At 61.1% G+C, this 68104-nt stretch overlaps 1 protein-coding gene across 19 annotated transcripts; it reads left to right on the forward strand.

Annotated features, from left to right (window-relative positions):
- The first annotated feature begins 769 nt into the window (after window positions 1-769).
- BIN1 (bridging integrator 1) lies at window positions 770-59492 on the forward strand. Of its 19 annotated transcripts, none has more exons than XM_082465877.1 (20): window positions 771-996; window positions 29810-29890; window positions 36270-36324; window positions 36542-36636; window positions 37093-37188; window positions 38247-38354; window positions 39216-39308; window positions 43213-43298; window positions 43495-43570; window positions 44937-45019; window positions 47593-47664; window positions 49161-49305; window positions 50627-50755; window positions 53843-53950; window positions 54497-54520; window positions 55446-55553; window positions 56356-56445; window positions 56665-56775; window positions 57021-57122; window positions 58844-59492. In XM_082465877.1, exons 1-20 carry the CDS (start codon window positions 913-915, stop codon window positions 58949-58951), a joined length of 1854 nt encoding a protein of 617 aa, XP_082322003.1. In that variant the 5' UTR covers window positions 771-912; the 3' UTR covers window positions 58952-59492. The 19 variants fall into 19 exon arrangements, with proteins under 19 accessions (XP_082322015.1, XP_082322003.1, XP_082322014.1 ...); XM_082465888.1 differs by having other exon boundaries at window positions 47620-47664; XM_082465889.1 differs by lacking the exon at window positions 47593-47664 and having other exon boundaries at window positions 770-996.
- The last annotated feature ends 8612 nt before the right edge of the window (window positions 59493-68104 follow it).

The raw sequence follows: 68104 nt of genomic DNA on the forward strand, positions 1-68104 counted from the left end.
GGCTCCAGGCCTCTCTGTGCCTCGTTTGCAAAACGGGAGAGATACTAGCACCTACTTTCTCGGGCTGTCCTGGACACTGCCCGAGATAATAATGCCTGTCGACGAGGCACTTAGCAGAGTTCCAGGCACACAGGAAGGCTCAGTACTGTTAGGCTGCTGTTATTATAATAATCATCCGCAAATTAGAAAACCGAGCGCCTGGCTGGCAAGGGACTAGGCAAGGGGGACAGTTCACAGGTGGCGCCCTGAGAACCCAGGTCGAGAAGGGTGAACCTAGAGGCCAGGAGGAGGCCGAGCGTCGAGAGAGGGGGCCAGAGGTGAGCCCCCGGGAAGGAGAGGCGGCTCCGGCTGGGCTGCGCGCTCCAGCCCGGGCTCCCCGATCGCCACACACTTTATCTTTGATTTTTGAAAGCACCCTTCTCCTCCATCTGGCCTCCTTTCCGGGGCTGCGGAAAGGAAAGACGGCCCGCGGCGGCGCCGGACCCAGGCCTGTCGTGTTCGTCCCAGCCCCGGGGCGGTGTCATCGGAGGGTCCCGGGAGTCCCGCTCGCCACCTCAGCCGCGGCGATGGTGGGCGCCGCTCCCTCCTCGCCGGCCGAGCGGTTCCGGCGCCCGGGTGGCCCTTTAAAAGGCCGTGTCTTGTCCGGAGGGGGCGGGCGGGGGGCGCTGACCGCCGCCAGAGGCCCGGCCCCTCCTCCCTCCCCCTCCCTCCCCCTCCCTCCGCCCGTCCGTCCCTCCCACGGTCCCCGCGTCGCTCGCTAGCTCGCTTGCCGGGCGCACGCTCCGCCTCCGCCAGTCGGCTCGGCGATCTAGTGCGCGGCGTGGAGCGGGAGCCCGGGCCGGACGCGCGGCCGGGGGCCGGGGCTGGGGGCTGGGTAGATCGGCGCCAGCCACCGGGCAAGCCTGAGCCGCAATGGCTGAGATGGGCAGCAAGGGGGTGACAGCGGGGAAGATCGCCAGCAACGTGCAGAAGAAGCTCACTCGCGCGCAGGAGAAGGTGAGCGAGCCGGAGCCCCTGCAGCCGCGCCGTCCGGACACCTGTCCCCCACCCCCGCGCCGGGGGCTGGTCCTGACCCCGGGCCGGGCGCTGTCACCTCCAGACGAGCGCTGCCGAGGGCCTTCGGGGGTCCACAGGCTGCGCCCCCCGGCGCTCTGGGTGCCCTCTGCCGTCCGCGTCCTCCGTCTCCTCTCACCCCCGGCGTGGGGCAGGAGAGGGCGCAGCTGTCCCTTCACCCCCCCACCCCCACCCCCGCCGCTTTGTATCTTCGCGGCACCTCTGCAGAGGAGCGGCGGCCCCGCTCTTCTCCGGGCGCGAGGTCCAGGCTAACCCCGCCCTGGAGGCCGAGGCCGGGAGGCTGGGAGGCGAGGTGGCGCCCCTAGCCCTCCGGGACCACTTGGGCCCTGCGGGCGGGGCCGGCGCTGGGGCGAGAGGGGGGTCTGCCCCTTGTCCCCAGGGTCGCTTAGTTCCGGGAATCCCGAGGCTGCCCCTCCGCTCGCGGGTGCCTGCGCGCCGACTCCAGGCCTCTGAGCGCTTCCTGCGCCCGCCGTTCCCTCCTCTCCACCCGCCGCTCCACCTTCTGTCCCCGTGGGCCGAGGGAGGGGTCAGGTTTCCTTTCCCGAGAGGTGCCTGCGGCCTGGAAGCTCCGGCCCGGCTCCCGGGGAGCAGAGAGCTGCGCACCCCGCCGGAGGTGCCCTCGCCGGAGCAGGGGCTTCGTGTTTCCGGCCGCGGGGGGGAGAGGGTGGCGGCTCTGGCTTTGGGAGCCCGCGGCCGGGGTGGGGAGCCGGCCCGGAGGAGGGACGGCAAGCCGCCGGGGGTGTGGAGGGCCCCGCAGGAAACCCGACCCCTCGGCGCGGAGAGCCACTGTTTGCAGCCGGGGCTTCCCGTGGCCCTCGGACTGTGCAGGAAACGCAGGATTGGGGGGCAGGGGTCCGCGCCCGCCCGGCTTGCTATCCCTAGCCGCCTCTGGTTTATTGAATTGGATCACGCCAGCTGCTGACGCCACTTCCCCTGCCGACTGCAACTCTGAAATCTGAGATTGCAGAATCAGTGCTGCTGCCAGGGTGGACCCCCAGTGCTCCCCTGGCCGGGTCTGTCCCCTCTGCCGCCCGATCCCGGAGACCGGCCGGCCTTCCCCCGCCAGGCTTGTGGCTGTTTATAAACAATGACTTGTGCAGCTGAGACCTGCGGGCTCCCTAAGGATGCAGCCACGTGACAGTGGGGGAGGGGGTGGGGGTCGGGGTGAGAGCGGCGGCGGCCTCTGGAGCTTCCCCCGCGCTTCCCTCCGAGTCCTGCCGCTCATCCTCGTGGTCCCGGGCTCAGGAGGTGGGTGGGTTGCGTAGAGGGAAGGGCCCTCAGCCAGACTCCAGATCTGGCCTGTCCCAGCTGTTCTCCTCCCCTCCCCTGGGCGGGACGAGGGATTAGAGTACCACAGATAGCTGGCTGGGGGCTGGGAAGGCTTCAGTCGCCCAGGTTGGGGGGAGGGGAGGGGCAGATGCCTCAGCACTTGCTCCCCGCACCTCCCCTCCCACGGCTGGGTAATCCATTTAGGTGCCTGGAGCAGGCAGCTCTGGGTCTAAGCCTGCTTCCTGCCCCTGAGGGGCTGAGGAAGATGAATGGGAAGCCTAGGAAAGGCTGAGGCAGTTTCCCTGCCCCCAATCCAGTGACGTCCCTAGTTCTCCCCGGCTCCCCTTTGCTCTGGCTGTGTCCCCTTTGCCCTACTTGCCTTGTTTCTGCAGCAGCATCTTTCAGTAATTAAAGGGGCAGTAGGCATGGGCTGTATCCCCTCCGTGTATGTGGCGAGAGGTCATCATTGACCCCACTGAGCTGCCCCCCTCCCTCCTTAGCCTCTGTTCTGTGGCCATGGGCAGTTGGTTGACAGCTGGTCAGCTGTGGATGCTGGCCTTGGCCAAGGGCTGGCCCTGCCCGAGCCTGGGCCTCGTGGGACTGGAGTTGCTTAGCGCTGTTGCTGCTCTCTTCCCCGGGGGCTCTGGTTGGGAGGTCCTCCCCAGCAGAAGCCAGAGCAGCACCACGGGCATCCTGGCCGAGTCTGCGAAAGCAGCCTCCCCTGTTGGCCCCGCTGCAGCCCCCTCCCAGGAAGCCCGATGACTTGACCCACACCAGTCTCTCCCCTCTGCCCTCCGGAGGCTCAGAGTCTGCGTTGCAGCCTGGGTGCCGCTGACCTGGCTATCTCCTCGGCATCTTCAGGTGGCCCTCAGGACCACGTCTAACTCGCAGTGGTCTCATAGGTACCCAGCCCCTGGCCCCACCTCGCCTTGGTCAAATCTATGAGTAAAGGGGCAATTCCAGTGGCCCTGTTGCCACGGCAGGGTATTTCCTGAGCAGGGACAAGCGGGAGCTTGGGTGGAGGGCCTAGGTTGTATCTGCATAGGAAGAAGGGCCCCCATCTCTCCTCTTCTTTTCCTCACCCTCGATTTCCCCCCATGTCCTCTCTGCCACCAGACGTCCACCAGGATTCAGAGGGGGACGGTGAGGTGTGGGAAAGCTTGCCCGCTGGTCCCTGTGGAGCCAGCTCTCCTGTCCCCCAGCTCAGTGACTCCCCCCGGGCCCTGGCATTGCCCATTGACCCAGCAGCATCCACCACTGGTCTCGGTGCTCCCTGGGGGTTGGGCAGATCCGTGTGGGCACCCAGCATTCACCTGGCCCCAGCAGGTGCAGAGTGACTGTTATGAAAAAACAAGGGCGTTTGGGGGCTTGGCTTGGGAGCCCTGACGCAGGCTCTGGGTGGGCTGATTTGTCCCGTGTGTGCTCCTTGGCCTTCCCTCATTCAGCGAATCCCGCCTGGACCTGTGCTGTGTGCCTGGGCCTGGGCTGAGCCCGGGGTGCTGCGGGGAGCGGGGTGCTGCGGGGAGCAGGGTGCACGTGGCTCTGGCCGGCGTGGAGCTTACTGTCGTAAGGTCCTGAGGCCTCTGGCCCTGGTGTGAGGAGGGCGTGAGACCACAGCGGAGGGCTCCCCGGGGTCCGTCAGCCCAGCATGGCACTGTCACCGCTCACCTCCCAGCCCCCAGCTGCCCCCAGGGTGCTCGGGTGCAGAGCATGTGCCTGGAGTTCGGACCCGGGTACCATGAGGTCATCTTCCCGTCGCGTTTGGCTTGTCGGATCCTCTATAAATGACTCTGTCCATTTTTGGGCCTCAGTAGGTGGCTGGGCAGAGCCAAGTTGGGGTGGAGCCTGGGTCAGATGACAGAGAAGATTAGGGCTTGGTGGGCTGGGTCCCTGGGGTGATGGGATGGTTGGGGAGAAGGGACAGGTGAGGTGGGTGTATGCTCTGGCCTGCTTGCCCCGAGGTCCACTGCCCAGAAGTCCTCGTGGGGTGTGCGTGAGAGAGGCCGGCCTGTGCTGGTGGAGCCGGGCCCACGGAGGGCGCAGGGGAGGAGGCTCTGCCCCCTGTCTGCGCCCCCCCCACCCCCCGCACTGGCCCGGCGCTGCTGGGAGTGGGGAGGCCTGGCTCCGAGGGGCAGGGCCTGGGGCTGTCCGTGGACGGAATAGCACTGGCGTGTCACAGCAGATGCTCCCTAGAGGGAAGGTGCGGTGGCAGTTATTTATGGGACCCTGACACATGGCCGTGATGGGGCCATGCTCATCTGGGTGGTCAGGGTCTCCCGTGCCGTAGCCATGGAGGCCTCCTCAGTGGGAGCCAGGCCTTTGCAACCAGTTCTTATGCTCACAGCGGCCTTGAGAGTAGCCACGCCACACAGAGGGCAGGGGGCAGGGAGCCCGCCGGGTCTGCTGGACGGCCTCTGAGGCCCCGGGCCCCGGTCAGCAGTGGCTCTCCTCCGCCCCGACTTTCCACTGTCCTTCCCGTCGGGGTGTCTCTCTTGCCCCTGAGTGTCCTCTCTCTCGTCCCCTCCCATGTTGGCTTTGCCTCCGTCACTCTGTACCTCCCTGCGCTGTGTCTCTTTCCTCTGATCTTACACAAGCGTTTCTGCACCTCTCCAGGCTCGGATCAGCTTCTCCCTGAACCTGAGTTATTTATGTAGATGGTTCATCTTGCCAGCGCTGGAGAGAAGGCTCCAGAGCTAGGCGTCATCTCTGGGTGGGGTGTTTCTGGGGGCTCCGTGGACGTTTGGCTGAGGCCTGTGGGTGTGGGGAAGTTGCAAGCGTGACCTCCAGACTTCCTGGGCCCCGGCGGGCTGGGAGGGGGCTGGGCCCCAGGCGTGAGCTGAGGCCCCGCTCCATCGAGTCTGCTGGCTTGTGGCAGGGCCCAGGCAGGGGCTGTTTTGCCCAGGTCGGCTCACTGGGCTGTCTGGGGCCTGGAGGATGTGTTCCCGGGGTGTGGGGGGGACAGCTGTGGGTCAGGGTGCGTGTGGAGTGGGGGAGTGAGCCGCTGGTCACCCAGGGAAAGGGTGGGGTGTGTCGGGAGCGGAGAGGGCTGGCTGGGCCGTAGATTTGGGTTGGATGTGAGCAAGTCTTGAATGCCAGTGGGATCTGTGGATCCTGTGGACGCTCAGAGCGGCTGAGGCCTCAACTCTTCACCCTCCTTCTTCGCAGATGACCTCGCCGTGTCCCCTTCTCACCTTCGCTCTCTGGCATTGCCCAAGCCCTTGCCCCTGGATGAGGCGATCTCCGCCCAGCTCGCCCCTCTCCAAGTTGTGCTTCTGTCCCCCCTTCTGCCTTAGCCCGGCCTTGCCTGGGCTTTTTCCATGAGGTTCTAGAATCCCTGGGTCCTACCCAGGGGCGTGTCAGAGACAGAGCCCGGGCATGGGCTCGGCAGGCAACAGGTGGGGATCCTGGGTTCCCCTGACCAGCCAGGACCTTGGGCAGATGGCAGGACCCTCCTGAGCCCAGTTTCTTCATTTGTGAAGTGGGGGTAATACTCGTTCCCCTTCACACGCCCGTTGTGGAGAGTAGGGCCTCGGACAGTTGCCCATCACACAGCAAGTGCTTAGTGGGCAGAGCTGCACGATGACCCAGAGACCTCCCTCCCCGCCAGGCCCTTGTCCCAGCCCTTCTCCCTGGAGTGTCCATTACAGGCCTCTGCAGACAGCTAATCCCTGCTGAGCCCTTGACGGATCAGGGTTTGTAATGTTGTCCCAACCCAGGGTGGTATGTGTGCATGTGTGTTTGTGTGCGTGTCTGTGTGTGTGTGTGCAGAGGAGCGGCGTGTGGCGGGGGGAGGGAATTGCACGGTTCCGGGGTTGGGGCGGGAACTGGACTCATCTGCACGTAAATCCGGTGGCCCTGGGTAAGTGTTCCCCCCTCTCTGGGCTTCACTCTGGCCATCCGTAAAGTGATCACGGGGTTTGCTTCTTCATTTACTTGAAAAACCCACTGTGTGCTGGGCACCATCTTGGTTCTGTAGGGCTGAACAAAACCAAGCCCCTGCCTGCCTGGAACTGACGTCTCGTTGGGGGAGACACTCAAGAAACGAAAAGTCTGGTGGCAGGTAGATCCAAGAGCAGGGCAGCTTTTCCTCAGTGGAATGTGATGGCTCAGATCAGCCTTTCCTGAGCATTCCGGGGCCGGGCGCTCACATGGTGCAAGGGATTGGTTTGGGGAGAGGCTGAGCCGAAGCTTCTGGCTCCAGGTGAGAGGGCGTCTGGGGGATGATGCCTTCCTGTTTGATGTCACCCTGCTATGTGGTTTTCTAAAGCTCCTTTTTTTTTTTTTTGCGTGGCATGCGGGATCTTAGCTCCCTGACCAGGGATCGAACCCGCGCCCCCTGCATTGGAAGCATGGAGTCTTAACCACTGGACCACCAGGGAAGTCACTAAAGCTCCTTTTTTGGCAAGTCTCCTTTTGGGATTAAAAATGCAAAGAAAAGGACACCAGAGCTGAATGGCACTGACAGTGCAGGCCAGGGCTGCTTTGTGGGCGGGGGTTCTCACCCAGGATGTAAGGGGAGGTGAGAGGGGCCAATAAAAGAGGAGGAGGGAGACACCAAAGATGGCCCAGCCCGGGGAGGACCACTTACAAGATTTTCACATCAAGCAGCAACTCAGGGTAGTGGCGACCACTCTCTAGGGAGCTGGGTTTGAATCTCTTCCCACACATTACTACTCTTGGGCAGGTCACACTGACCTCTCTGAGCCTCAGTTTCCTCACCTGAAGTCAGTGGTGAGAGCCACAGAGAATGCTGTGTGGATTAAATGGACACAAGTGAAGGGCAGGGCTGGTGGTTCTTGTGCCGGGGATGGGGCATACCTCGTGGGACCTGGCTGGCATCTGGGGCTCCTGGGGCCTCCCCAAAGAGGCTGCCACCTCCCAAAGAGGCCACATGGTTCTGGACCGGGCAGTGAAGCTGGCTTAGTGCCAAGGGCTGGCAGGGGTCAGGGCTGGGGAATTGAGAAGAGAAAGGCAGGCTCTTCCTGTCCCAAGGGAAGCCTTTGTCAAATATTAACTTAAAAATAACCTGGTTTGTTGCACACCTGCTGAGTGCCAGGTGCTTGGTGAAAATTCTCATCCTCACTGCAAGCAGGGAAGGTCATTATGATACCCATTCAGCAGATGAAGAAAGTGAGGCTCAGAGCAGTGGTGTGACTTGCCCATGGGCTGTCCTGGTCCACTGTCTGGGGTGCTACCTCTCCCTTGGTGACTAGGCCCTCAGGCCAGGGGGAAGGCCCAGATCATGCAAATAAGATGCAGATCTCTATCCAGGAGGGAAGGCCTGTCTGGGGGAGAGGGGTGTCATTTGACAGATTTTGGTCCCAAGACCTTCTCCCCCATTAAATTAGATCTGGGGCTGCTTGTCTGCCCCTGGGTCCCCACGTGGGGTCTAAGCTTATACTTTGGGATGTGGCCTTTCTGTTTTGGGGGTGCTTGGTGGGCCCTGGGGTGAGGGGACAGCCTGGGGTTTCCTGAGGCAAGTCTAGGGACAGGAGTTCCTACCTGCAAGTGAGGACAAATGAGGTGATGTGTGTGTGTTTTCCCAAATATGAAAGCTGCATCCGCTTTACTCAATATAAAGGAACACCCTTTATCCTGAGATTGTATCTACTTTTGTTCAGATTGTTGCAACAGTGTTTCTTTTATGAAATGATGGTAATTCTGGTAGTTTCTTAATGTTTTTGGGGAGGAAATAGTCATAATGCTGACCGCACCCCCCCGCCCCGCAAAACACACACGCACACACATGCATGCACACACTGGGAAGATTTTCCTGGTGTGGGATCTAAAAGTCTGGAGCCCAGTGCCCTGGGGCAGTTCGCTGCCCACCCTGTGGACTGGCCGCCTGGAGCTGGGGTGTTGTTGGCTGCTCTCCTGGGCCCAGGCTTGAAGCAGGCCCGTGGTGGCCTGGGGCAAGCCCCCTAGAATATCTGCTCCACAAGGGTGGGTCCTGCCTGCTGCAGTCGCTGTGGTGCCCCCAGCTCTGCACACAGTAGGTGCTCAGTGCTTCCTTGCTGACTGGATGCTTGGATTCTTCAGGCAGGTAGAGGCAGGCTGACGGCTGGCAGAGGCCTGGGAGGCCCTGGGTTCAGGGTGTAGGGTGGGAGGGGGAAGGGCGACGTGGCTGCAGGATTTCAGGCCCCCAGAGAGCACAGGAGGCATCAGAGCCCAGGTCTTGGGGTCAGGTGCAGGGGTCGCATCTGGCCCTGGCACAGGCCATTCCGAGGGACCCCCTGCATCGCTGCTTAGAACCTTCTCCGGCAGTAAAATGTCTCAGGGCTGTGATGGTGCTACCCTGAGCCTGGGGCTGCAGTGCTTGGGCCCAGACACTCGAGTTCTCAGGAGTGGGCTGGGGCCCTGCTGGGGAGCCCTCCTTGGCTTCAGGCCAAATGCCAAAGACGGGTTGGCCTGGGCCGTCTGCAGGGGTCCTCTTCCGCCCTGAGAAAGCTTTGAGGTGACCGGGGTGCCAGGGATCCCTGACCTGGGGGTCTGTGTGATTTGCTAGACCTGAGACTCACTGCTGCCCTCAGACCCACTTGGGCTTGCTCTCGGCTGGGCCGCTTCCCTCTGCCTCCTGGACCTCACCTTCAGCCCCAGTCCCTGACCCCAGGTCCCAGTGCCACGGCAGATGGGGTGGGATTGGGGCCACAGCACTGGTGGAGGGTGGGTTTGGAGCCTCGGGGTGGGCATCGGTACTGAGACCTGTCCATGGTGCCCCTGGGAGTGGGCATTTGTGCCCCGTCCCCCCCATGCTGTGCCCAAGCCTGGGGTGACCGGCTGGGTCTCTGCTGCTGTCCCTGCTCTGTGGACAGGGGGCGAGCTTGCAGACATCTCTGCCTCTGCAGTGCAAGGGCCGCAGTAAGGCGGGGGCTGAGCCCCAGGGGCTGGGAGTGAGTGGGCGGCAGCTGGCAGCAGCCACTGCAGTGCTGGGGGGAGGGACTTGTCACTGTTGTCACTGCTGGTGGAGCTGGGGCTCTCAGGCCCTCAGAGCCCCTGCAAGACCCCCCATCCTGGAGCCCCCGGGGCACCTTTGTAGGGACATTCGAGCTGGCTCCTCGCTTTAGATGCCTGGATTTCTGGCGCTGAATTAGCTCCTCTTCCCCTTGTCATTCTCTCCTTCATGGCCTGCCCATTGTGGGCCAGAGGGCTGAGGTCTGAGGGCACTGGGAGGAGAAGAACTGGCCCCTGCCCTCCAGGAGCTCCCAGCCCCACACCCAGTGCCCATCACAGCACTGGGGGGAGGTGAGGGGAAGGACACTGGGGTCCTGAGGAGCCTCCCATCAGGCCTGAGCAGTCAGGGAAGACTGCTTGGAGGAAGTGGCATCCCCTCTTGAGGGAGTGACCTGGGTCAGGTTAGACTCCAGCTGTGCCCAGGAAGGTACGGGGGGTCTGGGGCAGGGCTGCCATCCTGGAGTCCACTCCGTCAGGGCTGGGGTCACAGCCTTCCTGGAAAGGCTGCTGTACATCCGGTACCTCCTCCCGGTGCGTGCAAACCTGCTTCTCTCTGTTTTGAGGCCACAAGGTGACACTGCGGAGGGGATGACACTGCTAAGCCTGTCGAGCTGGACAGCTGGGAGGGGGTCAGTGGGTCAGCTCCCCCCTGTTCAAGGCACCCCAGCGTGCTCCGCCCTTTGAGGCCAGACCAGATGGCCAAGTGGGGGTCCCCTAGGTCTTGGATCAGAGCCGGGGAGGGTCCTCAGAGGACGAGGGGTCATGCCAGCTGGTGGGGACGCTGGCTCGGAGTGCAGACTGCAGGGTGAGGAGTGGACGACGGTAAGGTAACGTTTTGTGGATGAGGCTCAGGGCCAGCGGCTGGCTGGTGAGGGGTCCGGGTCTCCACCCAGGCCTGAGCTTGAGGAGCTTTGCAGAGGCCGTGGGGCCGGAAGGCGGCTGGGGTGACGGGAGCGCCCTGCCAGCCCTTTTTCCGACAGCTGCTGCTACTTTCTTTGGACCTTTTGGTCACCTTGGCCTCTCCCCAGCACTGCGACCACCATGCTGGAGCCCTGGCGAGCCGGGTCCCGTCGCTGGGCCCTGAGGACAGACCTGGCCCGGGGAAAGCTGGGCCGAGGGGTCTCCCTGCTGCTCCCACCCCGGCCCCCTGTGGCCGCCCCTACTTCTCTGCTCTGAGACGGCATCACCTCTCTGAAGACGTGTCCTCCAGCCTGTTAACACCTATCTCGGGGCCAGATGTGGGTGATGGAGCGGACAAGGGTGCTGAGCTGGGCCCCGGACCCCTGGCAGGTGGGCAAGAGTCAAAGAGAGATTGAACAAGGGAAGGGGAAGAAGGAGGTTGGGGTGAGTGTGGGAGAAAGACAGACCTGGACAGAGAGAAGGGAGCAGGACCCCAGTGACCACCCACCCGCTCTGGGGTCCTGGGCAAGTCATGCCCTCTCTGAGCCCCTAGTTCCTCCTCTCTAAACGGGAATGGGCTTGTGGAGAGGGTCCAGGAGGAAGTGAACATGACCAGTGCCCAGTGCCTGGTGGTGCTGGAGGAAGTGATGCGATCAGTGCCTGGGGAGGGAGGACACACAGCTTCTGTTCCAGGGAGCGTCTTGGGGAACCCCTGGGAACCCAGAGGTAGGAACCATTCTGGCTTTTGTGTTCGGATGACCAGATTCTTGAAATTGAACTGCAGTGCATTTTTGTTTCCTTTTTTTCCTGTATAGGCTGAAAACACTAAATCGGGGTGGGTGGGGGTGGTGTCGCCTCCCCCAGGAGGGAAGCCAGAGCCCCCCTGAGCCGGAGCTTGATTGAATGGGTGGGGGGAGGGCATACGGTTCCAGGTGGGCTGGGTTGAGGGGCCTGATGAGGGGAGGGCCCTGGGGACATAGGTGAGGCTCTCCCATCATTCATTCATTCATTCATTCATTCGAGGAACCCAATGCATAGCAGGAAGAGCCGGGGCTTGAGAGATGTGGGTTGAACTGGCTCGGCCGCCGAGCCTCAGTTGCCCACCTAGGAACTGGGAAGCATGAGATGCCCCTCCCAGTGAGGGAAGGTGAACTCCAGGACTCCTGTAAGTGATAATGGTGGAGCTGAGTTCTGCTGGGTCCAGCTGGGTCTGGATGATTCCGGAGGGGAGGTCAGGGTTGGCATCTCCGTGGCATTTTGTGGTTTACTGAGAACCCTCCCACCTGCTGTTTTTCATTTGTTCCTCTCAGTGACCTATGAGGTTGGCGGGACTGGATTATGGTTCCACTTGGCAGATGAGAACACTGGAGCTCAGGGAAGCCCTGGGATTTCCTCCCTCCCAGTCTTGGACTTGGCCCCAGGTTGGCCTTTCCTGGGAGCTGCCACCCCCCATCCCTGAGCGGGGAGAGGGTGGTTGGAGGATGCTTGGAAGAGATTATTGTAGTGCAAATGTGAATGCTGAAATGTTTTCCATTAAAAATCAGTGGGTGGGGGCTGCCTTTGTGGGGCGAACACCTGGGGAGGGGTGTGTGTGTGGTATGTATGGGGGAGGGCGGCTGGCCTGCTAGAGGAGAAGGTGACCCTGCAGAGCCACCTTGGGACTTTCCACATGGCCCCTGGGATCTGCCATGACTCCACCAGGCAGGTGGGGGAACCTGGCTTCATGCAGGAATCACGGGACCCCCGAAGGTCAGGGTCGGATGTGTAAGGAACTGTCCTGACCTGACTCCCAGGGGGAGCCTCAGGGAGAGACAGACCTGGGTGCAGATTGAAAACAGAGTTGGGGAGGGAGGGGAATCCCATATCGGGGGAGGGGAGGGGAGACTTGAGGAGGAGTTAATGGCCAGGAATACAAGTGGAGTCTTGATCTAAACGGAGAAATAGAATCCACGATTAATTGGGTGCATTTGCTGAACCTGGGACAGGATGAAAATACTGTTGTTTGAAATATAAACTAAGCCAGGAGCTAGTTTATAAGCTTAGTGTGTGTGTGTGTGTGTGTGTGTGTGTGTCCCCGCCAAAGACTCAGCGGAGCAGTCTGTTCTGGAAGTGGGTCTGCCTGGGCTGGAATGTCACCACCTTCCCCAAGTTGACCAGCCCAGGCCTCCTGGTGGAGGGGACCATGGGCCTGGCAGGGGCCACAGCCAAGGAGGGTCCTGGGCCCTTCCTGTGGGCCTCGGGGGCGGCGCTGTCCTGGGTCTGGTGGACCAGGTAGGGGCCATCCTGGAACTGCACTGAGGAAGCTGCCCCGAGGCGTGGGTGCAGGGCTGCAGGGCCGCCTGGGAGAGCTGAGTCAGCACCGTGGGAAACCCATGGTCAGCAGCAGGACAGAACCTGATGCCTGCGTCCCAGCTCTGAGTCCGTGACCCTGTCCCACTGTGTGCGCTGTGGGCGGAGGTGAGAGACCAGGAGAGGCCACACCCACATCCTGCAACCAGCTAGTGCTCTCCGGAGCCACGTGGTGGGGATGGGGGAGCCAAGGGCTGTCAGCACACCGGAGACCCAGGATCCGCGCTCCTGCTCCCCTCCCCTCTACTGGGGACTTGGGGCAGTTACTCAACCCTTCTTATTTCGATTTGCTCCGCCACACAATGGGGTGACCGTCCTCCCTGCTAGACCCAAGTCTTCAGTGGTGGAGGCTGGTCCCGCTGTGAATGTGTGATCCTGACACCCGCACATAGTAGGCACTTAACGCTGAGTTGGGGTGTGAGGCTCCCGTGCACGAGGGATGGAAAAGGCTTCTCGGAGCATCTTATACAGCGTGGCAGGTGGAAGGCCCATGTTCAAATCCCAGCCCTGCTCCTCTCAAGCCCTTGACCTTGGACAAGTTACCTGTCCCCTCTGAACCTCGGTTTCCCCGTGTGTGAGGATTTAATGGGGGAAGAGGTGTCTCCATTTCACACCCGAGGACACTGAAGGTTGGGGTTCCAGCTCTCGGGTGGGGTGGGGGTACTGAGGCGCCTTGGCGGGCGTGGGGTGTTCAGCTGTGCCCATGCCCTCCGTGTGCGTCCAGTTGGGCCATCCTGCCCAAGTCCGGGCCAGCCTTGGCCCAGCAGTGGTGGAGCCATCCAGGCTCAGCTTGGGATCCAGATGGTGAGGCCTCGGGGGAGGAAGGAAGGGGAAGGTGTTGCCCAGCGAGGGCCCGGCAGGGGCCATGTGACCCCGCGGACCCCCTTCCCACCACTTTTAGGCCTCCCCCCACCCCTACTCCCTCTCCCTGTCAGCAACAGGAGTCCCTTCCAGCTTTTAGGTGCTCCAGAAGTGTCCAGAGCTGTAGCGTGGGCTGGCCAGGAGCCGACCTCCCGGGGTCTGGGGCTGGGCGTCCACCCCAGGCCAGGCCCTGCACTGCTTTTTTCTGCTCTCCTCCTTTGGCACATTGCTGTGATTTTGTGTTTTTTTAAAAAAGAAATGGGTAACTCTGGCAGCTCAGCTGTCCCTTGCTGTTGGACTGTGTTTCTCCTGGGAAAGCGGGCCCTGGGGCAGGAAAGGGACAGGTGGGTGTGAGCAAGCTCCGCAGTGGGCCCAGACGGTGAGCTGGCACTGGCTGTGATTCCTGGGGGCCAGGGCCCTCTGCTGTGGGTGGGTGTGGGGAGTCTCTGCTACCCCTCCGTGTCCACACTGCCTCAGCTCTTCTCGGGGAGGGATGTGGGTCAGACCCTGAAGACCTCCTTAGCAAGGTAGACTCCAGGGCTGATGCTCTGCCCCAACCCTGGGAAGCCAGAGATGGAGGGGCCTTTTGCGCTCACCGGGTCCTTACCTTTGAGGGTAGAGGTGGGACCCTGGGGGGTGACCTGCCCAGAGCTCTGGCGGCCCCTGCATCGTCCCCTGTGGTCTCCGGGCTGGGAGGGGGAGGCCCCACCTCCTGTCCACCGTGTGCTCATTTCCTGCATCTGCTGGGCTGGGAGGACCAGTGCCTCCCCCTCAGGCCCCTCCCTGCCCACCGTACTTCTCTACCCCGTCCCAGCCCAAGACCGGTGGTGCACGGTTAGCAGGAGGGAGCCTGGGAAAGCCCCTCTTGTCCCCTGATAGTCAGCGCCTCTGCCAGGGGCGGGGCCACCACCGGACTCCCACTCTGGGCCCCTCTTGTTTCCCGCACCCTGGTCTTCGCCCTTGCTCTGACTATGCTCCCTTCCAGCCCCTCCCAGCCCCCTCGCAGCCTTCCCCCAGCCCCTGCTCTAGTGGAAAGCAGTGGCCCTGGCCCTGGGCCCTGTTCTGCTCTGGGGCCCTGTACCAGTGAGTCCCCAGCCTTTGATTCTGCATCTGCAAAGTGGGGTGTCCTCACAGGTAGTGGCAACTTGGAATCAGGCCAGGGCTGAGTTAGGGGAGCCCTTAGGACAGCTCCCGGGCAGCCGAGGGCCTGGGAGGGACCACAGGGCCAGGGTGGGGAGAGGTGGGGGGAGGGGGGAGGGGGCCGGCCCTCCCCCGTGCTGTGTCGTGGGCAGGGCATGTGTCTGCACTTGGCAGGCCTGGGTGGAGCTATTTAAAGCTGACTCTGGGCATCAACTCCTTTGAGTGACAAAAATAACAACAATAATCAAAATAAAAGCACTAACATGTTGGGAAAAAATACCACATGTCTTATGTCCTTTAGGTACTCTTTTAATAGTTCCAGGTTCACAGATGTGGTCATGGAGGATTCCGAGTGGTAAAATGAATGAATAGCCTGGTTGCACATTTAGGCCAAACAGGCATAGGCAAAGGGCCGAGGGCATTCAGGGGAATAAGTGAGGCCTTGTGCCTGGGGTGGGGGTCAGGGAAGGCTGCCTGGAGGAGGTGATGTGAAGGGCCGGCTTGGCCTGGCGTCAGTAGGGAAGTGGTTTCCTGATGAATATCGTGGAGGTGGCCGTGGTCCTGCCCCAGTCAGACCTTTGCTTGGCCCAGGCAGGTGGGTGGAGGCGAGACCTTCACCTCCCCTGGCCTGGCTCTGGGTCTGTGCTCTGCTGAGTTGGGGGCTGGGCTCACGCTTTGCTGCTTCTGCACACAGGCTGTTCCCCCAGGGAGCCCAGCAAGCAGCTGATGAGGGGCTGGTGGGAGGGGGCTGGGCTGGAGGGGCAGATTCCACCCCTCTGCTGATGGCCGGCGTTGTGGCGCCTGGGGCTGAGAATAGCACCCACACTCGCATGGAGGGGACAGGTGGGCCGGCGGTGGCTGGGGGCGGGTGGTGCTGACGTCTCTGAACAGGTGGTGTGGAGGGCTGGGCGCAGGGCGGGGCTGTGCGCGGCCTCCGCTGGCCCCACCCGGCACGGATGCAAGTGGCCGGCGGGTGACCTTGTGGCTGGGCGCCCTCCCTGACCCCTCTATAGAGTGGGCGGCACCCTGGGCTCAGCGCTGGGATGTCAGATAGCAAGGCCCATCGGGGCTGCTCGTGGGTCGTCACAGGCCAGTACTTTGAGCCGCTGTTTGGGCTCCAGGGGGCCTTTACCAGTTTACCCTTTTACCAGGGGTCAGGGTAATGGTGGTGGGGCTGGCTGGGTCCCTGCAGAGCCAGGGGGAGGAGGCTGCTGAGGGAGGTGGGACCAGAGCGGGAGGTGGGCTGGCTGCTGTGCAATGCTGTGTGTAAGTCCGAGTGAGTCACAGGGAGCAGGTGCTTGGGGCGCCAGGCACCAGGCTCAGGAAAAGGATGTGTGGGCCGGGGTGGGGTGGAGGTGAGGGAACGAGGTGGGAGCGGCTGCTAGAGCTTTCTGGCTTGGGTGGGAGGAATCCCAGGTCAACACAGGGGTAAAGGGACAGGGGGAAGCCAGCCACTGTTCTGTGCTGGGCCCTCTCAGCTACACAGCCCCACTTCATCCTTATACCCCCTTGAAGTCTTGGCTGGGTTTGCTGATGGGGCTCAGGGCTCAGGAAGGTGAGCCCTGGCCCCCTGGCTTCCCCCCATCAGAAGGCATCCAGAGCCGGAAGCGCTCCTCCTTCCCTTCCCTTCTCTCAGCTGCTGTCCAGACCAGACACGGAGCTGGTCGCCACCCTGAGCTGTTGGCCAGGGGTGGGAGGCACTGAGGGGGCAGGTGGGTGGGTAGGGGGAGCAACGGGAACCCAAGGATGGGGCCTGTCCTGGCTGCACCGGGGTCCTGGCTGTTCCTACCTGCCTTCCCGACACCGCTGGGGACCTCAGACTCACTGTGACCCCCAGGTGTCCCCACCTCGGGTGATTCAGGTTCCTTCCCTCTTGTTGCTCAAACCTGGCGTCCCCCTCGGGTTTCTCCCTGTCACCCCATCCTTGACCACTTCTCGCCATTTCCTGTCTTGGCCCTAAACCATCGTTGCCTCTCACCTGGGTCACTGTAGTCACGCAAGTGGGCTCCCTGCTCCAACCTGCTCTGCAGTCTGTTCCCACACAGCAGCCTGGGGTTTTTAAAACTGTGGGTCAGATCACAGCTCTCCAGAGCCTCCTGCTCCCCGCTGGAGTTTCAAAGCCCTGTGGCCTGGCCCTGGCTGCCAAGGCATTTTGTGCAGTGGTTGGAGTGTCTAGCCTCTGGAGCCAGGCTCGGGGTTTGGATCCTAAGCACCCTGCTGGCTGGCTGTGTGAGCCTGGGGAGTTTTTAAGGCAGTGCCTCAGTTTCCACATCTGCAAAGTGGGGATAATAATAGTACTTCCTTCCATGTGAAGGGCTCGGCACCTGTGTTGCAGGGCATCTTCCTCCTACGCCTGCCCTCTTGCCCTCTTTCACACTCTGGCCTGCTCTTCCCACCCCAGGGCCTTTGCACTTGCTGTGCCCTCTGCATGGTGTGGTCTCGCTCCTTCATCAGGTCACAGAGGTCATGTCCCTGAGCCCCGCCCTCTCCGTGCCCTGCTGTGTGTTTGTTCAGAGACTTCCATCGCCATCGGACATGCCTCCCCCTTGGAGCACCGGCCCTTCCAGGGTGGGGGGCCTTGCTCTGCTCCCTGTAGAGCACAGCCTTCCAGGCTGGGGGAGGGCATCCCAGATGAGCCAAGCCTCAGCTCCAGTCCCAGCCCATACAACCCAGGGGCCAAATCCCCGAGTCCAGGGGCGGTGACTCCTCCATTGCATCCGAGCTGTGAGGGCCAAAAACACGTGGGGGTCCCTGAGGAGGGAGCAACTTGGGCCCACCCCGAGAAGCTGGTGAAAAGTCCCTTTCTTCCACTGGAGGGGGGGGCTGGGTAGGGTGAGGGCTAGAGGGGGAGGTCTGGACAGTTGGGTGATGCTTGATTGTGGAAGGGAGTGGCCTTCCCCTCTGGGTGGTCCTGGCCCTTCCCGAAGCCCTCCTACCCACATGGAGGCCTGCTTCTGGTTCTGGTTCTGTGGACACCCAGGAATGGGCTCAGACTGGCGGGTGGTTCCTGAGGGGAGGGGAGCCAGTCACGACCAAGCCTAGGCCCCCTCCTGTGCCCCCTTGGGGCTCCAGGGCACCCCATGTGGGCTGACCCCCTCCCAATTCCTCCCATATGGATAGGGGCTCCTTTAGAGCCATTTTGTTTGGGAACCAATGGCCAGGTTCAGATTCTAGCTCCTGTTTACTTAGCCCTGAGACCAGAGGCATTAGGCCTCAAGTTTTTGTGTGTTTTTTTTTTTTCTTTCTACAACATATTTTTATATTACTGCCTGATAGTTATGTATAATACCTTTTTTTTTTTTTTTTGGCCACGCCGCATGGCATGGGGGATCTTAGTTCCCCGACCAGGGATGGAACCCGGGTCCCCTGCATTGGAGCCCTAACCACTGGACCGCCAGGGAAGTCCCAGGCCTCAAGTTTCCTCATCTGAATACCTCCCTCTCATGGGATTTAGCGAATGCTTGTAAGGCTCTCGGGACGCCTTTGGATTAGCGGCTGCATCTGATCTGTGGCTGCCTCCCCCACACCGGTCCAGCCCAGCCCCTCCCAGCACCCCCCAACCCCTTCCCCATCCCAGCTTCGGCCCCAGCTGCCTCTGCTCCCCGGTGCTCTGTTCTGGGCTGTTCCAGCCTCCTCCACCCACCGCAGCCCACCCTAGCTTCCTCGGGGGTCTGGGTGGCCCTGCTCTGGCTTCTGGCCACTGGCTTATCTGCTGAACAGGCTGGAATTTCAGGCTTCCTGGGAGGGGAGGGGAGAAAGGAGAGGAGGGCAGGGTTTCTTGGCTGGAATCATCTGGAAACTCCTTACCTGGGAGTAAGTAAGTAAGTAAGCTGGTTTCGATCAGACTGTCGTATTTCAAGGTGCTGTTGTGGGTCTGACATACGTGGCGGCCAAGTGTTTGTGTACCAGTTAAGGACGTAAAAAAAGAAAACCAGACATCACTTTTCACTCTCGCCAGTATTTCTAAAGGAAAGGAAGAATCACTAAAAGAGGAAGGAGATAATTTTAGAGTGACAGTTTCCCAAGAAAGGCCCGTTGGCTTCCTTAGTCGGTCAGCCGTTCTTACCAGGGCCCACAGGAAAGGATGTTGAGTCTCTGTGGACTGGTGTCAGGGGATAGCGACTTCCAGAACATGAGGGCTTGTGAAAAGAAATAGATCACCAAGTGGGGTGAGGCCCTGAAGCTTCAGGGAGGGCTGGGAGGGGAACCTGGAAATGTTTTCTAGTTTCGTATTTCATTGCAAAAATGTTTGCAAACTTTGCATTCTAATACACAGTCTGTGCCGCTTATGTCACAAAAGTGGTTTCTTTACCAGTTAAATCTTTGGAACGCAGCAAGGTGGAGCAGGAATCTTTTGCAGTAAACAGACACGCTTCCTGTTACCCCCAGGCGGCTCTGTATCCCTGTTTAAGGATCACAAGTTGAGGGATTTCCCTGGCGGTGCAGTGGTTAGGACTCCGAGCTTTCACTGCCCTGAGGGCCCGGGGTTCAATCACTGGTTGGGGAACTAAGATCCTGCCAGCCCAGCGGTAAGGCCGAAAGAAAAAAAAAAAAAAAAAAGAATCACAAGTTGGGTTTGGGTTTTGAAATCCATCAGGTTCGGGGTCCTGGCTCTGCCACTCATTAGCTGAGTGACCTCTCTGAGCCTGTTTCTTCATCTGTAACATGGGACCAACAGTCACACCTTGGGATGTCCTGGTGGTATGAGCCCACCTGTAAGGCAGTGTCAGGGGTGGGGCCCCTGAAGGTGGGTCCTTGGCCCGGGCTCCCTGGGGTCATGCCTTGCACTATGATGTCTGTGGAGCTTCGAAGGAGGGGCAGATGCAGTCCATGGGGAGCTTGGCTGGGCGGGTGCATGGCTGAGAGATGACATCCCATGGTGAGGGGTACCCCCCTGGAGTGTGAGCTGAGCTCACAGACTTCCCCTGAAAGGAAGGCGGGTGGCAGCCTCTCCTGTCACCTCCTCCAGCCAGCTTGGGGAGACGGAGGTGCCGAGCAAGGATGGGGGCACAGAGGAACCAGGGAAGGAGGCTGTCTCTTGGGGGCAGCCCTGCGTGTGTGCTGGGCTGGGGAGAGGGAGCTGGAGTTGGGACCCCCTCTCCTGCCTGAGACCCGCCGGCTCAGAGATGGCCCTTCCTGGGCCTGGAGCCTGGCTTGCCCCCGCTGGGAGACTGTTGCTTTCCCTTTCTCTGGTTTTCTCCCCAGCTCCCTTCTGCATTCCGGATTCTTCTTTCACACTGTCTCCTGGCCTCCGCTCTGCTTCTTGCATGGCTCTGTGGCCTCCATGTGGTTCCTGCCACCTTCCTGCTGTGTCTGGAGGCGACTGAAGGGCCGGGGCAGGAGCCGTGTCAGGGAGCGTGTGTGGGGCTGTGTGCAGACACGTGGGCGAGCACCAGCACGCAGACACGCAAGTGTGCACACGGGCCTGCGTTGGGGGGCATTCTTGCCTGCTGGGGTTGGAATGCTGTTCCTGGCTCTTGCCCAAGGCTGGCGTTTTAACATTTATCTTTCTTAAAAAATCATCTCCCTCTGGGGAAGTCGTCAGGCTGAGCCTGATGTGTGGCCAGCCCGGCACCGCAGGAGGGCTGAGGAGTGCTGTTGGAGGGCCCCTTGCCATGCGTTCTGGAAGCCCTGCGTTCTGGACTGGCTTTCCGGGCCCTGGGCTCTGCTCCCAGGCAGGAGCCTGAGCTGCTCCCCACCACGGCCGGCCACAGCCGGGCCAGGGAGGCCAGACCCCTCATTCTAGCCGCTCTCTGCCTGGTGCCCACCCGACGCCAGGGTGCAGCGGCCGCTCTGGGGCTGTAGCCGTGTCACACTGGCCAGCAGATCGCCAGCCTTGGGCGTGAGCGCTGTGGTTCTGGAGGCAGAGGTGCCTGATGCGTCTGCGTGAGTGAGTTCACGGGCCCTCGGCGGGAGAGACAGCCCCGGTGTAGTCACCAGCCAGCGGGGGGCAGGGGCCACAGCCCAGGAGCGGCAGCGGGGAAAAGGACCCAGGAATCAGGAGCCCTGGGTCCAGTCCTGGCCGGCCCACAGTCTCCTTGATACCGGCCGGGGTTCTTGGCCTTCCGCAAGCAATAGAAACTGACTAGGGGCCAGACAAGAAATTCAGGCAAGGCTTTACGGGCCCCCCCCGCTGCAGCTGGTGGGAGCGAGAACACACAACAGGTTCCCTTGCTCACTTGCTTCCTGAGGGGGGAGAGCTTGTTCCTAATATGGGGTGAGGGTAGGGGTGTGTCCAGGGGTCGGAGGGAGGGGTGGCTGAGGTGGTCTGCCCACCTCAGGTGGTGCTGAGTGCAGGGGGCATGCGCAGGACCCTGCTTTTGCTCCCGACCCCCTGCTTTTGCTCCGGGCTCTTCAAAAGTGGCAGCTGCGCTTTTTGGTCTCTTTGTATCTTTTGTCCATAATTTTGCCCCAACTGTGCATGCACACAGTTATTTTTAGTCCCATATAGTTTCTTCATATTTTGTTTTTAGTCCCATATAGTTTCTTCATATTTTGTTCCTTGTGGAGAGGTGTGTCCAGGTGCAAGCATTGCAGCAAAGGGTCCCAGGTCCCAGGCTGTCTCATTCTCATTCATGAAATGGGGGTGCCAAGGCCCACTGGAAGAAGAGGCCCAAGGGGCCCAGACGGCCGCACAGTGCCAAGAAGGGTTCGGCCAGGCCAGCAGGGCATCCCTGGGCTAGGGTCGACTGTCGGAGGAGCCCATCGCCTCTGCATCCCCAGGGCTCAGTCACCGGGTGGTGTGGTCTCGGCCTCGGCAGGCAAGGACCCAGTGGGCAGCTGCAGGGCCTTGAGTCTAGCTCACTTTCCACAGCAGACGAGATCTGGGCCACACTTGCTCAGCCACGGAGTCCTGGCTCTGCTCCTTCTCTGCCCTGCGGCCAAATTCCTTCCTTTTCTCATCTCTAAAGTGGCGGTGAGAATACATAGCTCTAAGCCTGGCATAAAGATGAAAAGAAAGACCTAGGAACAGGACATCCGGGAGCAGTGAGCACACCTCCCCCCTAAAGGGAACCTGGGCTTCTTGGAGGAATGGCTGATTCTAGGGCCGGGGCAGGGACCCGCTAAGCCTGGAGCATCTCTAGGGTCAGGAAGCAAGGAAGTGCTCAAAGGCTAGTGGAGGCGTGTCCACAGGCTCCCACTGGCCGAATTTAGGACAGTTTGAGCATCAAAAAGAATAATGATGGTAATAGACTATAGCACACTGAATGCAAAACGGAGGCAAGAGTCCATAACAATATCCCCATAAAGGCACGACCAGGGGAAGGACTTCTTTATAGCACGCCAGGTAATATAGAGGAGGTGATAGAAGCCCGCGATAACAGTTGTTGGTTCAGGCAAAGAGGAGAGGCACAGAGCTTCTCAGACTTTAATGTGCACACAGAGCACTAGGGGACTTGTTAAAATGCATCGTCAAATCCAGCAGGTCTGGGGTGGAGCCTGAAATTCTGTATTTCTGCCAGGCTCCCAAAGGGCTGTGATGCGGCTGGTCCGCGGACCCCACTTTGAGTAGTAAAGTATTAAATGGATATAAAGGCATCGGGTAAAAAGTTATTGGCCGTGGACCGTCACACAGTGGCGATGTATCGCCTTTCAGATGACTAGTTAATTATCTAGAGACAAGTCATGACTAGTTAATTATCTAGAGACAAGTCATCTCTACAACAGAGGTCTGGCAAACACTGCCCGACCAAGTGGTCAAGCTCAGCACCGGAAGCGGGGGGCATCCTGAGGTGATGCTGTTGAAGGACACGTTACCTCTGTAGTATGCTTGCCAAAACAACGTTTAACCTGGACTTAATCATGAGGAAATGAGTCTGGGGTGTAGGGCATGCTCCTTGGGACTGCTTTGTACTCTTAAAAAATGTGTGGCACAGGGAACCATACTCAGTATTTTGTAATAACCTATAAGGGAAAATGATCTGAAGAAGAATAGAAATATATATATATATATATATATATATATATATATAACTGAATCACTTTGCTGTACACCTGAAACTAACACAACATTGTAAATCAACTGTACGCCAATAAAAAAAAATGTCAATATCATGAAAGAGAAACAAATATGTACAGTGAATAGGTATGTGGGGGAATATTTTAGACTAAAGGAGACAGGAGACATGACAATAAGAAGCAAAGTGTGTACTAAGTGAAGGAAGTCAGAAAGAGATATCACTTATATGTGGAATCTAAATATGACACAAATGAGCATATCTACGAAACAGAAACAGACTCACAGACACAGAGAACAGACTTGTGGTTGCCAGGGTGGAGAGGGGGAGGGATGGATTGGGAGTTTGGGATTAGCAGATGCAAACTGTTATATAAAGGAGGGATAAACAAGGTCCTACTGTATAGCACGGGGAACTATATTCAATCGTCTGCGATAAACCATAATGGAAAAGAATATGAAAAAATATACATATGTATAACTGAATCACTTTGCTGTAGGGCAGAAATTAACACAACACGGTAAATCAACTATACTTCAATTAAAAAAAAAAAGCAATGTGTGAACTATGAACTGTGTTTGAATCCCAGATCAAAAAACAAATAACCCAGACCTAAGGGAGATTTGGGGGACAACTAGGCATGTTTGTATATGGACGTATATTGGGTAATAGTAATAAGTAAAGAGTTAACATCGGGGGTGCTATGGTACCATGGGGATTTAGGAGAACATTCTTATTCTTGGAAATGTGCCGACGTCCTTAGGGGTGAAGGACTGAGGGTACAGGGTCATGATGTTTGCAGCCTACTTTCCAGTGGTTGGGCTAACATACAAACAAACGAACTAAACTGTTTCAATAGAGAGAGAGAAAAATTGTGGCCTGTGGTAACAATTGGTGAGTTGGGGGAAGGGCAGATGGCAGTCTGTTGTACTCTTCTTTCAACTTGTTTTGCCGTTTAAGTGGTTTATATTTCAAACTAGAAGTCAGGAGGGGGCCTATGCAATGTGGCTGTGCCTGGTGGGCTGGGGCTTACCTTTCCCCGCTCCCTCCTTGCTCTGCTGAGGCCCTGCCCACCTGGCTCCTAGGTTACTAGAGGGTTGGGAGGAGTGTGGGGACAGGCGCCCATCACAGGGGGCCAGGGGGGCCCGGGCAGCATCCGGGCTCGAGGACCATGAAGCCGGCCCATCCCACTGTTTGGGACAGAGGATGGAGCAGGCCGGCAGGAGTCGGGGTCACCCCAGGGTGTCGGGGAATGAGCCAGAGACCCTGAGGCCGTGGAAAGCTGGGGCAGAATATCCTGGGAGGGGCTGGCTCCAGCCACCAGGTGGCCTTTGGCCCAATTCTGATGGCCACCTCTTCGTTTTTGCCTCTTGGCTTGTCTCCATCTGAATGGGTCCCTGCTGTGTGACCCCTGGGAAAGCCTGGCCTTCCACCTGCCCATCTGCCTGTCTGTCTGTGTGCCCCTGCCTGCCCGGGAGCCTCTGTGAGGCTGCAAGGACGTACATCCTGTCGCTGTGGTCCCCTGACTGCAGGCCCTGCCCGGAGGAGGAAGTGCAGTGGTGACGCCCAGCCCCCCGGGCGCAGCTCATTCCGTGACCAACCTCAATCGAGGCCTTGGCCGTGGAGGTGCCGGAGGAGATGATGAGGAAGGTGAAGGCCCGCTGGGGTCTCAGCGGCTGGGTGGTGGGTGCCCGGGGGAGCTGAACGCCCCTCTATGTGTGTGAGCCTGAAGGCTCCGGGTGCTGGGGGAGGCGGGAGGAGGTCTCCATCTCTGCTGGTCTCTAGAAGGGCTTTTCTATCCTGGTCCAGAGCCTGGGGACCAGGGCTTCCGTCCTGGGCCCCTGGGCTGGGCTTTTCTCGCCAGCCCTATGCTACATGTTCAGATGTGGGTGTATGTGCCACACATGCAGGGGGCGGGCCAGGCTCTGGGAGGAGAGAGGGGTCCAAGCGGGGCCCCTGGGGTCAGCCGAGGGGTGAGTGCCTGCACGCTTGTTCCCCGCCCTGTGTTGGCTGGGCTGGGGTGGCTTGCCGGGGCCAGGTCTGCTGGGTGCCCCTCCTCCGGTCTGGAGCTTGGGAGCAGCCCTGGGCTCACTCCTGACTGTGAGGCCCTAGGCTGTGCGTCCTGCTTTGCCTGCCACCTGTCACGTGGAGCCAAGGACGCTTACCTGTGAGGAGGGGGCGCGTGGTGTCTGTAAAGTGCTGTGCTCGGTGGGCAGGGAGCGATAATTGGTCCCTAGTTCGAACGAGACTGGCCCCGGGGGCCCTTTCGTTCTTCTGGGTTTGGTGGCCGGGTGTGTGGCACAGCTGGCCTGTCCCCTGGGGCCACTGGCCATCCAGGAGGAGAGGAGGGGGCCTGGCAAGATGGCCTGGACGAGACCTCTGGGCCGTGAGAGAGGCTGGGGAAGGGGCACCCCCCTCCCATGCAGCACCCCGGCCACAGGAAGCTGTCGCTGAGCCCTGGTACTTAGAGGCACTCAGCCGTGTCCTGTGAGCCTCTTGCCCCACCCAGGGAGGGACCACTGGCCCTGGGTCACAGCCCAGCCCGGACAGGCTGACCCATGGACGCTGTCGGGGAGGTTCGTTCTGCCACCAGCTCCCCTCTTTCTGCCCTGCCCGGGGTCGGGCCTTCCGAAGCTCTCCACACCCTCTGCTATCTAGCTGCACTGAGGATGTGGTGAGAGCAGTTAGGGTGGCACTGATATGGCTTCCTGGACCACTGGGCTTGGGCTGAGCAACTGCGACCTTGGTGTCGTCTGTTGCACCGTCGAAAAGGCTCCCCTTTGTTTATTACAAGGGAGACATGCGTGATGAGTGTGCGATGGGTGTGACACAGGCGAGTCTGGGGCTCCCCGAGCCACTCCGTAGCCCTGGACAGGGGGCAGCCGCCAGCCCCCTGCTCACCTAGCTCATTCTCCAGACCCGACTCAGTGGTCCTGTATCCCCTGAGCCCCTGTGGCCCTGCACCTCCTGACACCCAGAGCCCCCCTGCTGCCCGCAGTGGTTGTCTGAGCGTAGCGTGGCCTGCTACCCGGGCGTTGAACGGGTGGAGCATCTCTGTCCCCAGGGCCCATGGCTGGGGCTCCCCTCTCGGCGAGGAGAGGGCTCTGAGCTTGTGTGTGTCCCAGGTGAGGGCTGGACAGAGCCACCCTGGGGCCTCTGTGGGGGTGGGGACAGATCGGGCATGGCCCAGCGGCTCTTAGGTGGCAGGGTGATCGGGTGCGGTCTGGGCACCCCAGAGGCTGGTCAGAAAGGCCTCTTCCCCAGTGTCTGGGGCGTGGCAGGAGCCCTAGCTATGGAGGGTGGCACACAGGTAGCCATCGGTGCTGTGGAACTTTGCTGCACCAAATTTTGTCCTGGTCCCTGTCCTGGGGCAGGTGGTGCCCAGCTTGCTTTTCCCCCAGTGCCCGCACTGGGAGCTCCCCCTGAGGACGAGGACCCAGGCTGTGTGCCCTCCTCCCCTTGTCTGTAAAGTGGGATGGGTACAGTGGGCAATAAACAAGGCCAAGGCCCGCACACACTCGCTGGGCGATGCCCTGAGCCTCGACGGTGCCGTGGGTACAGTGACTCCCGTGTCAGAGGCGGGCACTGAGGTGTAGCGAGTTAAGCCGTTCGCCTGAGGTCACATGGAGCCGTGCTGGTCACCGCCTTCCACACTGACTTTGCAGGGCTGGCACCCACTGGAGCCAACACACGTCACCCAAGACCAGGCCTCAAATTCGTGTGAATGCCAGATCTAACCCTGATCCTAACAGCCACCTTCATGGCGAGCTCTCTGCGTGTCAGGCTGAGGACTTTCCATACACGACCCTCTCATTTTGCATAACAGGAAACTGAGAGGTGAGCTCTTTTGTTCAAGGTCAAGACTCTGACCTCAAAGTTCACAGCTCAGATGAGAACGTGCTGTGTGTCGACCCTGTGCCCAGCCCTGTAATGGAACTGGGGACACAGAGAGGGCTGGACACTGTCCTCGATCTCAGGCTGTGCAGGCTTGGGCAAGGCCAGAGGCAGACACTCAGGCAATGAGGAGAGTTGGTACAGGCCCTAAGTGGTACAGAGTTGGGTGGAGGAGGGAAAGGGCAGGGGCAGCTTCACAGAGGAGGTGTCGCCTGAGCAAGGTTTTGGAGGATGAATAGGAGTCTGCTGTGTGCACATGCATGCCCGTGCATTCAAGTACAGAGTGTGTGCACGTGACTTCTGTCTGGCATCTTGGGATGCCATCTGTCTGGGCTGGGAGGGTGGGTTTGTGTCAGGTCCAGCCATCAACTGTGTGAAGGCTGTTCTGAAAGTCTTTTAGGGGATCCCCTGTACTTGGGTACCTACTATGGGCCAGGTACAGAGATGTTTTACAGACATGAGCCTTAAGGTGGGCACTAATGTCCTTTTTTTTTTTTTTTTTAAATTAAATAAATAAATAAATAAATTAATTACTTGGTTGCGTTGGGTCTTCATTGCTGCGCATGGGCTTTCTCTAGCTGCGGCGAGCGGGGACTACTCTTCGTTGTGGTGCGCGGGCCTCTCATTGCAGTGGCTTCTCTTGTTGTGGAGCACGGGCTCTAGGCACGTGGGCTTCAGTAGTAGTGGCACGCGGGCTTAGTGGCTCAGCGGCATGTGGGATCTTCCCGGACCAGGGCTCGAACCCGCGTCCCCTGCATTGTCAGGTGGATTCTTAACCACCGCGCCACCAGGGAAGCCCGCTAATGTCCTTTTTATTTTCCGACAAGGCACTTGAGGTTGAGAGAGACGGTCAGAGTCCCTTTTCTCAGGGTTCTTCTCACCACCTGGTGTAGTCTCACCATGGCTGCCCTCTTCTCGAGGCCTGAAGCTCTCTCTGGTGGCTTCCGCTGGCTGGGGGAAGCACACAGCTGTGTTTGATGCCTGGGGCCAGGTGTGCATGTCTGTGTGTACAGCGGGGCCTTGGCGTTCTCAGGAGCCCTGATAGCCGGGCGGGCACTGGTGACTCCACTGATGGAGGGCGTCTCCTCAGGGAGAAGGAGAGGCAGGGGGTGCACAGGCTCACTTCCCAGTCCTCCTGCCCGACGGTTCGCTCCAGTGGCCCCTGCTGACTCCTGCAGGTTCTTTCCCACCTGCAGGTTCTTCCTCTCTCTGGAGGTGGCAGGGCTGTGGGGTGGGCGTTGATGGCTGAGTAGTGTCGAGGGGGCTGGGCATCCCCGCAGCTCCGCCCTGTTCCCACGGGGCCAGCCGGATGTGGCTGCCCGGGGAATGGGGAGCCTGTGGATTGAGGGAAGTGCCCGTTTTCTTTCCTTTACTTCCTTCTTCTTTTTAAAAATCTTTTCTTGGCCACGTTGTGCGGCATGTGGGATCTTAGTTCCCTGACCGGGGATCGAACCTGCGCCCCGCCCCCATGCATTGGAAGTGTGGAGTCTTAACCACGGGACTGCCAGGGAAGTCCCAAAGTGCCCGTTTTCCTGCTCGTGGTTTTGCTTTTCTCCTCTCAGTTCGGTGTCAGCCCTTGGCATCCAGCTGCACTTCGCCCATGGAGCGTCCTGACTGTTGTAGCACAAAGCTGTTGGCGGCTGCTCCCCAGTGCGCCGCTGCCCCCGCACCCGCCACTCTCACCTTTCCTCTCCATCCTTTGCGACCTCTAGTCATCTTGAGCGACTTGAAATTCCCTGGTAACGGACCTCATCTTTCTGGTCCTCCTTGCCTTTGCTGCAAGCTCTCCCCTCTGTCTGAGCTGCCACTTCCCCCGGGAAGTCTTCCTTGATTGCCCGGCCTGGATAGGATATCCATCCTGGGCTCCCGCAGGCTCGTGTACCTCCCTCTCTCTTGGGACTGGACACACGTTTGATTGATTTGCTGCCCCAGCAGAGATGAACAGGGCTGGGCACAGAGCGGGTGTTTGGCAAGAGATGGCCGAATGCATTACATGATGAGAGAGAGCGTCTGAGAGCTGACTGGCCTCGCCCTGGCTCCTGGGCAGCTGGCGGAGGGGGGAGTGGGGCAGCACAGGCCATCCTAGGGTCAGTCAGGGGTGGGAAGGGTCCAGGCTCTGTTCTGGGGCATTCCAGCCCCATCTGGTACTCATCCCTGCCAGGGGCCCACCTGTTTGTCTCCTCCACCTGCCACCCTCACCCACTACCACCTGCTTAGTTGTTATTCTTGTTGGGTTTTGGCCGCCGTCTCTGCCGACCATCTCGGTGTTGTCCTTTTTGTTTGCCTGCCCAGGCCTGTGGAGGGGAGTCTTTACCTCCCTCTCCCCCTGCACACCCCGCCTCCTGTCTGCCTCAGTATCCCCTTTCTGTACCCCCATCTCATGTTTTTCTCTGCTGTCTTCCCATTGCCCTCACCCTTCCTTGCTCCTCTATTTTCTCTCTCTCTCTCTGCCCACAGAGAACTCTGGGATTGGAGGGAGCAGGGGCTGGGAGAGGGGAGTCCGGGAGAACCTGGTGGGCCAGCCTTTCTGGCCAGGGCTTCCTCTCAGGCTCCTGGTCCAGCTCCCTCTTTTTCTAGATCTTTCCCCCTCTCCCGGCCTTGGGTCTCTCTCTCTTTCTCTCTCTCTCTTTACCCACCTATCTCCCCATCTGTGTCCTCAATGTCCTCTCTGCTGACACAGCTGAGAAGGGACAGCTGTGACTCGCAGAGGGGCGAGTCTGCCTCTGGGATCTGGGGAGTAGAGTGTGTGGCTGTGAGCCCACGTGTGTGTGCCCTTGTGTGCCTGTGTGTGTGAATGCACGTGTGCCGGTGTCAGTGCCAGGGGTGGGAGGGAGTCTAGATATGGGCTAGAATGGGTCACAGCTGAAACTCTAGTCAGATTGGGAGCTGACTCCTAGGGATGGCAGGAGCCTGACGCCCAGCCAGCCCTCCCTGCCCTCCTGGTCCTAGGGTGGTCACTTCCCTGCCCCTCCCTCTGGTATTTATGAGCCTTGGGCCCAGGAAAAGGAGTCATGTGGGGAGGTGGGGCTGCCCCTACTGGTCCCCTCATGTTCAGCTGCCGGGGTGGGGATGGAGCACCCCGGGGTGCAGTTGTAAGGTCAGCTAGGAGGGGCGCCCGACCCCTCATACTGCTGTTTCGGTTGCTACAGCAAGTCTGTCCTAAGTGCCTCCTCTTGACTGATGGGTGAGCCCTGTGTAGAGGATGAAGAGGGTCTCAGTCCTGCGCTTGGGGGTCACAGCACCACAAGACCTCTGATGGTCCCGGTGCCCTGGGATGGGTGAATACTGGCCATGGGCCTCCCAGACCCTGGCTGGGGTGGGGAGGGGTCTGCGGTATTGGTGACGGGGCCTTCTTGGTTTGGCTACTTCCCTTCTCAGAGTAACACACTTTCTTTCTCCCTCTGCCTTGGCAGGTCCTCCAGAAGCTGGGGAAGGCGGATGAGACCAAGGATGAGCAGTTTGAACAGTGTGTCCAGAATTTCAACAAGCAGCTGGTGAGTGTGGGTGGCCCTTGGCCTTAGGGAGCCTGTGAAAATGGAACTGTGGCTGCCAGGTGGAAAATGTCAAGAGTTGAATTTGTGGGCTAGGGGAACTTGAGAAGAGGATCAGTGTGGGCTGGCGAGGTCATGGAAGACTTCTTGGAAGAGGAAGCACCGGCACTGGGTGTGGACCGTGGCGGGGGAGAGGAAGGAGGGGCAGGGGTATACCTTAGGTCCTTGGTAGCACTTAAGGTTGGGGTGGGAGCTGGCATTAGATTGTGCCCAGGCTCTGGGAGACCTTCAATGTCAAGGCAAGTGGGATCTCTAGAAGCTTCTTGTGAGGAGAGTGGTATCTGCAGGGTTTAATGTGGTAGCAGAGCAGACTGGCTTTGATTTGGGCACCGGCTGAGTGTCGACCGTGCCTGGTTGAGTGGCAAGCTCCAGGCCCGGCCATTTGTAGATGGCTTGTGGGTGCCTGTAGCAACCCTGTAAGGCAGCTGGTGTCACTGTGCCCCTTTCACAGATGAAGCAGTTGAGGCTCAGAGAAGTTGGGTGATTTGCCCAAGGCCATCCAGCTTTGGGAGTGGATTCAGACCCATACTTGTCTGATTCCAAAAACTGCAAGGGACTTGAAGGGCATCCTTAGCAATTCCTTTTACAGGCCAGGGGCCGGTGACAGGAGGGCCTTAATTATGTTGGCAGCCTGGGGGCAGTGGTTAGATCCAAGGGAGGACTTCCTGACCAGAGGTCTCTGAATACCCTGATGGGTTGTACCTGAGACCTTCCCCGCTCAGGTCTGCTAAGTCTAGAATAAGCTACTTTGGTGGCTGTGTCTGAGCATAGTAGAAGAGGGGAATGAAATGACCCTGGCAAGTCTCCCCTCACTGGGCAGGGCCAAGGAAGCAGGGGGAGAGAGCTGGGCCACGGCTCCGTGGCTTCTGCAGACCAGCCCCAGTGAGTGACAGATGGGGATGGGGGCCAGAGGAGGCCACAGGAATGGGCATGGCTGTGGGGAGTGAGGTCAGGGTCTAAGCTCTGCTGGGAAAGGGGCCAGGTGGGCCTAGACTGGGGGTTGGGAGGGCCCAGGCCTCTTCCTACTCCTTGTCCACATCTGATGCCTCAGAAATCACGGAAGGTACCCCCCAGAGCCTCTGCGGCTGGAATGGAACCTCTGGGGGAAGGGGCCTCCTGTGGAAAACTCTGACAGCCCACTGGCCAGGGGCTGGGAGCAGCTGGGAGAGGGCTGAAGAGCATGCTGGGAGAGGGCAGGGGTGCATGCTGGGAGAGGGCCGGGAGCATGCTGGGAGAGGGCAAGGGAGCAGCTGGGAGAGGGCAAAGGTGCATGCTGGGAGAAGGTCGAAGAGCATGCTGGGAGAGGGCAGGGGTGCATGCTGGGAGAGAGCCGGGAGCATGCTGGGAGAGGGCAGGAGAGCAGCTGGGAGAGGGCAGGGGTGCATGCTGGGAGAGGGCAGGGGTGCAGCTGGGAGAGGGCCAAAGAGCATGCTGGGAGAGGGCCGGGAGCATGCTGGGAGAGGGCAGGGGAGCAGCTGGGAGAGGGCAGGGGTGCAGCTGGGAGAGGGCAGGGGAGCATGCTGGGAGAGGGCAGGGGTGCATGCTGGGAGAGGGCAGGGGAGCAGCTGGGAGAGGGTAGGGGTGCATGCTGGGAGAGGGCAGGGGTGCAGCTGGGAGAGGGCCAAAGAACATGCTGGGAGAGGGCAGGGGTGCATGTTGGGAGAGGGCAGGGGAGCAGCTGGGAGAGGGCAGGGGTGCAGCTGGGAGAGGGCAGGGGAGCAGCTGGGAGAGGGCCAAAGAGCATGCTGGGAGAGGGCAGGGGTACATGCTGGGAGAGGGCAGGGGTGCAGCTGGGATAGTGCCGGGGAGCCTGCTGGGAGAGGGCCAGGGAGCATGCTGGGAGAGGGCAAGGGTGCATGCTGGGAGAGGGCAGGGGAGCAGCTGAAAGAGGGTAGGGGTGCACGCTGGGAAAGAGCCGGGTGCATGCTGGGAGAAGGAAGGGAACAGCTGGGAGGGGGCTGGGAGCATGCTGGGAGAGAGGGCTGCAGAGCAAATAGTGGGCCGGGGAGCCTGCTGGGGGAGGGCTGGGGTGCATGCTGGGAGAGGGCAGGGGAGCAGCTGGGAGAGGGCAGGGGAGCAGCTGGGAGAGGGCAGGGGAGCAGCTGAAAGAGGGTAGGGGTGCATGCTGGGATAGAGCCGGGAGCAGGCTGGGAGAAGGAAAGGAACAGCTGGGAGGGGGCTGGGAGCATGCTGGGAGAGAGGGCTGCAGAGCAAATAGTGGGCCGGGGAGCCTGCTGGGGGAGGGCCGGGGTGCCAGCTGGGAAAGGGCCCAGGACCAAGTCTACCCTCATCTGCCAGAGAAGCTGAACTGAGGGGTTTCCCAGAGCAGGGTTGGGAGCCCCCATGGCTGCTTGTCCCCCAGGCCAGTAATGTTTCAAGGCCCAGAACAGAGACATCTACTGGCTGTGTGGCTCTGTGTGAGCCCTTGCCCCTTGGGCCTCAGATTTCTCACTTGCAAAATAGAGGTTTGAACAAGAACTCTGAAGTCCCCTCTGGGTCCCTGGCTCTGGGCAAGGAGTCACTCACTGATCTTTGCCCAGAGGGGCTGGGGAGTGAGGCCAGGGCTAAAGATAGCCAGTGCTGGTGGCTCCCTGGCTGTGGACATGGGCGGTCATTTGAGCTGGTGCTCTGCCCTCAGGCTGGGTGGGGTGGTCGGCTTCTCAGGGGCCAAGGGTGGAAGCAGGGTGGGCAAATTTGAGGTCTCGTTTGAGGCTTGGGGTAACCCTCCCTTAGGAGTTAGGGCAGCTGGGCAGTTCTGGATTTGATTGGTGTGTGGAGATGACTAGGACGTGGGGGTGGGGTTCAGGATTTACAAAGGTGTGAGGGTCACTATTCTCAGGGGAGTGAATTCAGGGAGCTGCAGGGCTTGGCCGGGGGCGGGGGGGCTTGGGAAAGGCCAGGTGAAGCTTGAGCACAGGGAGCCCTGCTCTTCACCTGGGAACACCAGGCCTAGTGGGCCAGCCCTAGTTGAGTTCAGGATGGCAGGGAGTTTGGGCTTCAAGGAAGTGACTCTCCCACCCCTTCCTATGGGGGTGGGTCCTAGGAGAGGGTGCCGGTCGCCTTGCTGTCACCTGCTCTCACAGGGACCCAGTTGACACAGCTCCTCTGGGCCTGCTCAGTGTTAGTTGCAGCGTCCCTGCCCCCGCGACCCGTCCCTGCACTGTGGAACCCTGGAGGGCCCGCTCACACTCCCACCCACCTGAGTGCTTCAGACCCAGCTCAGGCCCTCCCGGAAGCCATCCTGGGTCCTCCAGGTGGCCCAAGCTCTTCCTCCTAGGAGCCACCTGGACCTTGCACCCCAGGGCTCATCGTTGCTGTTTATCTGTCACTGAGGTGGGGCAGGTCTGATTCCTTCTCATCCCCCAGGATGCACCCAGGGCTCTGCTCCAAGGGGGCATCGCTGGCTATCTGTCGTTTGAAGATCCTCTGGCATTGATTGCAGAGGGGCAAGAGTCAGCTGGAGCCAGAGAGGTCCATGCAGGGGAGGACTTCCCTGCCCCCTGGATTCCCTGGGAAGATGGGGGCTGATGTCAGGGAGGCAGGGATAGCCTTTGGAGGGAGGTTCGGGGGAACATGGGCTGCCTGCTGGCCGCCCCATGGAGCCGCACCTGCCGTTGGTCCCAGGCTGTGGTGCCCTTCCTAGACTGCCAAGTCCGGAGCCAGGAGAGCAGGCTGAGGGGCAGTGGCTCCAGAACTTTATCCTTCCCCCAGCTGCTCTGCAAGGCGTTTGTCAGAGCCCAGGAGCCTCCGGAGAGTTGTTTCTCAGAGCCAGTGTGGAGGGGAGCTGGCTTGGGCGCCCGCCTGAGGAGGCAGCTGGCTGGGGGCCCCGGGGTGGGGGGCATCGACCCTGGGACCAGCTGCAGTTGGCACAGGGCGGGCCTTGCACATCTGTACCCAGCGTGCCTGCTCACAGCGTGGCCTTGTTTGGGAAGCACAAGGGGCCCTGGTACGGCCTGAAGCCTGGGCCTGAAGCCTGGGCAAGCGTGGCAACCCACCCCACGGGCGACCCCTTTCTCAGGGGGCATTGGAGACAGACGCTGGGGGACGGTGGGGAGGGGAGTGAGATGATGGAGGCTAAGCTGGGTCTGGAAGATTCTGTGACATCAGATGAACACAATGACATCACATCACAAACATACTTAAATCTTCATCTCTACCACCAAAGCACTGAATTGTGAAGACTGGGAAGGCTGCATCAGGAATGGGGTGGACCCTTCCTTGTCCCCCAGTCCCGTGGGGTCCACATGCGATCCCTGAGGGAATTCCAGAGAGGTTTGAATGCTTGTGGATTGGCTTTTTGTTTCGTACTTTAATCTTTAATCAGCACACCTCAAACTTGGATGTTTCTAAGAATTATGTGAGGCCAGGGTTTTATACTCCAAAACTCCACTGAAGGAGTTTTGGAGAGGGTTTCCTTTTTTTAAATGTGATGTGCTGAAACCCTACTTGCACGGTGTCTCTGCTGTCCCATGGAGGCATTCGTCATAACGAGTAGGCAGCTGCCTGTTCCGGCCCCTTCGTGACCCATTCAGCAAACTGGGGCCTGAGTGGCCAGGTCTTGGAGGTTCTTGCCGGCACTGGGAGAGCCTGTGTGACCCTGGGCAAGTCATGCAACCTCTCAGTTTCCTCTTCATTAGGTGGAAACAGTGGTGTTGAGAGCTGGTGTGTGGAAAGTGCCGGCCCCACTGAGCAGCTGCTGCCCGGAGCTCTGAGGACACCAGGGCAGGAGGAAAGGGCTCTGGCTGTAAAGAGGGGGGCCTGTTTGCAGGGGGACAGGAGAGGTTTGAGGGTGCTGGGGGTGAGCCTGTGCAGGGGGGCTGGGTCCCTGCCTGCCCTCGGCTGGAGGCTTGACCTGCAGGGGTGGACCACCACCTTCCGTCTCCTGCGGGAGCTCCAGGCTGGCCGGGTGGAGCTCTGGAGGGGCACAGGTCTCCTGGGACTGTGGCTCGATGCTGTCATCTATCTAACCCTCCACCAGGGGGAGGGACTTCAAAACAAGGTGTCACTGAGGCGGAGGCTGGTGTCAGGGTAGGGAGAGCCCAGGAGGTCAGCCTCGCGCTGTGCCGTTCACGGCCCTCCAGAGGCCCCGGTCTCCTGTGTCCCCCTGGGTCTCCCGTCATCGTCCTCAGTGTACAGCCCACTTCCTGAGTCTGGCTGGCCTTCACGACCTCGGGCCCTGCCCAGCTCGCTTAAGCCATTTCCCTGAAGGCCTGTGATGTGCCAGGCGCCCCTGCAGGCACTCGACGCACATTTGCTTGTGGTCTCCCAGGCTGGGGTCATTCGACCCAGCTGACAGGCAAGGAGACCGAGGCTGAGAGAGGCTACGTGTCTGGTAAGGGACAGAGCCGGGTCTTCACGGCCCCAAAGCCTATGTGTGCTTTCTCCCCCTTTCCACACGGCTTCTGAAAACTTCAGCATCTCCCTGGCGGTGGTCTCAGACCTTCCCCGCTGGCCTCAGCCTGCTCACCCCTCCTCGCACCTGGAGCTCAGCTTTCCTGCTCCTGCCCTCTGTGGTGCTGATGGCCAGAGGGAGTTGACGCTGTGCCTGTGGTTCCACCCTCTCTGCTGGCCCTGCCTGCTGTGCCAGGAAGCCCCGGGAGCTGCCCTCCCAGCTCAGGGTGCTTCACTCCCTGGTGCATTCTCCTTCATCTCCCTTTCCTCCTCCATCTTCCCTCTCAGCTGGGCCAGTGTCCCGAGAGGCCTGGACATGACCCCCACACTTCTCTGCACTCCTTCCAAAGGCCTCCCCTTCCGGACCTCTCCTCTCCCCATCAGAACCCTCCTGACCCTGGTGGGATGCAGTGGGAGTCCGCTGGCCTCAGGCACCGACCACCTAAGCTTTCAGGACAAGGTGCTGGGTGGTTCCTGTACCCCCGGTCGTGTTCCTCGGCTTGTTGGTCGCCTGGTTCATGGTTACCCGAGGGCAGGCCTGCCACACGCTGGTCCCATCCTACACCTGGGCTGTGCGTGTGTGTGGCCTTCGGCCGTGCTCCAGTGTCTCGTCCAGGGTGGAGGGGTCTCTGTCTTCTTGCCTTCCTCACAGGGCTGAGAATAGTGTCTGAGAGAGAAGGTGCGGACACCCTTGGGTGACTGTTCCTTCGGGCACAGGGCTCCTGAGAGGGAGCTCAGTGTGTCAGTGGCCAGAGAGGTGATAGCTGCCATGCCCTGGCGTGGGGCGTTTTCCTATCTGGTATCCTGTAGGCCCCCAGTGCCTTGCCGTGGACAGCCCATCCGTGGCGGGTGTCCATGAGGTGCAGGAGGCAGAGGGCAGGTGTGGGCTGTGCCGCAGGCCCTCACCTTCTTCTCGTCTGCCTCTTTGCAGACGGAGGGCACCCGGCTGCAGAAGGATCTCCGGACCTACCTGGCCTCAGTCAAAGGTAAGGGGCAGACCTGGCCTGGATGGGTGGGCCTCCTGGGACGCAGAGAGGGGGCCCGCCCCATGTGGAGCTGATGGGCGCAGAGCTGGGAAGGGGCAGCAGTCAGGGATGTCCACCTACCTCCTGGGACTTCAGGGGTGGGGCAAGGGTAAACTCCCCACCCCCCAATCAGGGGTCCAAATGGCCCTGGCTGCAGCATGGCCCTTCTGCCCCACAGCCATGCATGAGGCCTCCAAGAAGCTGAACGAGTGCCTGCAGGAGGTGTACGAGCCTGACTGGCCTGGCAGGGATGAGGCGAACAAGATTGCTGAGGTGAGTGTGGGACCGGTGGCCTCGGCCCTTCCCCAAGGGCCCTTCTGACCTCAGCTGGCTGCCCGTCGCACCCTACTGGTCCCCACATGCTGTGTGCTCTTGGGCAAGTCCACCTCCCTCTCTCAGGGTCCATTTTCTCCTCTGACAGCCCTCGTGCTGAGACGGGTTTCCTGATGAGATCCTGAGGCACCTCTCCTCTCTGTGTTGTGTCTCCTGGCTCAGGAAGCCTCCCTCCCCGGCCCCACCAGCCCCGGGCTTATCTGATCCTCGTGGTCACCTTGTGAAAAGGCAGGAGGTGTGACCCCATTTTACAGACGAGGAGGCTGAGGCTCTGAGGAGCTGCCCAGCCGGGAAGCGACGGGGCCGAGCTGGCCCCCGGGCCCCTGGGAGGTGAGAGCCGGGCCGGCTGTGGGCCAGCTCCCCCGGTGCACACTGCTGTGCTCTTGCCTCCTGCAGAACAATGACCTGCTCTGGGTGGATTACCACCAGAAGCTGGTGGACCAGGCGCTGCTGACCATGGACACGTACCTGGGCCAGTTCCCTGACATCAAGGTGAGAGGCGCTTGGCCTGTCCACCCTGCTTCGGCCTGGCAGCCTGTGTCGGGGAGCTGGGGAGGGAGAGAGGGACGGGGGTGCCGGGGCGGGGGAGAGGGCAGCCCGGGGCTGAAGGCAGGCCTCCCGCCTCGCCTGACACAGGGCTGCTCCCTCTGAGACCAGCCTGCCAGCCCCCAGAGCTGGGCCTTTCTGAGCTGGAAGCCCTGTACCTTTGGGTCTCCAGACTATGGAAAGAGACCGCACGGGGCATGTAAGTGTGTGGCCGTGTCCCTGTGGAGTGCCTGCAGGGTTGATGAGGTGTACTAAGGGGCTGGAGGGCCTGGGCATGTGTGCCCTGTGCTAGGCTCTGTGTGCTTGGAAGGGAAGGCGTGTATAGTTGTGCGTGTCGCCTCTTCCCTGGGTGTATTTGTGCGACTTCGCGTGTTCAAAAAGCCAGCTGCCTTTGCTGGGCCCGGGTGAGTTAGGACCCGTCAGTGGGCCAGGATCTCCGCCGAGGTGACTGGGACCGCAGGTACTCCGGACGTGAAAGCAGAGTTGTGTGGAGCTCAGGTGGTGACCGTAGTGCTGGACCCGATCCCCTGGGTGGTTGGGTGCGGGGGTCCCACTCCACGCTGGCCCCCTCGGCCACCCAGTGCAGATGCCTCAGGCTCCCAAAGGTGCCTTACGGGGAGAGTAGGAGGGAGGCAGGTGGTGGTGGCCCAGGGGGAGAGAAGCCCGAGGCCCAGGAGGCCTCTTTAAGGAGCTGAGGGCCAAGGGAGGAGAGGCTCATCGGACACGGCTGGCAGGAACTGACAAAAACGGTTCACTGTTGCGAGGACCTCCATATGAGAAAGCACCGCAGAGGGCACGGACTGCCTCGAAGGGTGAGCTCTTGGCCACCAGAAACGTCCGAGAGACAGTCTCAGGCACGTGTTAGACGGACTTGAGCCTGCAGTCGGCTGCCCTGAGCCCTCCGGGTGCATCTGGGTCACCGTGCCCGTGACCCAGTTTCCCCGGGTCAGCATGTCAGCGTGGGCGCCAGGCCCTGTTCAGCCCCCTCCTCCTCTGTCCCCCAGTCACGCATCGCCAAGCGCGGGCGGAAGCTGGTGGACTTCGACAGTGCCCGGCACCATTACGAGTCCCTCCAAACGGCCAAAAAGAAGGATGAAGCCAAAATTGCTAAGGTAAGGCTGGGGGTGTTGGGTGCTGCCGGGGAGTCTCCAGGGAGGGGCAGCAGGGCCGCAGGGGTCCCAGGTACCCCAACCCCAACCCCGGGGAGCCGTCTTCCTGTGCTGCGTTCACCGCACCCTTTGCAGGCTTGTTTGTCACTGCGCCCTGGCCTGCGGGCATCTTCAACGCCCTTGCCAGATGGCTTCACGGCTGGGGACTAGTCCCGGTTGGTCGTTCTGGCCGAAGAGCTGGGGTGGGGACGGCGCTGGGCCCAGGGCCTGAGTGAGAGGCTTTTGTGGGTCCCTGGGTGAGGCCCCCCTCCTGGCCCATCCCGTAGTGCCGCCCTGGCCCCTGGCCCCTCCGCCTGCTCTGAGGCTGCTTTCCAGGATGAGAACAGGCCTGGCTTGGGTTTCACTGGCCCAGCCCCTCCCGGCCTGGCGTGCTCTGGCTGGAATTCCTTCACCGGATCCCAGGCGACCCTGACACAGCTGGAACAAGCCGGGGGTGGGGGGTGGGGTGAAGGTTGCACACACACTCTCCAGGTGAGGGTCTGAGGGCGGAGCCCCCCGCCCAGCCCGGGGCAGGACTGCGCTTGCTGAGCCCCTCTGCCCCTGCTAACGATTCTCACATTTTGCTTTGCAGTTGGAGTTCACCCCCTTCTCCGCCCCGCTCGGGGCACCCCTTAATTCTCAGCCTCGGGGCCTTTACCTGCTCTGGGGGGCCGGCCCTCTGGAGGGTGGCAGGTGTCTGTCACTGCACTGGAGACTGTTTGGACGTGGTGTTTAATGTCTGTGTCTCTGTTTCTTTCTCCCCACCTCCCTCCTGTTTCTCTATGCTCCTTGGCCTTGACCTTGACCTCCCCTCCCCACCCCCAGCCTGTCTCGCTGCTTGAGAAAGCCGCCCCCCAGTGGTGCCAAGGCAAACTGCAGGCTCATCTCGTAGCTCAAACTAACCTGCTCCGAAATCAGGTGACACTGGCTTCTAACCTTGCACGTGCTGGCACTTTCTGGTTTGTCGTCCTGTCCTTGGTGCTGGGTGGTGCTGGGCGCCCATCTGCCCAGACGCCCTGGGTGGGTGGGGGGAGCGGGGGAGGGCTCCTCCAGGGTTGGGAGGCAGGGCTGTTTTCATATGTCTCTGCTGCGAGAGCTCCTGCTTCTGAGATCTGAGGTCCAATGCAGGAAGCGGACAGAGGCTGGGGGCTCTGGGTGACCTGGGATGGGCCCACCTCTGTTGCGTGGTGCCCGGGGCTCTGGTCGTCCTGGGACCGACACTGAAATCCTAGCCTCCAGGAGCCCAGAAAAACCTCGGAACCTTTGTCCTCTGTGAGGGCTCTTGCGGGGAGGGCTGTGGTGTCTTTAATGCATTGTCCTTCAAGCTTCATAAGAAACTGTGAGGTTGCCCTGAATTTACAGAGGAGACAAACCTGCCCAGAGAGGCAGAGTCTCCTGCCCAGGGTCTCAGAGCCGCTTAGTGCCTGAGTTGGGGCTCACCCGACTCAAGCCCTGGGTCATTATCTTGGCTCCCTGGCCCGGGGCTCCATGTGGGTGGTCCTGCCACAGCTGGCCAGAGTCACGGTGACCCTTGTAAGTGGACCTGTAGGCCCCATGGTGCCCCTGGAAGGGACGCTGGGAAGGCTCTTCGGTCTGGCTGGGATGCTGAGACCTGGAGCCGAGAGGATTGGCTCTTTGGGAATTTCATGGAGGGCAAACAGTCCACATCACAGTGGTCCCTGAGGGCTTCCTGGAGGAGGCTCTTTGTACGAAAGTCGTCGTGAGTGATAACTACTATCCTGGCAACACCTCGGAATGGGCCGGGTCCTGGGTGAGCACAGTGTGGCCGAGGCCCACGATGCAGTGCCCTGGGAGAGGTGGCCTCGTGGTTCTCAGTCCGCTGAAACTGACCAGGCTGTAGCACCCCTTCGTGGTCCTGGGGTGGGGGCAGGCGACAGAGGCCCCACCCAGGAGGTGGGGTTTCGCTCTGGGCAGCTGCCCCCTTTTACCTGGGCCACGCTCTGATTTCCTCACCTTCAACCCACACGTATTGAATGCCTGTGATATGGAGAACTCTGGGCTCCGCGTGGGCTTGTGGCTACTGCTGCCTGATGTCTTTTAGGCCAAAGCTGTGGGCCGACTTTGGAGGCACTGAGCTGTTCACAGCCTCACCTCTCCAGGGTCTGCGGGAAATGGCCGGGGGAGTCTTGGACCAGGCCCGTGTCCTCCCCTGCTGCAGGAGGTGGAGGAGGGCCGAGGGGCTGGAGTGGCCTGTCCTGCCTGTAGAGTTCAGGACTTCTGGCTGGAGGGGGAATGGGGCCACTCACCCAGAGCCAGGATTTCTGCATAATTTTCCCTGAGACGGGTTTGGCACGGTTGCCAGGTGAACATTTTTGTCCTGTGGGAGAAGCCCCTGGGAGACTGTGGGGCTTGGGGTGGTGGCCGTGGCCGCTTTGGGGCTCCCGGGATGGGTGTGGCTGGGGATCCTGCTGGAGGGCCCCCAGGCCCCCGCCCTGGAGGATTGGCCCCGGAGGATCGCTGGGGGAGGCCAAGGCACAGGATCTCATCTTTGCATGTTGGACTGCAGATGTTTCGCCTTTCGGCCAAATTGACATTCCCATTTGGATCCAGTTTTCTTTTGAGCCTCTCCTCCTTCTGCCCCACCCTGCCTCACGCCTGGCTGGAGGCTGGGGAGCCTTCAGGCCTTTGGCTGGCAGTGAGCTGGGGCACTTGGGGTCCCGGGGCTGCCCTGCTGGCTGACTTGACTTTGGGGAGACAGTGCCACCTCCTGAGTCTGTGCTCTCCTGAGCCGGCCAGCTCCGGACGTCCCCTGGGCTGGTTCCGAGCTGCTCTCCATGTGTGCTGGGGCCTCCCCAAACCTGCCTGTAGGGCCCCGGGGCCCTGCTGCATGGCGAGCTTTCCCACTGCTCTCCATGTCCGCCGGCGTGTAGTGGAGCCACCAGGGCTGCAGGGCCTCCCCAGCAATGGACAGCTCTCCCCCCACCTCCTGCCACCCCTGGTGTTTCTGAAAGAGCCAGGATATGAGGAATGTGACTCAAAGGGAATAAAAGACACAGGCCCTGACTTCTAGGAACTCTAAAACGGAGCCACCCTGCCCTTTGCCGCATTGCTGGGTGTGTGAACAGCGCTTGCTGCACAGCTACGAGCCGCTGTGCTGTTTGCCACCGTCTTGGCTAGGCTTGTCCATTTGGGGAGTTAGGACCAGCATCGTGGGGACCAGAGCGGTGGTCTCTGTGGCTGCAGGAGCCGGGGCGGTCAAGGTGGTCCTGGAGGATGTGGGACTTGAGCTGGCCTGTGGGTACTTGGGTGGGAGGCCCACGTGACAGTGCGAGGTGCTAGAGGCTGGAAGTGTGGGTAGTAGCCCCCCATCAGGCACTGGGATTCTCAGAGGACTGAGGCAGGGATGATGTGGCCCATGGCCTGGAGGGCACTGCAGATCTGGCCCATTCCAGGAGGGGCCCGAGGCATGCATGCTTAGAGACATTTCTTTTATTTCCTATTCTCCCTTTAATTTTTTTTTTGGATAATATTTGTTTTTATTAGTCTTCTGTGGACTCCCTTTAATTTTTAAATGAGATTTTAAAAAGTGAGGCGAGGCGCTCTTGCTCACTCTAGCAAGTTCCAGCAACCTGAAGGTCATGTAGTCAGGAGCATGGTGGCCCTTCTTCCCTCCAAATCCCACCCCCAAATTCACCACGGCTTGGCCCCGGCACAGCGGGGGGTAGGCCCTGACTCGGGCTGATGCTGGCGCCTGAAGCTGGGTGGGACAGCTGGGGGGCTCAAGTTGGATGGGGCAGCTTGGGTGTGCTCTGTGGCAGTGTGGCGGTTCCAGCCAGTTGGCCTTCGAACGTGAGGCTGCTGGAGGGGAGTTTTCTCCTGGGCGGGGCCTCCACGTTCGTTCCTGGGCTGTGACTCAGAGCCTGAATCCAAGTCAACCCCCCTGAATCACTGTTTCCTGCAGCGCCCTCCGGAATGTGCTAGCCGAGCCCTTTCTGGGGCCGGGGTCTGTGACTCACCCCTACCCTGGGCTCAGCCCTCGCCAAGCTCCTTTCTTGGGCTCTGTGATGGGGTCTTAGCGCCACCGCCTGGTGGGTGTGGGCAGGCCTGGAGGGCGCCCGGCCGGCGCCCGGTCCCCAGGCCTTGGGAGTGGGTGCAGGCCCCCTGCCCAGCAGCCCGGCTCCCTCCTCCCCTGCCTCTCCCCTGCCTCTCGTGGACGTGTCCGATCTGCTGCCTCTGGCCTCAGTCTGGTCGGGAAGGGTCACAGAGGAGAGAGGGGTCGGGAGAGGGTAGGAAAGACTCTCCCAGGGAGGCCAAGTCAGGCTGGTGGTTGAGGCTGAGTAGGGACAGACCTGGGAGAGGAGGGAAGGAACAGTCAGAGGGGCCGGGCTGGCGCGGTCTGGGGCCAGAGAGCTGGGCGGCATGCGGACTCCTCGCCTGAGAGAGGTTCCCCTGGAAGTGAGCAGGGTCCCCGCTGGCTGGGTCTGGGGCCTCTGCCCCTTCCTGTGCCCCAGCCCCCTTTGTCCCTTGTCTCATGCCTTCTTGGCTGTGCTGCCCCCTCACCTCCTTCTTGGCGCACCTGGGCCAGATGCGGGGGGGTGGGGAGGGGGTTCTCCCTTTGGCCATGGCTGCTCTGCCCGCCCCTGCCCGGAATGCCCCCGACGGGCCTGGCTGCAGGGGCCCGAGGGGCTGCATGGGGAGGTCTGCCCGGGCGTCCACATCCACTTCAACCTCCATCTTGCCCGAGCCCTGGTCCTGTGCATTGCGGGGGGGGGGGGGGCAGGGTCTTGGGGTGGGCCTGGCCTAGCCTGGGTGGGCTGGGACAGAGGCCCGGCAGAGGGGAATGACCCATCCCGCCCCCCAGGCCGAGGAGGAGCTCATCAAAGCCCAGAAGGTGTTTGAGGAGATGAATGTGGATCTGCAGGAGGAGCTGCCGTCCCTGTGGAACAGGTGAGGGGCGGGAGGTGGCGGGCTGAGCCTCGGCCGCCCTCCCCTCCTGAGGCGGCATGGCCATTCTGCCTGCCCTGCTCCGTGCCCTCCCAGGGCTGGGTCCGGTGAGGGTGGAGGCGAAGCAGCCCGTGTGGCTCTCCTGGGCTGCCCACCCTGACCTGCAGTTCACCTGGCCCTTCTTCCCTCCCCGCTGCAGCCGTGTGGGTTTCTATGTCAACACGTTTCAGAGCATCGCAGGCCTGGAGGAGAACTTCCACAAGGAGATGAGTAAGGTAGTGCCCCTGGGCTGTGCTCCACCTGCCAAGGGCCAGGGTCAGAGGCATGGGTGGGCCGAGCTTCCTCTTCCCTGCTGGGGTTGGACACATGCTGGTGACCACAGAGGGACCCTCTGGGCCCCTGAGAAACAGTGTCAGGGCCCAGTCCTCAAGGAACAGAGTGTCAGGGCCCAGTGGGAGCTGCTGGGTGCTCTGGGGAGGCTGCGAGTGGGCCCCAGGGGTCCAGCCCCGGCCCCCTCCCTGCTCCCAGTTCTATTCTCCTTGCCTGGGCGGAGCCCGCCACCCTCAAACTGGAAACGTGCTCTCAGGCAGCCTTGGCCCAGGGAGCTCAGTGTCAGAAAATGGTGGCAGTTTTCCAATTTGTAGACAGATAATAAATAAATTACTAAAATTTTCCCAATTAAAAAAATGTGTTTTCATGTTTCTTAAGACACTGAAACAAGTCTGCTCTATCTATAGAATCTGGCGTAAGAAGGGGTCGGATTAGCTAAAATTCCTATGTTGTGTTGTCTTCATTTTGATTAAACTGGCAGTTAAGCTGCAAAGCTGAGGTGGAGAAACCTGGCGTTGGCAGCTCCCTCCCTCCCTGTGCCATGGGTGGACCTGACTTTGTCTCCTGGGCCCAGAGGAATGAAGTGACTGTGGGGCATTCCAGGCCCAGGGCAGGAGGAGGGCTTTTGCCAGCTTGGGGCCTGTCCTGAGTGGCCACCCTCAGTATGGTTTCCTGCCTGGTAGGCCTTCTCTTTCCTTCCTACTTTTTCTTCTTCCCTTCAAAGATTTGAGACAACTTGTAAAAAAATTTAAAAAAACAGAGAGAGGTGTTTTGGGAAGAAAGCATTTATGTAAAGTGGGAGGAAAATTCAGCTCTGGGCTTCCTAGTGGCTAAAGCAGAGGGAAGTATGCTCAGTAAAGAGAATCACGAGGTGCATGGGGTAAACCCCTCGTCTTGCCTGGGCTTTTGGTGAGACCTCTGGCAGTTGTAACGTGGCCTGAAAGCATCTTGGCAAGTGATTTAACAATTAGGATCAACAGTTAATTTGCAAAAACAATTGAAAAAAAATAAAAACAGTACCTATGGGGCATTTTTGGGAAATGCCTGTAAGTAGGAAGAAGAAAAAGGTGGTCCCAGAAACAGTAGCTGTTCGCAGGGCAGCCCACTGCCTCCTCCTTTTTTCCTGTGGGTTTTCTGGGACAGGTGTGCTGGTTCCCTGCCCCCAGTGATGGGGAGAGAAGAGCTTGCTCCTGGCTGGGGCAGGGGCACAGGGGCGGGGCTGGTCGGGAGGAAGAGAAGCAGGGATGTCACTAGGGAGAGAGGGGGCTGCTCGGTGGCCCCCACCCAGCCGGCTTGCCATCCCTCCTGCAGCTCAACCAGAACCTCAGCGATGTGCTGGTCAGCCTGGAGAAGCAGCACGGGAGCAACACCTTCACGATCAAGGCCCAGCCCAGGTGAGTGACGCGCCCCCGGCCCCTACAGAGGGCTGCTGGGGGCTGAGGGAGGTGTGGTCCGGGGCTGGGCTCTTTGCCGGGGTCCTTTCTGGCTTGGCCTCGCTGTGCTCAGGGGAGCAGGTGAGGGCGCCCCTGCTCCTCCACGCCGTGTCCCACCTGGGAAGGAGCTATCCCGGGCAGCCTGCAGCTCCCCTGCCTGGACCTGGCTTCCCTATCTGAGGGGCAGCAGTCAGGGTGCCTGTGCAGCTTTGCAGCTGGGCCCGGGGACTAAATGATTCAGCCCAACGGGAAGGGAGCCTCCTCGTAGAGCGGGGGCGTGGCCCCAACCTTATCCAAGTCCCCGATGTGGGGGGGGCGGAACGGACGACCTTGTTCCTGCCCTCTGCCTGGAGGGGAGCCCTGCTTCCTGAGGGGAGAGCTCCAGGGAGGAGGGGAAACACCCGGCCCTCGGCTGTGGCCCGTGGGAAACCACAGCAAGTCCGAGATCTCCCTTCCTTTCTGTCCGTGAGCTGCTGTGCATTGCAGCACAGCGTGGAGAGCAGCGGGGCACCTCGCCCTCCTCGTCTACAAGGCGGGGTGATTGCGTCTGGTTCTTGGGGTAATTGGGGTGTCCCCTAGGAGGAGGAGGGCAGTCAACATTCAGTGAAATGTCACCGTTCCTCTTCTCCCCTGAAAGCACAGTACGTGTGAGGGAGGGAGCGGCCCACAGGGTGCCCTGGGGGCAATAAAGGCCAAAACGTGTTTCCCAGGTCACCGCCTGGCCTGGAGGTCATGGTGGCGCGTCCAGGGTGGGTGAGGAGGGTGGAGGGCGCCGCCACCCTGGGCAGTGCAGGCAGCGGGGGCCAGGCCGCCTTGGGAAGGGGCTGGTCTGAGGGGAGAGGAAGGGCTGTGGGGGCTTGTGAGCCTCCTTTGCAGCAAAGTGGGCAGCCAGGATGCCACCTCTCCCAGGGCCCCCCGCCGGCCCGCTGATCCCGGTCCTTGGGCCCCAGAGCTCCTGTGGCTGGACCCTGGGCAGGCAGGGCAGGGCGGGTGGCAGAGCTCCTGTGGCTGGACCCTGGGCAGGGCAGGGTGGGCGGGTGGCAGAGCTCCTGTGGCTGGACCCCGGGCAGGCAGGGCAGGGCGGGTGGCAGAGCTCCTGTGGCTGGACCCTGGGCAGGGCAGGGTGGGCGGGTGGCAGAGCTCCTGTGGCTGGACCCCGGGCAGGGCAGGGCGGGCGAGTGGCAGAGCTCCTGTGGCTGGACCCCGGGCAGGGCGGGCGGGTGGCAGAGCTCCTGTGGCTGGACCCCAGGCAGGGCGGGCGGGTGGCAGAGCTCCTGTGGCTGGACCCCGGGCAGCACGGGCGGGTGGGTGGCAGAGCTCCTGTGGCTGGACCCCGGGCAGGGCAGGGCAGGCGGGTGGCAGAGCTCCTGTGGCTGGACCCCGGGCAGGGCAGGGCGGGCGGGTGGCAGAGCTCCTGTGGCTGGACCCCGGGCAGCGCGGGCGGGTGGCAGAGCTCCTGTGGCTGGACCCCGGGCAGGGCAGGGCAGGCGGGTGGCAGAGCTCCTGTGGCTGGACCCCGGGCAGGGCAGGGCAGGCGGGTGGCAGAGCTCCTGTGGCTGGACCCCGGGCAGGGCGGGCGGGCGGGTGGCCAGCGCTCCTGTGGCTGGACCCCGGGCAGGGCAGGGCGGGCGGGTGGCAGAGCCCCTGTGGCTGGACCCCGGGCAGGGCAGGGCGGGCGGGTGGCAGAGCCCCTGTGGCTGGACCCCGGGCAGGGCGGGCGGGCGGGCGGCAGAGCCCCTGTGGCTGGACCCCGGGCAGCGCGGGCGGGCGGGTGGCAGAGCTCCTGTGGCTGGACCCCGGGCAGGGCAGGGCGGGCGGGTGGCAGAGCTCCTGTGGCTGGACCCCGGGCAGCGCGGGTGGGTGGGTGGCAGAGCTCCTGTGGCTGGACCCCAGGCAGGGCAGGGCGGGTGGCAGAGCTCCTGTGGCTGGACCCCGGGCAGGGCGGGCGGGCGGGTGGCAGAGCTCCTGTGGCTGGACCCCGGGCAGGGCAGGAGGGTGGCAGAGCTCCTGTGGCTGGACCCCGGGCAGGGCGGGCGGGCGGGTGGCAGAGCTCCTGTGGCTGGACCCCGGGCAGGGCGGGCGGGCGGGTGGCAGAGCTCCTGTGGCTGGACCCCGGGCAGCGCGGGCGGGCGGGTGGCAGAGCTCCTGTGGCTGGACCCCGGGCAGGGCGGGCGGGTGGCAGAGCTCCTGTGGCTGGACCCCGGGCAGGGCGGGCGGGCGGGTGGCCAGCGCTCCTGTGGCTGGACCCCGGGCAGGGCGGGCGGGCGGGTGGCCAGCGCTGTCCCGACCTGAGCCTCTTGCTGCTCGCCGGGTCCTGCTTCAGGGCAGCGTCCTCTTCTGCTTGCTCTGTGGGCACCACCTCAGGGTGCCCGGCAGGACGCGGAGGCCAGCGGGGGCCGTGGGCAGGACTGGGCCCTCTTCCCGGCCTCCGGGAGTTAGGAGGGCTTCTGCCCTTAGCCCTCCTCTGAGCAGAGGGGCGGCCGATGAGGGAAGAGAACAGGCCGGGCCCACATCTGCATTTCCCCCAAATGAAGGCCTCCGCGTCCCGCCCGTCCCCACAGAAAGAAAACTAAACTGTTCTCCCGGCTGCGCAGAAAGAAGAACAGGTACCGGCAGTGAGTGCTGTGTGGGGGGGCCCTCGGAGGCCAGCACCCCGGCCCCTGTGCATGCGCCTGGCCCTGCCGAGGGCGCCACTAACCCCTAACTCGCCTTCCTGTGTGCGGTGTGCGTATTGGGGGGCAGAGGGCAGAGGGGTGTCGGTGGGAACGGGGGGCGGGCAGACCGCCTTCGCACGTTCCTCCTGGGCTGCGGCCCGACCAGGAGTGGAGGCTGCAGCCAGAAGGGAGGCCCGGGAGGCTCAGGGAGAGGGCTGCTGCAGCTCCGCGGCTTGTAGGAGTTCTGTGTGTGTGTGCGTGTGTACATATACTGGATGTATGTGTATTCTTTAAGGAGGCAAAGACGTTCCCATAAAACACATTCAGTAAAGGTGAGAAGGAACCAGCGAGTCTCCCACGCCTCTGTGCCATTGTCTGGCCCCCTGTCATGCTCGGGCAGGTGATGGGGTCACTAGTTTCTGTCTGTCCTTCTAGACCTGCCCGGTCCAACACAGTGGCCGCCTGCCTCATGTGTCTGATGGACACTGGAAATGTAGCCAGTGTGACTGAGGAGCTGAATTTTTAATTTGTTTAATTTAAACAGCCACCTGTAGCTGGTGGCTGGTCTCGGTCAGCACTGTTCTAGAGTTTCTTTAGGCAAGTACAACATAGATTTTTATTTTGCACCCAGTAGCGGGCCGTGCACACCGTTTGTCCTTGTTGGTACTGAGACTCGACTTGGGGGTCTCACCCTCTCGTCCCCGCTGTGAAGACCCCCCCACCTCTATTTACCCCCTCTGCCCGTTGCCTCTGCCAGTTGCCCAGGTTCCCCGGGAGGACCCGTGGGAGCAAAGGCTCGGGGCCCGGGGAGCGGGGCTGGCTGTGTGCTGGCATGAGGGGTGGACGGCAGGCAAGCCGGCCTGGAGGCCCGTGGGCTCAGGCTGAGGAGCGGGGCCGCCCTGAGCGCAGAGGCTGCTGCCTGACACGTGGGGTGAGACTCACTTTGCCTCTAGGACGTGTGGCTTTCTCCTGCTGTGGGGCTCGGTGCCCCTGCACGTGGTGGAGGCCTGAGGGAGGCTGGCTGGCCCCTGGTGGCAGCTCCCGGGTCCCGCCCTGCTCCCCGTCGGGGCCCGCAGACCTCAGCTCCGGGTGTGGTTGTCACTGTGTCCAGGGCAGGCCCTGCTGCGGACACCTGCCCGTTCCCAGTGCTCACGCCTGTGTCGCCTCGTTTCCACCCATCCTCCTGCACACGAACGTGCAGTTTCACACGTGGGTGCACGGGGACCCACACTTGTGCACATGTGGGCGTCATGTTTTTCCAGTGAGTCTGGACACACATATGCACCCTCAGTTTCCCAGGATCTACGTGAACACACAACGTGCAAGCACATTTTCACACACGGGTCCCCAGGGCATTGGCACGTGCACACACCCTGTCACACGCACACTCCTTCCTGGACGCCGCGGCCTCCCTCCATCCGGGCCCCTCTCTTGTCTCGCCTCTGCAGTGACAACGCCCCTGCGAAAGGGAACAAGAGCCCCTCTCCGCCTGATGGCTCCCCTGCCGCCACCCCCGAGATCAGAGTCAACCACGAGCCCGAGCCGGCTGGTGCGGCCACCCCCGGGGCCGCCCTCCCCAAATCCCCGTCTCAGGTAGGCACATGTCTCGGTGGCCTGTCCCCTCCCTTGCTTCCTCTGCCTCTTGCTCTGCCGCCGTTCCCCTCCTTCCCCGTCCCCTATCCCTGCCGGCCCTGGCTCCCCTCCGTGGCCCCGGCCCCTGCCAGGGTCACAGGGGCATCTGTGACCGTCTGTCTCCTCCTTAAGTGTCCCCCCCACCCCCACCTGCTGTAGCGTCCCCGTCTCTCCTCTCCCCTGGCCTTTGGGCTGCTTGACCTTCTCCATCTTCCTTTCCTCCCGAGACACAGTCTCCAGGGCCCTCAGCCCCCGGAGCATCCAGATCTGCGCAGGTGGCTGCCTCCCCCTCTTCCTTGCCTTCTTCCTTGCGGGGGGCCATGCGGGACCCTGAAAGGGGCATCGAGAGGAGGGGCTCAGTGAGGGGAGAGGGAGGGGGAAGCCCGCTCCCCCCGCCAGTTTTCTCCAGGTTTCTGCAGCGTCCCCGGGAGCTGCAAAGGGAGAAAGGAGGGGTGGGGTCCACCAGGCAGGACCATCTGAGCCCTGCTAGGCTGTCCCCTGGCCCTTCGGCTCCTGGCCAAAGCTCTCCCGGTTGTGGGCCCGCTCGACAGCTGATTAGGAGAGCGACGCTAAGAGGGTGTTGAGAGCCTGCACTTAACTCGAGCGCTTGCTCTGGGCCGGACCCTGCGCCAGCCTTTCTGTATTTTCATTCATCGTCCTCACAACCAGCCTGTAAGGCAGATGCTGTTATCACCCCAACTTGACAAGCGATGAAACCCAGGCTTGGGCCGGGGGGGATGACTTGCTGAGGTCCCCGAGTGGGCAGGTGTGTGGCCCTCTGCGGGGCCCTGGCTGTGTGCTGGCCTCCGGGGTGATGGCCAGAGGCTGGGCTGCAGCTCCTCCAGGGGTTGGGGTGGGCAGAGGGCCTGGGCGTGCAGGAGCGGAGGCAGGGGGCTGGACGCCCGGCTCTCTCTCAGCTCCTGTTTCTCTCCCCCCAGGGCGGTGAGAGCCAGACCCTCCGATGGCAGCCCCTGGCGGCCCTGCAGGCCCTTCTTTCCTTCTTTTCTGTCCTGTTCTCTCCTCTTCTCTCTTCTTTCGCTCCCTCGCCCTCCGCCCTTCCCTCTCTCTGTACAGGGTTTCCGACCGCCTGCTTCGGCCCCTCCCGGGGGCCCCTGTGGTCTCGGTGTCCGTATCTTGGGGAACAGTGGCTCTCCTTGTTGCGTCCTCCTCAGTGGCCGGGTGGGACCGTGGCCGGGGGTGTGACTAACGTGGCTTTGTCTCTGTCTGTCTCCCCGACCCCCGTGCTCTGCTGTGCGGCCCCCCGCCTGCTGCTGACCCCCAGCTCCGGAAAGGCCCACCAGTCCCTCCGCCTCCCAAACACACCCCGTCCAAGGAGGTCAAGCAGGAGCAGATCCTCAGCCTGTTTGAGGACACGTTTGTCCCTGAGATCAGCGTGACCACCCCCTCCCAGGTCAGCCGCGGCCACCGCGGCCCAGCTCTCTCTCCCTTCTCTCGCTCTTTCAGGGTGTGCATGGCCTTCCCCCCTCTCCCACCCCCCGGTGCCTCTGCCTCAGGAGCAGGAGTCTGGCTGCAGGGGTCGGCTCTGGGCCTCTCTCTCGCACATCCCTCCCTCCCTCCCTCCACCCGTCATCCCTCATCTCTGAGCACGTGGCCAGACGTAGGGACATGGGCAAACAGTCCTAGTAGAGACTGTCGGCTCCACAGTGGCCTCTCCGTTCCATTGATGCTGTGGCCAAAAGGGGCAGGGAGCACGGAGGACCTGGGCCAATCAGGGAAGGCTTCCTGGAGCAGGTGACGTTTGCCTACCAGCAGACACAGTACGTTAGCCAGAGGTGGCAGCGTGCGTGTAGGTCAGGACGGGTGAGGGACAGGCTCAGGAACTGCCGGGAGTTCCGTGCGCGTCAGGAGAGCGCTGCTTGGGCGGCGGCGAGGAGGTGATTCGCAGGGTTGGGAACACCTGCAAGGCGCTGAGACTTTAGCTCCCAGAGCTGCTGACCCCACTTGGAGCCGGGGCTGTGGCTGGGCCGCAGAGCCCGGCTCCTGCTGTCCATGCCCTAGGAGGCACGTAATGCCCATCCCCAGGGGGACGGAGAGAGGGCGGAGCAGGGGAGGTCACTGTGGTGGCAGGGGGGTGGGCCGCACATGGTCGGGTCGGCTCACAGAGGCCGCAGTGCGCCGACCACTCCAAGCCTGGCCTCCGGGCCTCACAGCCGGGCTGCCCTGTCCCCGCCGGGCCTCGCCATTCGTGCAGGCTGGCTAGTCCCAGGCTGTGCTGGGCCCACGTTGCAGCGCTGCTGTGGGCTTGTCCTGCCCGGGCCTCTGGGTTCTGCCTTGTGCAGGCTCCTTTGCACAAGCTCAGAGGCCTGGAGGGAGGGGCAGGGCTGGGGGGTGGCACGTCGGGGGAGAGGCAGTTAGGAGCGGACCGTGCTCTCCGCGATGAGGGACCGTGGGGTGAGCGGGCTTCAAGCCCCCATGGGAGGACTTTGGGTCGGAACTAGGGACTTTCAGTGCAGGGCGGCTGGGGGAGGGCAGGGGTTGCCCTGCTTCGGGGGACCCGGGAGGGAGCCTTTGTGGAGAGCCGGCTGAGGCTGGCCCCGGGCACTCCCGGGGCCTCGGGGAACCGCGGCCTCAGGGCAGCTTGTGGCTGGGACGCTTGCTTGCCGCCTGGAGCCTGCCTCCGCCTCGGGGTGCACGCGAGGGCTAGCAGACACTGCGCAGGGAGTGGAGCCGGCCGCTGACCTACCGGGCCTGGTTCGGTTTTCAGCCCCCTCTGGGAGGGGTTGTCCCCACTTCCCAGGTGAGGAATTGAGGGCCTCACCTGCAGCCAGGCCGCCCGCTGAGCGTGGCCCTCGCCGTGCTCCCTGCATGCCTCCCCTCCGTCCTTCCGCCCACTCCCCGGAGCTGGGGCCCCGCCCAGCGGGGTTGGAGAGCGCTGGCCGGGGGTGCTTTGCACGGGGCTGGGGTGGGCTGGGGTGGGCCGGTCCCCCCAGGATGCTGTGCCGCCAGCGCTGCTCTGCTGGGCTGTGGTGAGTAGCCTGCGTGCCGCCCCCGAGGCCGGTTCCGGGCCTGTGCGGGGGGAGGCTGGCCTGCTGGGAGGTGAGCAGAGAGTGCGCGGTCTGCCCTTGGCCTGGTGACCCTGTCCCCTTGGAGTCTGGTGGGGCGGTGGCTGCCTGGGCCTGGCTGGCTTCTTAGAGGGGTGGGTGGTGGGGCCACGAGGGGCAGAGAAATGCTGCCTGCAGCCGGTGAGGGCACCCAGGAGCCAGCCTGCGCGGCCTCCCGGACACTCGCTCCTCTAGAGGTGGCAGTGACCTTCCTCCCAGGCTCGTTGGACAGGGCTTGATCTGAAGGAGAGTCCGTGGCTGGGGATGAGCGTGGGGCGGGAGGGAGTCCCCTGAGCTTGGGCCTGGGCCCTCTGCGCTCTGCGCCTTATCCCCTGAGCTGTGCGCTGGCGGCACCAGCCCTTCTCAGCACTGCGGGTCTTGGGTCTCCCCGCACAGGCCGCAGCTCAGCTGGGAAGGACCCCCCCCGGGGGACCCCTGCCCACGCTTCCAGGTCTCGGGTCCTTCTAAATGGAGGACCTCAGGTGCCTCGGGCTGGAGGGCGTGTCCCGTCAGTTCTGGGCCCCATCAGGGGGCGGGGAGGAGAGCTGGCTGGCCCAGGCTTGCGGGGCTGCGGCCCTCCCAGCCCTGCCTGAGGGGAGGACCCTGGGCCGAGCCAGGGCAGGCATAGCCGTCCCTGTCCCCAGGGAAGCCCCTTGTGTGAGACGGGGCCACAGGTGAGCAAGCCCTCCTCCTAGGAAGGCAGCGTGTCCGCTGGGCACTGGTGCCAGGCGGCTTGTCCTCCAGGGTGGCTCTGGGAAAGACCCTTTTCTTCCATGATCGCCTGGCCCAGCTTACTGAGGGGCTGGCTTCTCACAGTGTGGACGGGGCCACTGCGGCCCATCTCCTGGGGCCATTCCTGCTACATGCACATCCCTGGGCTGCACTCAGCCCCGCTGAATGGGAAACTTGGGGGGGCTGGGGAGGGACGTGCAGTGTGAACACGGGTGCTCAGGTGTTGGGGACCCCCCCCCCGTTATGACGGGGCTCCTGGGCTCTGTGTGCTGGCTCGGCCCTGAGCTGGCTGGGGGTGGGTGTCACCACAGGACTGCCTGTCAGTCTGCGGCAGCAAGGGGAGGCCTGTACCCGTCCAGGGGCCCTCCGAGCCGGGGGACTGAGTGTGGTCTTGTCCAGCCCGGGCCGTGGCCTGGGCTGCTGCCGGCGGGCGCAGGCACTGGGAGGCCTCGTCGGCCTGCAGGATGGGGCAGACGCGAGACAGCTGGGGGCTCGGCCTTGGCCTGGCGGGTGGCTGCCTGGGGGCCGGTGGCCGAGCCGGCCCCACGTGTGTCCTTGTGTGGGTGGAGCCTGTGCCGGGGGTGAGGTGTGGGTCGTGCCCTTGTGTTGGTGGGCGTGTCTGGGAGCGGAGCCTGCTGTGCCGCCCTGGCCGAGTGCTCGCAGCCTGTCACTAACTGCCTTCCTTCTCTGCCGCTGTTGCCAAGTTTGAGGCCCCGGGGCCTTTCTCGGAGCAGGCCAGTCTGCTGGACCTGGACTTTGACCCCCTCCCACCTGTGGCAAGCCCTGTGAAGGCGCCCACGCCCTCTGGTCAGGTTGGTGTGAGCCCACCACTGCCCGCGGGCCCACCGGCCTCTGGGCACCGGGGCCTGGGTTCATGTCTGCCCACCGGCCATGTGGGCTCATCTAGGCCCAGGCCTTTGGGGGTCCTGGGGTCACCAGGCTCTCCTCCCACTCACTGCCCTTCCCCTGGAGCCCTGGCCCCCAGCTCTTGTCACCTCCGCTGGTCCTGACCATGGGGAAGGGAAGAGGGCAGACACAGGTCAGCAAGAGGACCCTCAGGAGCAGGTCAGCCGAGCACTCACCTGGCAACTTACACGGTCCATCTCAGCATCCTGCTGCCCCTCTCCTGGCGGCAGCCCCGGGTTTGGGCACTCCCTGGCCTGGGGGTCTCAGTAGCCTGGAAGGTGTCCAGGACTCGGTGCTCTGGAGACCGCAGAGCCCGGCTCTGTTCTGCCCTGTGCCTGCTGGGCTCGAGGGCCCTGTGATGGGTGCGGGGTGGGGGTCCCTGGGGACTGCTTGCCTGCCGCCGTCTCTAACCTCCGTGCTAACTCTGTCCTTCTCCCCTCTGCTGTGCTCAGTCAATTCCGTGGGACCTCTGGGAGGTAAGCTGTGTTTGCTCTGTGCCCACCCCGCCTCATCCTGCACCTGGCTGGTTCACAGGTGCACACGCACACGCACGCTTGGCCGTGCCCACGCGCATAGGGAGCTGCCGCGCCTCCAGCTGTTCTGTTCCCCCCCCCTGCTCCCCTCCCCCGTGGAGACACTGGGCCTTCAGCCAGGCCCTGTGGGAAAGGGCTCCTCAGCTTAGCCTCTGAAGAGTCCCCCGTGGTGCAGCCCAGTTGTCAGGGCCTGTGAGTGGCGTAGACAGTGACCAACTGGTCCCCGAGGGTGGGTGGGGTGTTCCCATGCTGGGCCAAGGCCTGCTGGGTAGGGGGGCCTTGGGATGGAGGGTCCTTACCCCCGAGGAGCGTTCTGTCAGCAGGGGCCCCGCAGGGCAGTGGCACCAGGGAGCTGCTGGAACAGAGGAGGGGGGAGAGATGATTCGAGAAACAGGACAGAAAGAGTGAGGCCAGACGCCTGCCCGACAGGTGCTGTCATCACCTGGTGGCTCAGACATCCACGTCCTCAGGGAGGACACGGGACACCCCACAGCTGGTGATGCAGCTCCCGCAGGAGCAGGAGGGGCTGGCGAGAAAGAGCCCGCAGCCCAGGCTCTGGGGCTCGCAAGCTCCAGGGTATTTCACTGGAGGAGGCCAGAGAGAGCCTGGCGCAGGCAGGCAGAGCCTCCCCCCAGCCACGTGCTGAGCTGCGTGTGGCACATTCGCACTTTCCTGTCCCCTGGGCAGTGGTGGGAGGAGGTGTCCCCCCGGGGAGTCTCTGTCTGTGCCCCGTGGGGCTCCGGCCAGGCTGCAGGCGCCCATCTGCTCCTGTGGGCCCACGCTGGGCTGCTCACGGCCTTCTTCTCTTGTCTCCCCACCCCCATCCCCCGCCCCTCCCACCCTGTTCCCCCTGGTGGCCCATCACTAGCCCACAGAGAGTCCAGCTGGCAGCCTGCCTTCCAGGGAGCCCAGCGCTGCCGAGGGCACCTTTGCCGTGGCCTGGCCCAGCCAGACGGCCGAGCCGGGGCCTGCCCAAGTAAGTGCCCCCGCCAGCCCCTCACCCGCCCCCGGCCTCTGGGGGTGTAGCATGGAGGAAGAGCCCGGAGGAGGGGGCACAGGACGGACAAGGCCACCGTGGGACTGAGGGTGAGGCTAGGGCCCTGAGCCAGGAGGCCCCGGGGCAGGGCTTGTCTGTCACTCGTGCTGGGGTGGCTCAGGTCAGGTCAGCCCCTCACCCGCTCGCCAACCCCCCACCCCAGCTTCCCAGCTCAGGCCTCCCACGGTGGGAGGGAGGCATGTCTCGAGCACCTCCAGGTCCATGGTGGGCACTCTCCAGAATTCTCCTTTAACCTTCAGTCTGACCTAGACATTTCCTCCTCCGACAGATGAGGAGGTGGGGGCCAGGAGGGCTGAGTGATTGCTCCCAGAGCTCAGAAGTGGCTGAGTTTCAGTGCGGGCCCAGCGCAGCCTGACTGCGGCCGGGCAGCGTCCGAGGTGCCCTGCCTGGGCCCTGGCCATGGGAGCCACCTGTGAGGGGCCAGCGGGGCCAGGCGGGTGGGAGGAAGCCGAGGCTTGGCCTAGGGCTTGGGCTTAGAGGGCAGGGCCTGTGAGGGAGGCTCAGGGGTGGCACCCAGGGGCCTGCGCTGGGCTTCTCAGCAGTACGTCACTCGGGGTCCGTGTGTCTGCCAGCACCTTCTCCAGCCGCTTCCGTGCCCGGAGCCTTTCTTTGAGGGGCTCCCTGTACCAGGCAGAGGCACTGGCTCTCCGTGGCCCCTCTCCTTGTCCTGGTCTCAGCGCCCCATCCTGTGTCTGACCCAATGCCCGCATTTATGTTGCAGCCAGCAGAGGCCTCGGAGGTGGCGTGTGGGACCCACCCTGCGGCTGGAGCCCAGGAGCCCGGGGAGACAGCAGCAAGTGAAGCAGCCTCCGTAAGATGACAGGGACCAAGGCCCTGGCTTTTCTCCCCGCCGCCCGCGGCTCCCTAGCCCCATGTCTTGTTCTGTGCTGGTCCAGGTCATGGTTCTTGGTGAGGAACCTGGAAGCAGGCTGGTCTGGCATTGGGCACAGACACCCCCTTCTCTGCCCGCGCGGCCCCGCCCTCCGGGACCCACTCCCCGCCCTCGCTAACCTGCGCCCCCTCCCCCCAGAGCTCTCTCCCCGCGGTGGTGGTGGAGACCTTTTCGGCAACTGTGAACGGCACGGTGGAGGGCGGCAGCGGGGCAGGGCGCCTGGACCTGCCCCCGGGGTTCATGTTCAAGGTGAGCCTGGCCTGCTGACCCGCAGCCTCCGGCTGCCTCCATGGGGCGGGGAGGACACTGGGCCCGAGGCTACGTGGGGGGCCCAAAGCCGTCCCTCCCCGACTACTCGTCCTCTGCTCCCCGATCCGCGAGGTGGCGTCCGAGCCCCGCTCCTGCTGCTTTCACCTTCTCCCGGCGCCCACGGGGCTGCAGGTGGGACAAAGGCTGCCGAGGAAAGGGGTGTCAGCTCTCCCCACCCTCTGCAGGTGCAGGCCCAGCACGACTACACGGCCACGGACACGGACGAGCTGCAGCTCAAAGCTGGGGACGTGGTGCTGGTCATCCCCTTCCAGAACCCGGAGGAGCAGGTGAGGCCCGGTGCAGGGAGGCGGCGCGGCCAGCAGGGGGCAGCAGAGCCACGCCAGCGGACCCGCCGCCTCTCCCCACGGCCGCGCCCTTGCTTCCGCCTCCCTTCCCTGCAGCCGGCACAGTTCCCCTTTGCTGCTCTCACCCTGTCTGCCCCCCCTCAGTCTCTCACTTCCTGCTTCTTGCTTCCTCCTTTCCTCAGCCTCTGTCTGCCTTTCTCTCGATCCTCTGCATCCTAGTTCCTTTGGCCGCTTCTCCCTTCCAGGCCCCCCAACCCGGGCCCCCCTCCTCCAGGACCGCATCCCAGGCTGCCCCTTCATGGACCACACCCCCCCACCCGCCGCTCTGCAGCCTCCTGTTGGCCCCAGGTGCCACCCTGCAGGCGGGCCCCGCCCTGTCCACAAGGGCACGCGCCTCCCTGCCCACGTGACGGACCCCGGAGTCCACAGCCCTGCCCCCAGCTGGCCCGCACCCTGATGCCTCGCAGACCCTTCCCCTGCTGTGGCCTCTCCTTGTTGTGAAGGTCCTCAGAGTGGGCTTTGCTGAGCCCTGCGGGGGCGCAGAGTGGGGCAGAACTGCCTCCTCCCCCCGCCCCAGGTCCGGACGGGCTGCTTTATTCAGGTCGCTGTGGCCCCTCAGCAGGAGCCCCTGTTTGTGGGGTGCTGGTGGTCCAGTGGGGCTGCCCACATGGGTATCCAGGTGGCAGCCACAGTGCAGAGGGGACCTATGGGACTCCAGTCCGTTCAGTCACCAACATGTCCCTGTGGTGTAATTGTCAGAGTGGCCGAGGGTGGGAGGAGGGCTGGATTTGGGGTGAGGCCAACCTGGCTGGGGCATCCTGGGCTGGGACTTGAGGACACTAGGTACTTACTGAGGCCACCGTGGGCTGGGAGGTTTGAGTAACAAGGATTTCCTGGGCCTGGCGCTGAATCAGCCCGTTTTCCTAAAGCCCCAGGTCTCCGCCGATCTCCCCGGTGGGCCAGCCCTGGGCTAGGTGGGGTTTTCAGGAGCAGACCCCTGGCCTCCCAGCCCACAGTGGGAGCCATCTGGGGTGGGTGGAAGTGGCTCAGGTAGGACACACACAGGGTCTAGGACAAGGCAGGTAATCCTGCAGGTGGGTCCCAGGCATAGCGCCGCTGCAGGGGCAGCAATGGCAGGGTGTGTGTGGTCACTGCAGGCCCAGGGGTCAGGGCTTGTCACGGCTTGGGTAGATGATCCCTGTGAGGGGTCAGTATTAAAGCAAAGGTCAGGTTCGACCTGGAGGGCTTGGTGGGATGGCCTCAGGTCCCTCTAGAAGCTTTCAAGTGGTCAGTGCTCAGCAGAACTTTCTGGCATTGTTTGTGGAAGGCCGGAAGAACAGTTGATGTCCTCCTCGGTGATGTGGCCTCTGTGGGCACCAGCTGGTGGGAAGCTCTCTGGTGGGGGACTGAAGGAGTCGTTTAGAGGCGTTTGGACCAGTGCGGCAGTCAGGCTGCCTTCCCGCGGTGAGGAGGACTCACCAAACAATAAAGAGTTAAATGCACCTCGTGCAGGGAGGGATGGCTCCTGGGGTGCGGGCCCGGTTTGGGTCTCAAGAGAAGAGCAGGGAGTGCTGCCTGGAGGAGGCGTCCTTTAAGGCGGGTGTGCCGGTCTAGAGGAAATGAGCGGCCAGAAGGAGGGCTTGCCCTGTCGGGAGGGACGCCGTCCTCCCCCAGCCGCATGCAACGCGCTGGCTTCCCCCCAGGATGAAGGCTGGCTCATGGGCGTGAAGGAGAGCGACTGGATCCTGCACAAGGAACTGGAGAAGTGCCGGGGCGTCTTCCCCGAGAACTTCACCGCGAGGGTGCAGTGAGAGCAGAGCGCCTGGCGGTGCTGCGGACGCGTGAACGGCAGCACCTTGTCCCGAAAAATGTGTGTTTCTTTTTTTTTTTTTTTCCGTTTTTGTTTTTAAACTTTTGAAAAGCAAAGGGAAATTGAGGGGAGAGACCTAAGCCAGGAGGTGTCTTCCCAAAGATGAGGTGGTTTTCCAAAGAGCCTGGTTTCGGCGAGTCCGGCGGAATCGCCAGCGTTCCTGAAGCTGCTGTATCCCCTAGTTGAGTTCCCGGCCGCCTCCCCGCCCGCGCCCGCTGGGTGGCGCCGCTGCCGCCGCCTGGGTGCCCGGCCGCGGGGCGGGGCCTGGGGGCCGCCGCGCACCGCGCTTGCCTGAAGCTTGGGCCGGCCGCCCGGGCCAGGGCCCTCCTTTCCTGGCAGCTGCCGCGGGTGGCGTCCAGCGTCCCCTGAGACCTCGGGCCCAGACACCAGCCTGGCCTGGCCCTGCCCCGCAGACGTCTGTGTGCTGTTTGAAAATAAATCTTAGTGTTCAAAACAAAGTGAAACAAACAAAAATGACAAAAGTACTCAAAGTGTGTGTGTGTGTGTCCCTCCATTTCTGTCTGCTATGCAGTGCAGCCGCGATTATCTGTGTTTTTGTCCTGAGACAGCCCACCCTGCAGGCCCTCTGCCCTGGCCAGCACCCCTGCCCGTGCGTGACCTGCACGTCCTCTGGGGCTCATCTGGGCCCGGGCCCGGCAGGGGCTTCAGCCCTGTCCCGTGATGTTTTCACTGGCTGTTGGTGGGGATGCAGGAGATGGGGGCCAGGTGACGGAAAGGGCAGACAAGGGGCTCAAAAAGCCAGCTCTGTGCCCAGGAGTCTGCTGGGTGCCGCCCTCAGTGACTATTTAGTGCGTGTGAGAACTCGGGGGCGGTACCAGGGCTGCATTGCACAGATGAAGAGTCAGGCTCAAGGGATTTGGGGGGTTTGCTGGTGAGTGCTGGGACAGGGGCGGGAGTAGGGGCAGGGGCTGAACCGGGGCAGTTGGCCCCCAGGCGCGGGAAGGCCTGATGGGCCGGCTCCGCCCCGCTCCCCACCTGCCTCTGTTTCCGGCATCAAGGCCCCCACTACACGCAGCCCGGGTCTCCAGCTCCGTCAGTGGACACGGGCTGCTCTGAGTGGCATGTGGCACATGCAGCAGTGGCCTGGGTCCTTCCTGGGGGCCGCTGGAGTTGTGCACTTGGGCCCAGGGACCAGCCTGGACTTCCAGGTGGCAAGGATTAAATCTCTTATGCAGAAAAAGCAGGTGAAAGGGATGGACATTGGAGTCTTAGCTTTACTTTTGGATATAACTCCTGAGCTTTGTTTCAGGTGGCAGGATTGTCACTGCCGTGGTTCTGCCTTGTCCTGTCGCTGACAGTGTCTGCTCTGTCAACCAAAGTTTCTATGGGCAAGGAAATTATGAGAGTGGGGCACAGGAAGCTGATTTCTATTGCCCCTGCTTCGAAAGCTTCAGCATTTCCGCCCTTTTTCTTCTCCCTCCCTCCCTCCCTTCCAGGTTGACAGGTTAATTCTCTTTCCCAAGGCCACTCAGCTCATTGTTGGTGGAGCCAAGCTTGAAGCCCAGACCAGGCGAGCGCCACTGAGCTTCCAAACCTGGGGTGTGTGTGCCCTGGGGTGTGTGTGCCCTGGGGTGTGTGTGCCCTGGGGGGTGTGGAGGTCTGCAGCCACGGTGCCAACACGAGAGGCTTCACTTTTATTTCGCGATGAGAAATTTAAAGACATTATTCAGGAGAGAGCATTTGCGTTAGGTTTCTCACAAGGTGAGACTCAGAGATGTATCAGCTGGTGGCTGAGCCTCAAGGGGGTCCTGCCCCTTGCAGCTGGGGTGCTTTGGCAGGAAGAGCCCTGCTTTGTGTCGGGTGGGGCCTGCAGGGAGTTCCTTGTGGGAGTGGGGAGGGAGCCGTCCCTGCAGGGACAGCTCCAGCCGCAGGACCACGTGTGGTGCTTCCGCCCAAGTGAATAAGTAGCTAGCTCGAGGCCTGAGCTACTCGAGTGTCTGGGAGCTGGGACACGTCCAGGTGAGTGTCAGTCCAAGAGAGCTCAGAGCCAGGCAGCTCACACCTTGTCGGCCTCCCCTCCCTATCCTCGAGGCCACAGCCGCCCCTGGCCCATCTCATGGACTCCTCTGGCCTCCCCTCCTTCCGGCCGGCTCCCCAGGAGGCCTTCCGCAGTGACTCGGACATCGTCCAGCCTCCCGGCTGGCCTCCCACTCCTCCGCCTCGGTTGGATTTGGTAACCAGGCTGGCATTGCTCCTCCTGGTTCCACTGGCCTGCAGACCCTCGGCTCTGCCTCTGGGAATTCAAGTATTCACACCTCTAGCCTCACCACCCCAAACACCAGGCTCTATGCAGGGGCTCTGTGACCGAACATTGGGTTTGTTGGCTCAGCAAACCTCAGCTGGTTGTCTTCAGTGCCTGAGGTGGGTGGGCAGTCGGGCTGCAGCCCAGGCCCTCCGAGAGGCCCCTGGCTCCCCTGTGCCCTGAGTGTCAGCTTCATCTTTGGGCTGCGTCCTCGACGGTTTCAGGTTTGATGTCTGCACACCCCATCCAGAGCGGCGGGGAACTTCCTTCCCAGATGCCCCCCAGCAAAGCTCCTTTGTCTCATTGGCCTGAACTGGGTCAGGTCCCCAGTGCTGAATCAGCCGTGTGGCCAGGGGTGGGACCTCAGGATTGGCCCCAAACTTACAAGGCCTTGAGATGGAGGCGGGGTTGGGCTGGGGGGAGAGGACACCTGGACAAAAATTTGGATATAGCTTCCAAGGAGAAGAGGGATGGGTTCTAGGAGCTGGAACCAGTGACTGTGCACACCATAGTGGCTTCCAGAAAGGGCCGAAAGACCAGGGAACGTGCCTGATGGAGACCATAAGTGTCTGTGTGAGTGTGTGTGTGTGTGTGACACTTGGGAGACCCTGGCTTTATTCACCACATCCGATCTATCTCGGGCCGACCTCGAGGTCCGTGTGTGACCGGTGAACAGGACGCATGCAGGGCTGTTCCTCCGTGTTCCAGGAGTAACGTTCACCGACCGTCCCCCCTCTCCCGCTGGAGATAGGACCTGTCCCCCCACTGGAGACCGTGTAGACTGTGACCTTCCCCAGCCGCTTGGAGACGTGTGGCTGGGGTTGCGCCTGTGTCTGCATAGATCCAGTCTCCTGACCGTTCATTCACTGTTCATCCGTTCATTGATTCGTTCCTCACGTCTCCCACAGGAGATTACAGAGATCATTCAGTGCAGCTCCTACCCCGCTGTGCTCACAGTCTGGGGAAAAGCAGACGGGAATAGTTAAGACCACAACAGGTGCTGTCGTGGTGGTGAGTCCAAGGTTCTGGAGACCGAAAGGCGCCACCACCTGGCTTCACACGGGAGGGGGTGTCTCCGCTGAGCCTTTAGAGTTAACGGGGGTCCCCAGGAGCTGACGCCCGGGAGGCCCATCTCAGGCAGAGAGAAACAGGCGGAAGCGTAGGCGAGTCTGGGGGTGAGGTCAGTGGAGTTGGAGGGGCCTGTGAGGGCTCGGGCTCTTACAGGGGGCCTGGAGCTCAGGAGAGAGGTCTGGGCTGAGGGGCAGCGAGGTGGAGATGGCCTGGGGGAGAAACGAGGGCACCTGGGAGGGGGAGGGCCCTGGGGGTGCAGCCTGACCACAGCATCCAGAGGAGGGAGGAAGAAGAGGTTTTGCGGGCACAGAATGCTACGGAGTTGCGAAATGCCTTCCTTTAAGAAGAGTTCCCTGGTCCAGAAGCCACTGTGGCCGATGAGGCCAGAGAGGACGTGAAGGGCAGTCAAGATAGCCTTGCCTGGGCTGCTCTTGGGTCCCCGGGGCTCCGGGGAGAGGCTGCCGTGGGCCGGCCAGAGAACACGGGCAGGCCACTGCCCACGACGTTCCAGGCCCGGCTCTGGTTGTGCGGACGAGCAAATCACTGAGGAAGACGCTTCTCGGTATAATGAAGAAGGATAACTAACAATGAGGCAGGAAGCTGCCTTCCTGACAGCCCCTGATTACAGATGAACATCCCGACTGCTGATGGGGGAGGGGGGAAGAGACCTCCCTGGCCTCCCAGCCCACCAAGGTCAACGCACAGTGGGCAGAGATGGACGCCACGTCTTGGAATCCCAGGGTGGGCAGCGGCTCGTCTCACGTCCCCAGAGTGTCCTGCCTTGTGTGAACTGCCGGGGTGACCAGGAAGGAGGCCCAGCTCTTCCCCCAAGGAGGCGATGAGCTTGTGGTGGGCCAAGGTTCGCACATAGGGACCGTCCCAGCGTGGAGGCAGTGGGATTCCTCCTTTGGAAGCCTGATATGACGCCCCATTCTTACTTTGGGCGGTCTATGGGGCAGAGGCACAGAACGGGCTGGGAAGTTTGTAGAAGGTCGTCCTTCATTATGAGCTGGCAACCCTGGATTCATGGCTTCAGGCCAGTGTCTTCACCCAAGCTTCGGGTGGAGGTGTCTAAGTGCCCGTCTTCCCCGATGGCCACGGCACCTCTAAGATGGGCTTGGCAAATGCGGGGCATCCCCCTGACGCCACTTCGTGCTCCCCCGATACTCACCTGCCTCTCCTCCCTGACTGAACTCTGATTTTGTCCAGGGTACCAATCAACTCCACTGAAATCTCTCAGACTTCCTTGCAGCTATGGGTGACCTTTCCACACAATCCTGGCCAACGAGATGAGGGAGGGCATCCTCTCCCTGCAGAGTCAAAGCCTTCTTAAGACAAGGGCCCTGGGAATTCCCTGGTGGTCCAGTGGTTAGGACTTGGCGCTCTCACTGGACTCCATCCCTGGTTGGGAATTAGGATCCTGCAAGCCGTGCGACTCGGCCAACTGGAAAAAAAAAAAAAAGAGCAGGGCCCTTGCCTCCTTCCTTGCCTGGAATGAAACAAGCCCGTCACGTTGGAGAGGTGTCTGTTACCAGAAGGGTCCTGGTTGTTCCATGCTCTGGTGTCTGTCACCAAGTCCTCTGACCGGCCTCTTAAAGAGCTCTGAATCCTTTTTCCTCCCCCTCCTCCCCCTCCTCCCAGGTCAGGCCTGTCACCACTTCCCGCAGGAATGTGACAGTGTCCTGGCCTGTCTGTGGTGTCTCCCTCTAGTCAATGCCTGGAGTGGACCAGGGCTGCAGGGCAATTTTTCAGAAACTCATTTCTTTCTTTCCTTTCTTCCTTCCCTTCCTCCCTCCCTCCCTCCCTCCCTTCCTTCCTTTTTAAAATCAGTTTATTGATTATAGTGGTAAGTCTCATTATTTCAAGGACCCATTTTATTTATTTATTTATTTTTATTTTTTATTTTTTTATTTATTATTTTTTGGCTGCATTGGTCTTCATTGCTGCACGTGGGCTTTCTCTAGTTGCGGCGAGCGAGGGCTACTCTTTGCTGCCGTGCGCGGGCTTCTCATTGCGGTGGCTTCTCTTACTGCGGAGCACGGGCTCTCTGGCGCTCGGGCTTCAGTAGCTGTGGCACACGGGCTTAGTCGCTCCGTGGCACGTGGGATCTTCCCGGACCAGGGCTTGAACCCATGCCCCCTGCAGTGGAAGCGCAGAGTCCTGACCACTGGACCTCCAGGGAAGCCCCAGAAACTCATTTCTGATGAAATCGCTCTCTTGTTTAAAGCCCCCATCCTGACCGTCTCTCTAGCCCATCTTCTTCCACTCCGTGCCTTGAATCTACTGTCCCTGGAACACAGCCGAGCTGCCTGACCTCTCCGGCTGTGACTTTCCTGTGCCCCGCTGTGGCCCAGCGTCCTGCGGGGATGCGCTCTCCCCTCCGCTGACCCCGCTCCCTGTAGGACCCGCGTGCTCAGCCCTAGGTGTTGGCTGCCTCCTCCGCCTCTCCGCCACGCCCTGTCCGTCTGTCTGTCAGGGGTGCTTGGTGCTTGCGCTGCGTGTAGGGGACGGAGCTGCCCGCTCCTCCGCCCTGGCTCCCGCTCGGGGTCCAGGGGGGGTGGGGGGTGGGGGGACTCCTCCACACTCTGCACGGTCCCTGCCAAAGCGACTCCCACTTCTGCCTGTTGCAGAAGCCGGAGGGCATTGTTTAGTAAAACTGGAATACATGAGTCACACTCCTATCACCACAGCCTGGTCACCTGTTTCATTTTTGCCTGTTTTCCTGTTTTGATCTGCAGTTTTTAACACTCCAGGGCAGACTGGCGATTCTCTTGGCCACATTTCCCCTGGTGGTGCTGTAACCGTGCAACTCAGACTTGGACTTGAACCCATGGTCTTTTAACTGAGATCACACGCCTGGTTTCAGGACTTAATGAAGCTCAGGTTCTTGATGTCTCATTGCAGAAAGAATTCAGTGAGAGACAAAGTGATAGGTAAGAAGTGGATTTATTTAGAGAGATACACGCTCCATAGACAGAGTGTGGGCCATCTCAGAAGGTGAGAAAGGCACCAGGGTATGTCAGTTTTTATAGGGGTGACTAATTTTACAGGCTAATGAGTGGGAGGAGTATTCCAGCTATTTTGGGGAAGGGGTGGGGATTTCCAGAAGTTGGGCCACCTCCCACTTTTTGACCTTTATGGTCGGCCTTGGAACTGTCATGGCACCTGTGGGTGTGTCATTTAGCTAATGTATGACAATGAGCGTATAATGAGGCTCAAGGGCTACTGGAAGTCGACTCGTCCGCCATCTTGGACCTATTTGGTTCTAATCAGCCTATATGTCACGTCCTCAGGCAGTGCCTTGCTTTTAAAGGTTGTGCCCTGTTCCCTTCCCTCCTGTTTCAGCATTGGTCACCATGGCTGAGACGTGTCGGCCCTCGGTGGGCTTCGATCTCGCCATGGCTGACTTCTGTCCGTGTCAGCCTGTGTCCTAAAGCAGGCAATGCCTGGCTCTGAGGGTGGTGGACAGACCGAAGGACAGGAGCAAGTCCCAATCTGCTCAGAGCCCTCAGGGGACCTCCCCCAGTCTGCGTAGAGGCCTTGAACCCAGCTTCGCCATGTTTAAGTCAGGAGGTTGTGATAAAATTGCTGAACCCTACACCACCAGCGCCCCCTGCAGAGGCCCACTCTCCTCAGATGGTCTCTTCTGGAACACTGGTTTCCCCAGTTAGACACCCCCTCCTGACCCCCATCGTCCTGCCAGCTGCTACTCTTTCTCTATTTTGTTCACAAGAATTTCTTGAGAGCCCATGAGATCCTAAGGCAAGAATTGCATTTTAAGATGTGTGTCCATAATTTTTTCAGCCAACAGTTTATCCAAATGAACATTTATCTTTCAAAATAGTGTGTTTGATGGAAAAGACTCTGACAAGTACAGGTTTCTGGTAACTGACTATACTGCTGAACTGAATGAATAAGCATTTTCAGAACTCTAATGGAAAACTGATGAACTCATAAAAGTGCTAACAAAAGATCAAGATGAAAAAAAATTAATTACATGGGACTGAGTGAACTGATGAGAATGATTATAATTTTTGTGACTTTCAGTTTGAATAAAAAAATAAAAAATAGTGTGTTTGGTGTATGTGTCCTTATTTCAACAAAAGACTACGGTGGTCCAGCATGTTCTAGGATTTCTCGGGGAGCATCTTCAGGCCAGGGCAGCTGTGTGTGGAAGCTTTCTGTGCTGGAAGATTATCCTCTTCTGTCGGGGAATTCCTTTTTTTGTGTAATAAGAAGAAAGCAATTTCTATCAGAAATGTTGTCTACAGTTTGAAGTTGGAATGGATTAAACTGAGAGGAAGCAAAAAATTCCTTTAAATGAGGAAAAAGGTCATTTGTTGGAAAAATAATGTCTTTAGATCACGTTTGGTTTTTTTGGTCCTAATTATGATTCCTTCCCCAATCATGGCCTGGATGGGAGGAGACAAAGAGGTGAATTGTTTTGCAGAAGGAAGTATTGAATACCTTCCCTCTGCCTGTGGGGGAGGAGGGGGGGGAAGGGTGGAAAGAGAGGGGGAGGAGGAGTCTGGAGGGAAAGGGGCCTGAGAATGGGGGGAAGCCAGGCCCAAGGACCCAGAGGCCAGAACATCCCTGGCAGTGAACCCTTAAGTCTGTAGGACACTGAAGACTAATATTCAAGTTGTTTCTAATTGTGTGCTGGGCTGAAAAATCCCACCTTTGATCCTAAACCTTTTATGCGTCAAATCTGCTTTGAGGAAATCAAGGAGCAGGAAGTCCCTAGAGCAGAGTGTGGAGAAAGGCACCATCTCCCCCTAGCCCTCAGCCCTGCAGAGGCCCTAGGAGATGGTGGGGCAGGGTCTGAGATGTTCAAAATATGTAGGAAAGGACAGAGGGCCATTCCACTTGGGAGCAAAGGAAAGGGTGGTTCCCAAAGGGGCAGGGGCCCCGGGCAATGAGAGGGCAGATGTTTGGGTTGCATTCAGGCCTCCGGAAGCTGGTGATGCGCGGGTTTGCAGCCTGCCTCTGGGCTCCAAGCATGTGGCCTTGATGGTGGGACATTGCCTTGGGCCTCAGATTGTTTTCTACGAAACACTGGTGACAACACTTAATTCGCTGGGTTGTTGCATGAGCTAAGAAGTATTAAAGAATATTTTTAAAAAGGTAAAATCATACATACATATATACATACATATCATACAAATAAAAAAGCAACACATTTTATGTAATCAATTAATGAGGAACCAGTGAGAGGCTACAAGGTAGTTTCAATGGGCACTAGATTCACAGAGATTCACGGTCTCTCCTGGACAAAATTCATGTGACCTGTGACCAGGAATCACACGTATTCTGTCAGTCCTGCGTGAACTAACTCAGTCTCCCCAGAACGGCAACCCCAGGTTGGTTGCAGGCACGCACCTCTTACAATCAGACAACCCTCTCCCTGGGTGACACCCAGAATGCCATGAAGGGACACTCAGTAATTTTTTTTTTTTCTGCGCAATAAAGTTTCTCACAATTTTTAGGGCCATAATCTTCACCCCCAATTCCTCTTGGTCACAAAACTACGGTCTCATTAGGTCTGGCCTGATTATTTACTTAGATGCAGTAAGAATGTTCATTAATTTACAGGCCTCCTTAAATTTACTGTGAGCCATCGAGTAACTGCCAAGGCCCTGGAATTAGCCTCTGTGGGAAGTTTTCATAATGAGTCTCAGCCTGGATTTTTTTTTTTATTGAAGTATAGTTGATTTCCAATGCTGTGTTAATTTCTGTTGTACAGCAAAGTGATTCAGTTAT

Source organism: Balaenoptera physalus, assembly GCF_965194825.1.
Source record: "Balaenoptera physalus genome assembly, chromosome: 6".
Taxonomy (NCBI): Eukaryota; Metazoa; Chordata; class Mammalia; order Artiodactyla; family Balaenopteridae; genus Balaenoptera; species Balaenoptera physalus.

Excerpts from the sequence above, each read along its gene's own strand:
- BIN1 (XM_082465877.1), top strand. The coding sequence starts at position 913 with ATGGCTGAGATGGGCAGCAAGGGGGTGACAGCGGGGAAGATCGCCAGC. Across the intron at positions 49,306-50,626 it reads TCCCCAAATCCCCGTCTCAG|CTCCGGAAAGGCCCACCAGT; the intron begins GTAGGCACATGT and ends GCTGACCCCCAG. Across the intron at positions 55,554-56,355 it reads CCGAGCCGGGGCCTGCCCAA|CCAGCAGAGGCCTCGGAGGT; the intron begins GTAAGTGCCCCC and ends TTTATGTTGCAG.